This window comes from Pagrus major, chromosome 7 (assembly GCF_040436345.1).
Source record: "Pagrus major chromosome 7, Pma_NU_1.0".
In the NCBI taxonomy this organism is placed as follows: Eukaryota; Metazoa; Chordata; class Actinopteri; order Spariformes; family Sparidae; genus Pagrus; species Pagrus major.
The window spans coordinates 23,074,584-23,143,664 of NC_133221.1; the positions used below are offsets into that span (position 1 = coordinate 23,074,584).

The following is a 69,081-nucleotide window of genomic DNA, read 5'->3' on the forward strand; positions in this document are numbered from 1 at the left end:
GTGAGGAGCTGGCTATGCTGCTCCAGAGGTGCTGCCCTCCAGCTGATCCTGACCTCTGACCTGCCTGTGAGTGGTGTTGGATGTGCAAAAAGGAAATGCCCCTGCGCAGATTAATGACGTATCACATTACTTTTGTCATGGCTACTGAAAACAATCTGACCTGCGTGTATGAACGAGGAGATGGAAACGTCATTATTGCACTTTGAACCCCAGCATACTGTAGCTTAAACTTTACTGTACTTGAGCTGCGCTTCAGTGATGAATGGTAAAACAGTAACTAAATAAATCCATTACCCCAGATACACATCCCTGATCACAAGTTTTAGGGAAAGTGACCACTTCCTACAATAAGAAGTGGTTTCTGACCCCATTATCTAATTCAAATCAGTGTAACCTGGGCTGATTGATAGGTACACAGGTGAGGTGGACATATTTCAAAGGATATGCCCAGAGGATTAAGTCAGTAAACTTTTTATACATAGAAATTAATGTCAGTCGATATGCTCAAATGTATTTCCCCAGACCAGAGAGTGTAGTAGTATTGTTAAGCCTGACGGACTGCTGGAAAGTGAGCAGGCGTCTTGGGACGAGGTGGCAGTTGCCTTGGAGCACAGACGGGAGGGGGGGTATGGTTGACCGTATCATGTTTCTAGGAGCCTTGCGGTTCTTGTGATTTCGTGACAGGCAGGCGCTCTGTGATCCAGGTGGTCACCTCCTTCAACACCGACTCGGCCACCTCTGGGAGGTCGTGGTGGAGGGCGTGGTAGCCTCCCTCGTAGACCTGAAGTAGACCAAAAGTACACAAGTCACCTCTTTGATAACTCGTGATGAAGCAGCCTCTGTAACTCACAAACACCGTGTGATACTGAACAATAGAAAAGGAGAACATCCCCGCAGATGAGAAGTGAGCATGAAACTTTAATCTCTCTTCACTTCTCTCACCGCTCATTTCAGTTGTTTAATTTTCTCTTGTTCATCAATAATGTGATTAAACATGTGATAAGACAGTGTGTGCACTTCCTTCTTCACATATACACATCCTTCTACAGAGGAGGAAGTATTTACTGTAAAACAGCCTCGTCAGTGAATGCTCCTGGAGTCAGCTGTGTGTGAGAAAGTTTTAGCTGAAAGATTTCTTTAATCAATGCACTTTTTTATGATTTAAAGGTCCCATACAGTATAAAATGATATTTCCTGTCTCTTTGATTGTAAAGCAGGGTTACGTGCCATGTAAATACTGTGCAAGTATCAAAACACAGCTCGTATACAGAAGCTGAGCCTTCAAACAAGCCATCAGGATTTCTGTAAGGTCGGGATGTCACAGCTATATAGTTGGATGCAAAAACACTGGCGGAGCTGGTGAGGAAACCTGATTTAGTGGTGCCTGCTCAAGCCTGTGAAAGTTGACCAATCAGAGCAGACTGGGCCTTTTGGGCAAAGTGCTCAGACAGAGGGTGAATAGAGGTGCTGCAGCAATGGACAGTATGAGAAAAGTAGCATGTATTTTGAGCTTGCAAGCATGTAAACCTATTCTAATAGACACCCAAAACAAAAGTATAAACCTGATAATGACCATAATAATTAAATAAATATATAAAATATAAATATATATAAATTGTTACTCATCCAAACAGCCAACACAGCTTCTTTTAGGCACCTTTTGCCAATAAGCTGAGTTTACTGAACTAGGTTTTCAAGGCAACAGTACACATTTTAACACTGCTTTGAAATTCAGTTGTATCAGTCAGCCACAAATCATCTATTCTTTTGGCCTCCAACTGTAGCGGCCTCCCATACAGCCAGGACAAATGCCTTTGTTAAAATGTCAGAAGGCAGTGATGCGATACATCCTTCTTAAAAAAGGAACAGCGTGAACAAAATGAAGCTGTGGCTTCCTCGTACATTTTTGCTGTCTCACTGACAAACAAATCATTTCAAATAAATACCTTTAAAATCACAGAATTATATTAAATACATTACATAACACTTCCTGAGGGCAAACCGTCCCCACCTTGAGTTTCTTGTCTGAGCTCGGAGCGTTCTCGTGCATCATCCTGGAGCCTCTGATGTCGCAGAGCTTGTCAGCGTCGCCGTGCAGCAGCAGGAAGGGCCAGCTGATGGACGGGATCTCCCTCTCGATGCGCGCCGCCGCCCCCATCAGCTGCATGCCGAACGACACCCGCATGCCGCCGTGGAAGTTCAGGTCATCGGTGTCATACGCCTCCACCTGGCGGGAGAGAGAATGAAGGAAATACTTATAGGCCAAGGTTTATTACATATGCTCCTTTGATGCGGGGGTGAGAGGCTTTTATCCTGCTGCTCTTCTGTTTCTTCAAGTTCACAGACTTTATTCTGACCAACGGTCCCAGAGGCTAACGTACCATTTGATGATGAGAAATCTTTTGCAAACATCTTTGTCCTACTTTAAACTCTGCATGTTTTTTCCATTTCTTTCTTCATATAACAATCATCCAATTTCATTTTGGCATTTATAAAGTGGTAGTGTAAGGGCGGGATGTTTGTATTATGCTGTGTCAATACTTGCAGACAGGCACAGGTATGATGTATGTTCACACACAACCCCAACTGTACAAAAACCACAGACGACATTCACAGACACATATACGTGCCGGCGGAGGCGTGCAGAAGCACCTGTGTGTGTTTTTGTCTCTTCCGTGGTTCCTCTTGAGATTATACAAGTAACACACACGACCAAATACAAACTAAACAAGAGACCATTGTCCTGTAGGTGACACAGTACAGGCACCTGCTTTTATAATTAGATATAGCACAATACAACCCACCCAAGGTACACACAGAAATTTGGCGAGATAAGGCTTGGAAAGGGTTCAAAGTATGCACTGTGGGGCTGACTTCCATCCTGGGACTGTCCAAAAAAACCTACTTTAAACTCTGCATGTTTTTTCCATTTCTTTCTTCATATAACAATCAGCCAATTTCATTTTGGCATTTATAAAGTGGTAGTGTAAGGGCGGGATGTTTGTATTAAGCGTCTATATTTAGCAAGAACAATAAACTCCATACTTTAATCCAAATATGGAAGAAAGTCAAGAGAAGGAGAGCCTCCATGGAGGAAAGGAGAGCGATGAAAACGTGTGAGCGTGTGTGAGAAGAATAAATAAATGGATGAGGGGCTTTTATGGAAAGCAAAATAAGAGTCAGAGGAAAGATGAAAGTGGATGTGTCACTTTACATTAGTTGAAATCAGCGTTGAATACCACAGGACACACCCCATTCCACTGACATCAAACATGAAGACTTTCCAGTTCCATATGTGTCCTCACATAAGTCACACACTCCCTTCTCTGTTCAGCGTATATGTAAACACAGCTGATGGCTGACTCTAACAGAAGCGACTCCTCTCAGGCCACATGTGCTGCTGCTTTGAATAATGAATGACTGTAAGCCGAGCTGTGACACAACACGACCTGTTCGGCGGCTCAGAGGAGTCGTGACACTCCGAAACACGAGGCGAGACATTTCCTTCAAAACTGAGATAACAACAAATCACACAAAGTCATTTGGGATAAATAATTACATAACACAAATCATCTTTAAACTTTCTTTTTGCTGGACTGATAGTTGTAGACTTCATCTAACTGTGGAAAGGTAGAGCTGCAGTAAATACTTAGAGCGAAGATTTAGAAGTTTCTTTTAGAATGTTAATGATTCATTGTTTTTGTATCAGAACATATTTGCTCCTTAATATTTTAGCTTGTGTAGCACAGTGGTTCTCTGCCTGGAGGTCAGGCCCATCCAAGGCTCACAAGATCAATCAGAGGCGTTGTGAAATGATTAGTGGAAGAGGAAAGAAGAAAAAACAAAGTTCTGCTCCACAAATTTGTATTTATTTCTTGGGTATTTCTCTTATCTTTATTTTTTGGTGAAATATTGGATAATTTTAACTCTTTGGGCTTCAAACAGTGAAACCATTTGAGAAGTTTGGAGAGTAAATGATTCCCTCTCGCTATCACGGTGAATGAAACAATATAAATAAGGCAACTGACAATTTCATTACTCCTAGGCAATGAAACAAGGTGGATCTTTCCACTGTCGCTCATATCCAAAAGCCAAAGAAAAAAAGTGAACATTTGGGATAATAATAATAATAAAATCACAAATAGAGCATGATATCGCCCAGCCATGTACGATACATCTGTTTACTGTTGCGGTGGTGATACCAAGAGCTAAACTATACAGTATATCCAAACCTGCACCATACTGTCATGGTTTTGGGTTTAGGTTACTTATTTCCTGTTTTATTTTGTAGTTCTATCCTCTTGTGCCTTGTTGTCCCTTTCTACTTCCCCCTCACCTGTGTTCCCAGTGTTGTGTTTCCCTCCTGTGTTCCTGTGCACCTCCCCCCACACCTGTCTCACATCAGCCTTGTTAGCTCCGCCCTCTTTCCAGTGTCTCTCCACCTGCACCTCACCCCCTCATTAGTTTAGTTTGCCTCTGTATTTGGGTCCTATTTTGAACTGTGACACACACAGTAGCTATCTACATGCTACCTTTCTTTGCTGTCAACTATCTGATTATAAAAACATCTTAAAAGTTATTTTTTCTATCAATGATTCAGGTACTTATCTGTTGAATCTGTTGTGTCTGTTCTTCTACCTGAGACATGTGATAACACCACTTCCTCTAACGGACTGTGGGAAGCAGAAGCAGCAGGATGTGGGATCCTATTGTAACTACAGACTGTTTCTGCAAAAGGCGGCTTTGCTGTGTCAATACTTGCAGACACGCACGGGTATGATGTATGTTCACACACAACCCCAACTGTACCACAGACGACATTCACAGACACATATACGTGCCGGCAGAGGCGTGCAGAAGCACCTGTGTGTGTTTTTGTCTCTTCCGTGGTTCCTCTTGAGATTATACAAGTAACACACACGACCAAATACAAATACTAAACAACAGACCTTTGTCCTGTAGGTGACACAGTACAGGCACCTGCTTTTATAATTAGATATAACACAATACAACCCACCCAAGGTACACACAGAAATTTGGCGAGATAAGGCTTGGACAGGGTTCAAAGTATGCACTGTGGGGCTGACTTCCATCCTGGGACTGTCCAAAAAAACCCAGTGCATGACTTCAATCACGCACATTTCCCCCTTGAGACCTCGCAAATTCTATTTTCAGCGACACACATACCTGATAATTAAATCACAAATTACAATGCAGCTCTCCCAGCCGACAAACGCGCCCACAAACATTTGTCTCCTACCTGCTTCTTGTCCCGTGAGACCCACTTGGACTCGATGGAGCCCAGAGTGAGGCTGGGCAGCATGTGGTTCAGGACCTTCGCCAGGAAAACCTGCAAACAGTGAAAAACAAATCACGCCGGGGCATTGCATTGTTTATTTTCACACATCAACACCTCCCTAAAGAATCTATCGCTCTCCTTTTTCTCGCCATCTGCCGAGTGTTACAAAGAGAGACAGTCATAGAACTATGAGTGTGTGTGCTGCATAATTCACCCAGTGTGTCCTGACTGTATGTTTATGTCAGTGCAGGATCCAAAAACACATTTTAACTTGTTAAAACAGACTAATAATGCAGACTTTGACACCAGCTTCGTTGGCGTTTGGTCCAGAAAAACCGGACACACTTGTATCTGTGATTCAGTAAGAGACAGCTAATGCTGCTCAAGTGGTACTTACACTGATTCTCAACACACACACACGCAGAATAAAAGGTGTCAGTGTTACAGTCATTACCCGCAGAAGGGCTCAGTGGAGTAAGACGACTGACTTCTGGGTTAACTGAGTACCGAACTGAATAGTGTGACTTGATTAGGAAGGAAAGCAGAGAGCAAAAGTCAAAAGCAGTTGAGAGAACGAGTAGACGTAATGTGGTACCTTGAACGGTGTGGCCGAGTCTGGATTCATCTGGACCATCGGAGCAATCAGGACCACCCCTGCGAAATCACTGGGCCTCTCACAAGCCGTCAGGATGGAGATGGCACCACCCTAAATAAAACAAACAGTCGGGAATTGAATTGATGAGGTACTTTTCTTTATAAGAAGGTGAGATGCTGTGATTTTCTTCCCACTAAGAATCTCTCACTTAAAACAAATCAGAAGACACGAGTAGCATAGGATCATGGGAGTTGTTGTCCACATTTTGAAACAACCAACATTTCTGATGAGAATCTATCCGGAGTTTTATGCGTTTTATGTTTAGACACAATCGCTGACTTCCTTCCTCAGGCTCAGACTTTTTCCTGGAAGTTATGGTGCCAGACGACCAAATGAATCACACCTTTACACTGAACAAAATGATGGATACAATTATAACTTTAATGGTATCATAGATAAAAAATGTGGTTCCAGTTAAGAGGCAGCTACTGAGTCTACAAAACACTGGTGGTCTGCTGGTCCCAGCTTCTTACATGTGAGGATTTGCTGCTTTTCTTTATCATTTATGACAGTAAATGAAGACTCTGGAATGTTGGTTTGATAGAGACTAAACGACTAATAGATAGACTTAACAGACCTGTAACTTGTTTATGTTTTGATTAACAGAATTCAAGATTCACGTGGAGCGTTAATCCACAAATCAATCACGGTGATTTCATTGCAGTGTGATCTGTGTCACAAGCTGTTTGCTGACCATAGTGTCAGCTGGTCCTTTAAGTACCAAATGACAGTCATGTGATCTGATATCAGCATTTTTGTTTGGTTGTTGTGCAAAACAGTGTTGCAAATGGTCCAGTTTCAAGTTATAAGTTGCAGGCAGCCTTTCAGTTATGCAATGAACATAGTTGATAAAACAAAATTGCACGATTTGTCTTGATCCTATCCTTAAATTATCACATGGCAGGAATTAATCTGAGACTTAGTGAGGGCAGCTTGTAATGACGGCAATGGTAATATTAATCTGACTCTCAAGATCTTAAACAGTAAAAGCAGCCAATGGTGAGAAATGCCATATTGCAGTGACCTGACTGACGATGGAGAGAGAGGTAACAAAACAAGAGGTTAAAGCAATTGGATTGGATTGGCTTAAAAATGGTGAGGGGATGATGACATCTAACAGAAGACAGGGAGTGTCTTCTCTCCTCTAACAGGAGTGGGAGGGTCCCGGAAAAGTAGGTGAGAGGTTCTGATGCGAGGAGGAGTGGGAAAACTCCTCAGAGGTCAAGACGAACAGAAAACAATCCTTCTTTTGTTAAGACAGGCGTGAATTTCCACCCTGTTCTTTTGTTGCTGTTGCTCCGCAAAGACTGAGAGAGAAATTGCAAACATGAACCCACGGCCCTTCGGGGCACGGCTTGCACCGCATAGCTGCAACGAACAGCGGCAAGGCCACACCTTGGCACCCACACTGACATTTGGGATTGTGATTTAAATCCTATGATGTAAGGCCATGATAATTAGCAGCTCTGTGGCGGCCAAGATTCAAATCGATTTGCCGTGGTTCACTCTGTCGTGGTTTCTCTTCTCGTACGCAACAAGTGCAAGTGTCAGACCGATGCACACACGAGCACTGTGATTCTGCATGGGTGAATATGTCCCTCTCTCTCTCTCTCTCCCTTTCTCCCTCTCTCTCTTTGGGGACTAATTGGCTTCAACTTTGTTTATGTGAGCGTTCTTTGTCACTCGACTGAATATTCATCAGGCTGGGGCCAATGACAGGCCCACTTCATGAAAAGAGGCACTAAAACACAAAACATTTCCCACCAGAAAATCTCACTTTCTAAAGCACACACTCACTCACTGCTGCCTGCATGCATATGCCCACACAGAGGCTCCATCTCTTGTTTCCCTTCATTTTCACGTCTCTCCATTACACACACATTCCAGCACCAACTCAAAGACAAGTTAAAACTGACATCTCCATGTGTAAACACCATGACACACACACACGCTCACTCAAAAATGACATGGTGAAATTCACTTGAATGATTCAAACTGCCCAGAATGACTGATCAGTTCAACACATTTACTCAAATACAACAAGATGACTGTATGTAATTTGGTCCAAAAGCCCATTGTGGGTCATGCCCTTCCACACACACACATTTTGTGGAGTGGGTTCCAATGATAGAGAGAGATAAGTGTGAACAGTGAAGAGCAGAGAGAGAGAGAGAGAGAGAGGGAGGATGGGGACAGAGAAGCTCTTTAAGAAGAGGCCTCAGTACACTTTCTCCCTCAGAACTTTGGTTGAGAGGATGAATACTGGTATTGTATGCTGTCCGTTCACTGACAGTAGGCGGAGTTGAACTGTTAAAAATTGCCTTGGGAGCCAGCATACTGACATTATATAGACTTTACAGCCAACATACTGACATCATATGGGCAAAACAACAAACATACAGGCATTATATTAGCTACACAGCTAACATACAGGCATTATATGGGCAATATGGCTAACATACTGGCATTATATGGGCAATATGGCTAACATACTGGCATTATATGGGCTACACAGCTAATACATTGACATTATTTATGAAGTAGGTTGTAGTACTGTTCAACAGGCTGGTAACAAACCTACTCCCCCCAGTTAGAATTTGAATGAGGTCTTAGGTAAATGTATGGAGATTGCAGACAAATGAACCTGCACGGCTGCAGCAGGAAATCCCTAAATAATAAGTGATGCTGGATTTGTTTATGAGAAAGCTGAATTCACTGGACTGGAGTTTTAATTACATAAGAAGCCTTTTCATTGGACGGCACTTATCTTCATGTGATTTGGATTCAACCCTCACCAATTAAACATTTAACCAACAAGATCAAACAACTCAGTAAAAAAGTGAACAATTATAAACAGAGTGAAGAGGCTATACAGAAGAAACGAGAAGACACTGAGTGAGATGGAGTCTACAGGGAGAGATGGAGGGTTGAAAAGCTGAACAAATACACCGAAGGCCATAAACAGGGACAAACTATTACATAAAACTCTGGCACTGAGGAAGTAGGACAGCTGAGCCTTGGCAAAAAATACTGATGGAGACAGAGAGAAAAGAGGAAGAGCGAGATGAGAGCTGAAGGCATTTGTCAGCATTCCCATGAGCTGATACAACACAGATAAGCTGCTCCAGTTCTTGAATTAGTGCATAATGAAACAAGATGCAGAGAAAACTGTGAAATAGTCACTGTGTTGTACAACTAATTCTTCACATTATCTTGCATGCTTTGAAAATTATACTGTTTAATATAATTATTATTATTTGCCTATAGTTATTAAGAGTTTACAGCCACGCTAGCGGCTCTTTGAGGCTGTAGCCTTCTTAAGCACAGAGGTGCTCTGAGCTAGATGCTAACGTCAGAATGCTAATGTGTTATGCTAATATGCCATTATTCAGAGTGTTACTTTAATGAATCTACTATAAAATGCCTTCAACCAGGAAATGTACTGTCGACTGTTTGTACACTACTTTCTGCGAACAAAAGCCATTTTATAAAAATTACAGTTGGGCGACACCACACCTGCTAGCGAATAGGGAAAATGACAGTGATTCAGTTTCTTTACTGCTCACAATAGACTTAAACTCAACCCCCTTGCTTGAAAACACGGCCACTAGCAGTGGAGCAGGTGATGTCTGAGGAGTGAGACATCTTTCTTTATTAAATCTACACTGTGGCTAGAGTCCGTTAACTGCTCCACAGTCTCCTCAGGATGTTATCATTGGATACTGTAGAATCCACAGGTGGTTTCCCTTGTTTTGTAGTTTTTGCGTCATTCTCGCCCTGTTAAATACAGATTCATACAAACAGAGGAGCAGAGGAACAGGCTAACAGAAACAGGATGAGGAGTCACAACACTGGGAAGCTGGGAAATGAGGCCTGTAAAAACACAGTGAAACAACATTTCATTTGGGCTGGGTTTCCTGAAGGAGAGAGAGGAAAGGAGAGGAAAGGAAAGGAGATGGAAAGGAAGAATGGCTATGAAAGAGAAAGGACAGGGAGGACAAGAATGAACGAGGAGGAAATGAGGAGAACGAAAGTAAATGAGAAAATTAAATCAAAGCAAAACAAATGAAAGGAAGAAAACAGGAAGGTGCCGTGGAGGAAAGAGATGACAGGAAATGAAAGCAGCTGTTAGGACAGGTGGACTGGCTTACATGACAGCAGTGAGTGACGATGAAATGACACAGATGGAGGGATGAACAGAAGGTAGAGAAGAAACGAGAGAGAAAGGAGAGAAGAGGGGATGAGAAACAGTGACTTCGGTCAGCTCTGCTTTGATATTTACAGACTCGGATGTCTAAACAGGCGCTCAACCTCCATCTGGGATCCCACAGTTTAATTTGCACTGAACTATTTTCGCCTGTGCTCCTACGGCCTCGGATTGTTTTGAACACAGCCTCTGTCTTTATATAAATACAGTACTGCTGCCCGCGAGAGCACGAGCCATAAAAGGTTTGTAAAAACAGACTCATGAATTAAATGGAGTGTTGTCTAAAGCATCCAAAAGCCCAACTGAGGTCTTTCAATATGACCTCAGTCACAAGGAGAAGCTGGAGGAAAGTCTGATATAAAACACACAACGTAAAGGCTCAGTGGAAAATAATATTTGGGTAATAACGTGTTGAACATACAGTAGCTTCAGATTGTCTTCAGACTGCAAGTGATGCTATGATAGCAAACATATGCAGTGATATGAATAAAACAACCTTTTTTCTGTTGAATCCAGCAGCCCCAGCTCCAGCCCCTCAGCGCTGTGCTGCGAGATAACAAGGCTCCACGCTTCTCATGGAAGAACAGTTCTGTAACGAATTTGCATTCATCCTCTGTGTTGCGCTGCTTGAAAGGAGCCCTCCAGCTGTGGGCTTAAAGACTAAAAACTGTGTATTTGTGTTTGGCATACACAGGTGATGCTGACTGCACTCTGTTCAAAGTATCTCTTGTTTTGTGCCGGTGAAGTTAGTTTGCAGATAAAGCTGCATACATGCAAATATTTGTGCGTTCTATTGCAGCTTGCTCCTCCAACAGAACAAGAGCACACACATTGAATCGACCTACAAAACACAGAGAAATCATTTATTATATAACTCATCACTGCTGTTTGTTAGAGCACAGGGAGGTCCAGAGAAGTTGAATGCAGCCTTGTGAAAAACTGAATAAACTGATCAATTATAAATAGTTTCTTGGCCTGTGTCGATGCTTTTTGTGTCCAGGCGTTATGTAATTTTTTTCTCAATGAGAATGTTAGCTCAACCGTGTGTGTGTAGATTTCACAGAGCCACATTTGGGGCTCTTCAAAGACTTCCTGATGCTGTCTGTGTTGAATGAAACTACATTTGAACTCAAACAGTGGGGAAATGTACAATTGATTTAATGATTTCTTATCTGCAACAGTCCCACATGTGTTATGTTAAACACTGTTCACTATATAAAACAGTATATAAACTTAAAGGTAACTGCCCAGCTATTGTTTGCCAAGAGATAAAATAATTACCTGCGCCAAATAGGTTATGTTTTCACCCATGTCTGTTGGATTGTTGGTTGGCTTGTCAGCAGGATTAGACAAAAACTACTGTACAAAACTTTTTGAGCGGATCCAGATAAAGGACAGATCCAGGAATTTTTTGTCACTTACTTTAACATTGCAAGATAGACATTTCATTACTTTCTCAGGGAATAATGTAATAATGTATTTAGATGGATGGTTTCTATCAGCACAGTTTCATGCTGATCCTAAATCTGGTGAGCTTGAATTATGGTTATGGGTGGTCTAACTTTTAGAGTGATGCAGGCCTATCAAGTTTAATATTGGATGAGACTTGATAAAGGTGACTGTTGGGTCTCGGTGGAGTGCCATTCTATCTTTAATAAGCTAGACACCACTGTCATATCTCTATATTAATGGCTACAGCACTGTGCTAAAGTAAAAAAAGAAAGAAAAAAAAAATCTACCTACCAGCACCTCTGAAGCTCAGTAATTACACTGCTGATAGGTGAATTTTGTTGCCATCTGATAGAGGAAGGCTAGCTGTTTCCAGCCCCTGTGCTAAGCTAAGCTTAGCTAAGCTAAGTTGTTGTGTAACCTGTAACTTTATATTTATCAGAAAAAATGAATGGGATCGATCTCCTTGTGTTTATCTAAGGCAAATAAGTTTAGCTCCCAAAATGTCAAAATATTCCTTTAAGTCTGATTAATTAATCTTTTCATTGAAAAATAATCAACAGATTCATGAATAATGAATAATGAAATTGCAGCTGTAAATTATTCCATATTTAAACAGTGAAAGCCAGATATGTTTCAGTGAAACAGAGGGTGAATAATAACATGCAGAGGGTCAGTAGAATATGACTTTGCATGAAACATTACATAGATCCCCTGACTGGCAGTAGAAAGTGAGCACACTCTCTCCTCTCCGTCCACAAACACAGCCACATTGCCCTTGAGCAGGTCACTGAACCTGTACTGTAAGTGCTCTGTTGGAGGTTTTCAGTGAGCATCTGCTGCTGGCTGTGCAGAATCTGTGTCACTGTGTTAAAGGTAACCAGGACTTTTCTGAGAACCTAGCAAACATTTGCTGGACTGTATGCAGCTGAAAGGTTGCATTTTTCCACCTTACAGAAATAATGGATCTGGTGCTGGGACCAAAATGAGCCAAATAAATGTCTTTAAAATCAGGATATAGTAATAATATATAGTATAGTATATACTATAGTATAATAAGTATTTTACTGCATTGTAAGTGCCAGTAATAATACACCTGATTCTGTCATTTAACTCTGATTTCCTTCAGTTCTGAGCACAACACCATGCACTCTGTGGTTATTCATGCTCGGCTATTTTGGGACATAAAACCACTTCATGCTGAAAGCAGAGTGTGTGTCATTTCTTTCATTTGAATGTCACAGTGTTGCAGAAAACCTCTTGACTCTGATCTCAGTACTTTCCATTCCTGTGCTTGAACCAGACTTGCCCTTCAATTTCATGCAGCTGTCACTCTCTGTGTGCCTCGTGCACGCTGTATGTAACCCTGCACCAAACAAAACAAACCTCCATGACAGCGAGAGTCGCACGATCCTCTCAGCTATGATTTGTAACACAATAATAAAGTTAAAAAAACAAAATAAATAAATAACAAAGGTTGATGCATTATCTTTGCACTTAACAGCAACATACTGCATGGACAGTGTCCTTACCATGGAGTGACCCACGATGAAGACGGGCAGGTCCGGGTGGCGAGTCTTCATCAGGTCAACGTGCTGCAGAGAGTCTCTGATGTAAACCTGGAAATCTTTGATGTTCATCCTGTCTCCTTCACTCTGACCATGGCCAACTGTGGAGGAGAGATGAAAGAAGACAAATTGCACTGAATTACTTTTTTAGCCATTTTTAGATGTTTTTAGATCTCCTAAAAATCGGCTGAAACACTTTCTCAAAACAGCTCTCCAAACGAGGTCCAACACACCAGATGGATCTTTATTTCCAATATTTGGCTGTTTTACACAAAACATGTGTCAAATGTCTTCCTTTTTTTAAGCGAGATACTCTCTGCTTTGAGGACATCCTCTCCCACTGGTTGTGATTTTCAAACATTGATCCATTCTTTGAAACCCTTAGGAGAGGTGGGGGAAGAACAGGAAGGAGCTCTGAGGGAGGCCGGATGGATGGAGAGACAGCAGCGAGGACACGATGTGAATGAGAAATAGGGGAGGGGAGGCAAAAGAGGGAAGGAAAGGAGGGATGAGAGAAGAGAGTGCACAGGAGAATCAAGCAACCATAAAACCTTCCTCGAGGGGAATAAGGAAGAAAGGAGGGAAGGAAGGAGTGAGCAGGTGAATCTCTGAAGAGGTAGAGGAACCTGGGGAACATCCTAATTCTTGTGTCTTTTCCTTCCTTTGACTGAAGTGTAAATTATGTAAATATACTTCACATTAGACTGTACTTCCAACCAAGTGGGATTTTCAGCCTCACATATATGACTGGATGGAAATTACAATCAACAATTAAAATGTGTATAATATTTTTTATCATTTGTCAATCCAACCTACAGATCCACTATTCTTAAGTACATCTGAAAACATATAATATATAACACTAGGGAGCAAGTTGAGTTGGTTCTGTTATTCGTCAGTCCACACCGGTATCAAACCATAGTCAGCTGCAGCGTCCAATCACGGACAGATTTCCAATAAAGGGGGATGTATCAGTCAGGTCAAAGGTTGGTCTAATGTGCCCTCGCACATGTCTCCTGAGAGATCCCTCCTCAACCGTCAAAGCAGAAAAAGGAGCATTGAAACGGCGTTCATGATGGAAGACGGGGAACAATTTCCAGATCGAGCGAGGAGTGCGTAACGATCAAAAACTGGTACACTGGCATGCACCCCAGGATGAGAAGAGCAAGAAGGAGAAACAGAGCGAACAAGCAAACACAACTTGAGAAGAGAGAACGGACGCATGAAGAAGAGGAGAGAACTTATGTGAAGAAGAAACGGAGGGGAAGGAGATGAGATAAATACAAGAAGAGAAGAAGACTGACAGCTGGAGAGGAGGGAAAATCAATGAATATGAATGTGTGTATGCATTCATATATACGCTGTGTGTGTTCTCCTCGAGCTTTCTGCAGCACTGGCGGAGAGGTGAGGCGGGTTGCCATGGCGACGGCTGAACCAATAACACCGCTGAGCTCCTAAACATTCACAACGTGCGCAGCTCACACCTTCTCGCTCTCGCTCTGTACATCTTAAGTGTGTGTGTGCGTATTAATAAACACTGTATATATATGAGGAAGTCTCCGCTCTGTGTGTGTGTTTCTCCTCGTCGATACAGGAGCGATCAACACAGCGTGGAGATCAATGTCCAATAAGAGCAGCGGTGAGTGACGGAGCACGGCGAACCTCAGATCGATGCACATTATATCCCCTCCCACCCACGCCGGATCAATGACCTCACACTCGACTGAATCCACATCTTCTGTTATTGTACTCTGTCAAACACACACACACGGTCAGTATTCACACACGAGCCCAGCTGACACACAAAGAGCACAGATCCGTTGCCGTACGATTGGAAGCGCTGCACAGGGCACAAAGAAGTCCTCATGACTTTGTTTTTCTCTGAGTTAATTGATTATAAAAAGAAGGTTCCAAGTGAAGTAATTGATGTTTTCTGCTGCAGGAATCAGAATGCAGGATCAATTGTTTGCCAATTACTTACAAGTAATTAGAAAAAATTAGAAAAAGGTGCACAATTGATTTCACTGGCTACACAACCGGAGCAACATAATGATATGGTTGGTGCCATAACTCCAGTCTTTCCTTGTGTTTCTACTGTTTTTCTCCTTCCCCTGGTGTTTTCTGTCCTCCACCTTGTTGGTGAATGCAGGGGGCCTGTCTCTCACCTTCTGGCCTGCCTTAGTATTGAACTAAGTCCTTGTCTTCATGTTTTTTTAATATATATTGGAGCACTGCCTGTCTGTCATGTAAGACGGACAAAAAAACAGACAAGTAGAATAGTCAAAGATTTCATATTAGTTAGTTATAATTAGTAGTTATAATTGACTAATGTATATAAACTTTCAGAACCACTATCAGAACAGCGATTACTTGACCTCTGAAACGAGCCATAATTGAGCCATAGGTGTGTTCCAACACTACTAAACCATATAGCTCTACCCCCCTGCTTGGGATCCTACCATTTTACACCACAACAATACAATACAACAGGTGTTTGCTTTTGGCCTGTGCCCCACCATTTAGTTTCAGGTTTTGCTCTCCAAGGGAAAAAACTAACCCATGCGTTAGAATAACAGTCATGATGCTATGAGTTCCTGGTGTATACAGCGGTACAAATGATGGCTGTGTAATGGTGTATGAAATGCTATTTTTCACCTTTTCTTGACTTTTTAATATCTTTAAACACTTTGTGATAATGGCTTCTTGGGGAAGACTGATGAATTCAGAAACTGTGTGAGCACTGATCTAATTAAATGTCAAATTTGATTATTTTCCTCAAATGTAATGAGATGACAAACAACAGCACACAACATTATGCTGTTCCTGTGTGCTGCTCTGTTATCCGTGCCCCTCACAAACAGTCCTTTATGAATAATTCCCCTCTGTCTGATAATAACATTTCAGAACTGGTGCGCTGTAAGTTTGGTATTTTGCTGTTTAGCCACTGAACCAAATTTGGAGGCTGTTCTCTGGTAAACGATGCAGTGTGTGACAGTCAGAAGGAACCTCCAGTCCGTGTAGGCTGTGAATGAAAAGACTTCAGTGTCCTATTATTAGAAAGACATACAGAAGAAAGTGTGAGTGAGGAAAAAAAGAAAGATCTCAGCTGCTGAACTCTGTCAGGAGTGTGAGCGGTAGATGAAGAACGAGTGTCTGCGGGGACTTGTTCCAGTTCAGCGTGACATTTTACTGCGAGTCACCGAACAAACTGCTCCTGTGTGAGCAGCCTCAGCCCTCCTCATCACTCAGCCTCTTTTTATTATCTCTGTCAGCTCTTTATTGAGATCTCCACCTCGGTAAATATTTCTTTGCTTACAGCTGGCACTTGATTTCTCTCTCCTCGCATCCTCTGTGGCTCTCTCTCCTGTTTGTCAGTAAGGTTTACTGAACACACATGATGCTCTTTTACAGTGAGGCTCTGATTCACAGTCACATGAGTTCACACATTCCTGCTGTATCAGGACCTGCTCAGTGCAACAACACAGTTGGCTTAGCACCTTAGTGGAGGAATGAGACTGACACTTTTTACTATCAAGCTTTTTTTCTGCCTCATTATCCCCTTTTGTTTCTAGCTAATCCTTCTTTGAGCCCATCTCACATTTTCTGTTCAAAGTGGACGTGTTCTGGGAAATGGTGAAACATGAGCAGGTTTTGTGAATCAGATCAAAGACAGGAAAAACACACCTTAAACAACCTGAGATACTGAAGAATAAAAATCATGACTAGCAGTCTACAGCTGTGCTAGTGGCTCTATGGGGATATTCTGAGCTAAAAGCTAATCTCACCATGCTAACATGCTCACAATGAGGCAAAATGGTGGTGTTTAGCAGGTGAGGTTCAATATTATAATAACCACGTTCACCGTCTTAGGTTAACGTGTTAGCATGCTAGCATAATTAACACTAAACACAAAGTACAGCTGAGGCTGAGGGGAATGTTACATTAGCAGTGATATGGTCATAGACTAGATTTAAGTGTGGGGATCACCAAAGTCAGTAAGATTCATTCTCGAATGTCTTTACCAGATTTAATGGCAATACATCCAATATTTGTGAAGATATGTCAGCGTGAACTAAAGTGGTGGATTAACTGACCGACAGACCTCCACAGAGCCAGGCTGCTAGTGTGGCTTAAAACAAGATTTCAACCTTATAATGATAAAAAGTCACCACATTTGTGTTATACTTTCTGTATTTCTAATAAATAGATGAATAAAATGTTATTTTTGCGCAAAGTCTCAAACTGTAATCTACCACAGAATGATGATGTGTTTAAAAATTTAAAGGTGATACATGTGACACACATTCTGATCGTTTACTGTATTAATATCAGTGGATTCACAGACAGAAAATAACAAACAGTAGTATAAAGTGTACAATAAACAAGCAAAACTGCCCATCAACAGCTGTAAAACATCCCGTCTGTCTGATTAAAATCCTGTTGTTATGTTTTCTGTTCATTTTCCAACTATATCTACCACTATTATAGCAGCTTCAGCCCCTCAAAGAAGCTGGATTTCAAGATTAATCCTCTCTCTAGACTTTTCTGTGATCTGTTTTTTCAAACCAATCACCATGTTGAAACATTACATTTCTTTATGTGGCAACTTTAAGTTTCAATTTTATGTTGTGACAACTATGTGTTTATGCTCTGGTTAGGTTCCAGTACAAAGAACACCTGGTTAGGGTGTTGATCATCATGCTTTAGCTTAAAATACCTGTTTGGTCGCACACAAACACAGTTGTGGCCTAAACCACAGTTAAATGTGTGACTGGTCTGTCTTGTTTCATGGAAACCAGATCAGCATGAAGTCTCACTCACACCAAACCAACATTTGTGAAGTTTTCCTTGACAATGCATTAAAAGCACACCACCTTCACATCTGCACACACAGACACACAATAGAGCAAATTACCACCGAGGCTAATTAATTTACCCTAACAAGCTCTGTTCAATCAACAATTAACTGTTATCAGACAGGGAGGATGTGTGATGGGCTTTCTTTGAAGACATGCACAAAGTACTCTGTGTGTTTGAACTGCTGATGATCACGAGGGCAAGAAAGAGTGTGGATGTAATGGTATGCATGCATAATGTAAAGTAATGTGCGTGTTTGGTGACTCACCGTGGTCGTGTGCAAATACCAGCAGGGACAGTTCCTTCAGTCTCTGTGCAATCTCATCATACGGCCCACAATGCTCCCCGGCCCCGTGGGCGATGAACACCAGAGCCCTGAGAAGAGAGGAGGAAATACATCAGTCAAGTGTTCACGAACGCAGACCTCCACCTGAACGCCTTAATCTCTCACACACAGAGACAAACAAAACAGCAAATGTTTGCATTCTCCCTTGATTCCCCGAACTGTTCCAGTTCAGGTAAATCTTGGAAGATTTCTCAATGTGAGCTGCAAGAGGAACTGATGAGGTGGAGACGAGGAAGGGGAAAATACAAACAATCAAATGCAATGAAAATCTGATAAATCCTGACTGACCCTGCTGTAGGATTTTCTGCGGGAATTTGACTTTGTGTGTGTGTGTGTGTGTGTGTGTGTGTGTGTGTGTGTGTGTGTGTGTGTGTGTGTGTGTGTCAGAGATTAAGTGGCAGGATGACAGGAAAAAAATGTGAATGTTGAGATATCATCTATCATCCATCTGTCCCTCTCTCTGCCTCGACACATCCCTGCCTGCCCGACTCAAAACTCACTCTGAGGGAATCCAGTGAAACACAATGTGACCCGTTGGTACACAGCAAACAGCTTTCACAGTCCTGCTCTCTTTTTCTAAAACATTCATTTCCTTTACCTAAAACAATGGAAACTATGATTTGGTTTTCTGAGATTGGAGACTTCATGCAAATATCTCTTCAGAACTGCACATTCAGCGGCTCAGTTTCCATCCAAGTGCTTTTCTAGCAAGTGATTTATGAAGTATTCACTCAGGAAATAAACACTGAAGTTTGCCTGCTGGTTGAGGCAGAAACATTTTGTCGATGAGGAAATTATACAGCGAACAGCACTGGAGTTTCATTTCTCACATAAATGACATTTAGTGTGTGTTTGCTGATGCAGAGAAGCTGCGTTTTATGTTCAGCAGCCCAATTTCCTTTAGTCCTAACTCTGCCCATGGAGACGTATCTTGTGTCAAAAAGGAGAAAGAGGAGTTCAAGCAGCATTATGAAACAGACACGGATAATTACTGCATTTATCTTCATTTTTATAATGACGCTGTATCAAATGACACTGTGAAAGGGGGTCGTTCGTTGTGTGGCGATGACGTTACAGAGAATTATCAGTCGAATCTGCAGCCCCCCCTCGGCTTTACAGGGCTTCACAGTGGGTTTCAGTTTATTGTTTATCCATCCGGCCGGAACTTTAATGTTTTGGAAGAACAAGAGCTTATTGAGCTTTGCAGACTGCTGTATTGTGATGATTAGAAAGACCTCCTAAGTAAAAAGGGAATTTAGATTTATCTTACTGCTTGTATTAAATGATGAAAATGCAGTGCAGTAATACAGAAAACTTAGGATGCCATACATTGAGATTCAAACCTCCACTTTCCATGTGCCTTATACCAATTGTGGAGGTGTTTCAGTATTGCCAATATGCCAATGTTCTGTGGTTACGCAATACCAGAAATTCGATTTTCAATTAATCATGACATCCGAACAGCCCTCGACAGAATCCTTACACAGCAAGAAATTAAAGATTTGTCAAACATGCCCTGAAGGTAAAGCTTAAACCAACGCTAGATGTCAAAAGCATACTCTTTTCACAAAATAGACTCATTATGTAAAAGCTAACAGGATAATCCCTTATTAATTTTCACCTCCAACTCCATTTCAGTCACGGTAGAAAGACGATGACAGACAGAAGGGAGGCTGAGAAGGTCTCAAGTCTTCAAAATGTGGGATTAACATCAAAGATGTACCTTTCGCTAATTAATGCAGCATCTCTGACACAAAGTTTGTTTAAGGTTTTACTTCTTCGATCTGTGCATATTAAGCAGCGGAGCAGCAGTGAAACGCTCCAGTGTTCTTTCCTCTGAGCAGCGGCGGCAGTGCTGAGAAGCCTGTGAGAGCTTCAATCAGCAGCAGCAGCAGACAATTAGCCCAAATGTATTCAGCGACGGAGGGAAGGGGGAATGGAGTGACACAGGGAGAAAGTGAGTGAGAGAGAGCGGAGCGGAGCGGGGTGTGGAAGAGTAGAATAAGGGTAGCTGTTCATCAGGCTTCATTAGCAAATCTGTTGCTCTGATTTCACTCGCTGCTCTTTCCCTCCTTTTATAGGAAGCCTTCGCCTCGGGCTAAGACTTCCTCTGCACTTGTTGGCTCAGAACGAGAGTGTGTATACATGTATGCTGGTGTGTGTGTATATGTGTGTGTGTGAATGAGTGTCTTTGTATGGGCACAATGTTCTGTGACACACATGCCGAGGGGCAGCAGGGGATTAATGGGGCTAATCTGGGTTCATTGTAAAGACGACTGTACAGTGAACAGCACACCGCACACTCCGCTGAGAGCCCCGGCTGTAATGTGACATTTCTAAGGTTCTCTCTATCCGTCATCCTCTAAATACCTCCTTGGTCTGCTTCATAATCTCTCTTTCTTCTTGTCTCTCACTTTTTTCTCCATCTTTGCTTTCTCGTGTCAATTTCAGTTTAAAGAGCTGCAAGAAGGAGGAAAGAAAAATCCAATAAAGGCAAAATGTCTGGTGACAGCTAACGCTAGGAGGTTTCATTTAATCACCCAGATATCTTAACAGATGTCTGCATTCATTCAGCTACAGGCATTTGCAGACAATCGACAATATTCAAGCGTCATCAGTATGTCCCACTTTTTCCTCTTTGCTAAAAGTGGTCTGGTGAAGCTCAAGAGGCATTCGCTTTGAACAAGTGTTTCACGCTTTGACATGTTTCCACTATACTCAGACATCAACCTGAACCGGTTATTGTCCTGGGTGGACAACTGCACTGCATCTTAAGTCTTTGTTACAGAGAAGACCAATGACAGTCCCGTAGAAAGACATTAAAAATGGCAGCTCTTTTGAATGTTCCAACAAAATTGTTTTTTTAATCCTAAATTTTAGGCTAAAAAGTTGTTGCCTAAATATGGGTTTCTGCAGAATTATGCTTTATTTTGTATCTTGAACACTACTTGAAAACTTGAAACAATTTGTCGTGACATACGTAATCATCTACATCCCCCCCACACACATACTCTTATCATTGGTCTGACTTCTAGCTGCGAGATTCACTTGATTCTTAGCGGATTGACTAAAACATGGGAACGCATTCAGAAAGCTAAAAACTTAAAGTTCCAAGCAAAGAGTTTGCTTCTGAATGAGCTGCTCATCAAGCTGCTGAGACCAACTTCCAAGAGAAGGGACAGGGTTGACCCTCTTGCTAGGGAAGATATCCAGTTTCTAAGTTGTCTAGTTCACTAAAATAGAATTTTATTGAATTTGTATTAAAAAATAAATTATTAAAGTCAAATAAAATGAAGTAGAGGGATGGACACATTAAAAACTAACTTGTCTTCATCCGTTGATAGAATAATTTAGCCTGTGTCGTACAGGAAAACTGTTGCTGTCCATGAACCAAGCCTTACTTATTTCATGCCATAAAAATATGCTTTTGAATGCTTGTTATTGACGTAAATTACCTGCAGCATTTGACTGATCGTGAGCAGGTTCTAGTGATTTAGCCCACAGTTTGCATAATTTGCATCCTTCAGCCTCACCAGGTGCCGCCTTCAGCTGCTACTTCAAACAAATAAAAGCCAGCAATGCAGTTTAGCGTCAACTTTTCAACAAATCATAAAATATTCCACATCTTTCAAATATTATCGGTATTATTCAACTTTTAAAGACAGCAATGCAGTTCAGCATCAGCTTTTCACCATCCAACATTTACACTGCAGTTTCTTCCGAAATTGCTTCTGTAGTTGTAAGTTAGTTTCTAATAAAATTGTGCTTTCTCAGTTCCCAAGGGGATGTCTTAGACCACCTACATTTATCATATAGTGCTGCTCATTCAACCAAGAGCTCACTGTGCCATATCACTGACGCATTGATTATTTTGTGTGCAGCTGAAGTAACTTCCAGTATCTAGATAAGAGGCTTTTAATTTTTCTTTCTCATTATCTCTCCTCACCCTCTTTCTCTCATTCCTCATGGGAACTGGAGACCTACTTGTCTCCCACACCACTTTCAGTTGCTGGAACAACATGGCTTATAACCAGCCTTATTAAAACACTCTGAGGGAGCGAGGGAGAGAGTTTTGTCCCTCTGGCTCTACTCAGAGCTACTCCAAACAACCACAGGCCCCAAAAACAAAGCCAAGACCCTAATCCCCTTAATGCAATGCTGACTGGCTGCTCCAAGATTATACAGGAACTCACAAAACCTTCCAACTGTGCTCAAACGCCACGTTCTGCACCTTCAATTTTACACGACAGGCAAAAATTTTAGGCATGTTGCTAAAATGCTTGGGGCCCACTAGATGTCCAGTATTGAATCACCAGAAAAACAAGCAACCAGAACGGAGAAGTACAACAATTTAGCCACTGTTTGTTATGGTTCTAGACTCATTCAATCTGAGTTTCTTGAATGTAATCGAGTTAAGTCAAAATGTCTGCAGTGAAAAAACAGCTACTGACCTGATTTTCCTGTTTTGCTCCTGTTCAGGCGAGACAATTAATCTGTTGGTTTACTTGGTTTAATCAGGAAGAATAACTGTTGAATCACTGCTCAGTAGTTTGCATTTGTAGTAACATTTTATTTGACATTTAAAAACGTTGATTGGGACATGTCTCTGGGGCAACGGTTCAACACCATGCGAACGTGTTTAATTAACTTTTGCTGATATGGCCGTGTATAAACATACTGCAGTGTCAAATTAACACTGAAGAGACTGTCGTCCGTGTGTCCAGACTGGACAAGAGCCAAAGCACGAGACAGAACGACCGAACACCGGCATGTTAATCTGATTAATGGACTTAGACTGCTCAGAACTTAATGGTGTGTGTGTGTCCCTTTAATCTTGTGTGTATCACCATGTAAGTGTAGAAAAGAGAGCCACAAATTACTGAGCTTTCTTTGAAGAGCTGCCCAAAGGATGTGATATACAACGTGTATACGCTCATACGTACATGTATGTGGGTGGGTGACCACATCAGGGCTGTTAAGTGTAGACTCTGTGAATGTGCAGTTACAGGGGTGTGTATAGAAATATAGAGGCCAAGATTAAAGGAAAAGAGGAAGAAGAGAGGACCAAAGACAGAAGGAGATGAAAAACTGCATGTGAGACAGGAAACAAGACAACAGTGGCCTTTGAAAAGCCAAATTTAGAAACGTTTTAAGACCATAAAAGTAAAAGAAATAACAACATGACAAGCCTTCCACAGTATCCCAGGTACAGTGCCTGACTATGGGCCGACTTGAGACAAACTGCATTTAACTACAAGCAATGTTCACTGGAAAATCATTTCAGTGCAATGGGGTTGTCACAAACAAGCGGCTTCACTCACAAGTTTTTCACATCAAGATTTTTTGGGGGTGAAATTTCACCTGTGAATTCACATTGTTGAGAAAAAACAAGCCTGACAGTGCCAACCTTTGAGGTAAGAGAGAACCATGTGGTCCAAGAAAGAGGACGTTTTGTAGCTCGTTAGTAGTAACCCATGTCTCTCCTCCCCCTGCTCATGCAGTAAATGAGAAAAGAAACTTTCTGGTATCCCTGCCCACTTTATCCAATCAGGACAGAGAACTCCATAAAGAGGCGGTCCTGTCTGCTCGCGTACACGTAGAGAGCAGGATCCTCCTGTTTGATGCTATGTCTGGTGATTACAGTGTATGTTCACGTGGTGATGTAGAGAGGAGGGAGGGGATTGCTAGCTGCAAAACAGACAGGAAATTAGCTTGAAAACAACGCTTACAGCAGCTTTAAGTATAAACTGCTCCACCAAAGACAAGTGGTTTGAAGGCGGGGACAGGAGTCCATCTTTTTTTAATAAATTGGGAAAACGTATTGTCCTGCTAGCAACTGAGCTAGGGAGCCTTTTGACTGACAGTTAGCAACCAGCTAGCAAGCTTGTAAGCTAGGACATTAATTTCCCTTCTCAATATCTCATATTTAAATCAAGTGATGTACAATCCAATGAACAGTATTCGAGAGGGAGTACACAACGCAGTATAAAGAAAATAGAAAGAAGCTCAGCTACCTATTGAAACTGAGTAGTGCTAGCATGTCCAAGCTGGCGAGCATTTCTCAGTTCAATTCAAGACTTTTCAATACTGTGTAAGACACTGTGTCAGACTTTGAATTCTAAGGTGACAGTGAGATTTAATTGGAGCACTTGGAGCAAAACAAAATGGATATGACAGAGAAGAACAATGAGACAGGTGGAAAATGAGAAGGGAATGAGGTGTGACAAACCGGTATGGAAAAGAAAACAAGGAATGAGAGAGTGGTTATAGAAGGTGTGAGTGTGTGCTGTGCAGAAAAAAAAGACATAGACAGAGACAGAGGGGAAACTGCTGCATAATGGAGAGACATTTAGGCACAGTCAGCAGGAGGCCACAGCAGGAACGTTTACACCAGTGATACAAAAAGATGTACCAAAGAGAAAAACAAAAATATTGAAAATATTCCACTGAACACAGGGAGAGGACATTTCATCAGCTCACCTTTCTTCTTTGCAGACTGCAGATCTCAGTACACTGGAGCTCATTAGTGGTGCAGTTGCAAAGAATTACGTAAGAAAACTGAACAGTCACTGTGTGTTTCCTGAAATACTGACATGCAATCATCTGCTTGGAGCTAAAAAGAGTCAAAGGAAGTGAAAGTCCTGATGCATGATGCAGGCTACACCCTGACATCTCACTCATAGTTCTATTTCTGATCAGACTTATCCTTCGATCACCTGATTTCATTAAGCACCAACACTGCTTGAATAAAACACTGCCACTGACACCACTACTGCTGTTTTTTCCACTTCTTTTTAGTGTTGGAATCCTTCTTCCTTCTTTGCAGCTTTGCATGTTTGTAAATCCCGTTTGCTCTCTTCTTATGTAATTGTAATTTTCTTTGATGTTTCTTCTCACTATTTGCCGTTGGAGCGTTCCACTTTCACTATGGGCATCATCAAATTACATTTAATATGTTCCTATGTCTACAGCAGCAGAAATAAATCAAATTTACGGTAGCTAATAATTATATGGAGTGCTTTGATAATTATTTACACTCCCATTTGCACCCTCCATGTCTCCGGACTGATGCAGGAATTATACCATAATTTTACAGTATGAATGAAATCAATAAATCACTGTGAAAATGAGCAACAGTGGATTTAACATTGAAAACAGACTCTGGAGCACTTCTCCTCCGTCTCCTTTCTCATTAACTTACAGTAAATGATCATAGCGGACTCTTGGAATCACCTACTCAGTGAATTTTATGGGAATACAAGAGGCCCTAATATTTTATAAACTGCATTACTTAGCCAAAATTTCCCCCCAAGCGCACACATGAAGGGAACCACTGTAGAGCTTTTAGCTTTGTAAAAATCCTCCACTGACGAGAGTAACAGTGGCAGTGAAATTAAGTAGCCTGGCCATAGAAACACAAACCGGGAAGGAAACTCTTTCAGACACTATCAGCAAAAACCCTGATAACGCACGACCTATTTATACAGGATGAGTGTGCTTGTGTGAGTGTTTGTATCTGTTATGTAAAAATACAGGTGTGCAGTGCATGTTTGGCTGCTAGGCTGGTCTCCATGTGAGTTCAAAGCCCCTGTTGGATGTCTGTTGGAAGATCTGTCAGTCATTGTTGAGCAACTCCCCTCGACCCCTCCACCTTTCACCTACTTCCCGGTTCTAGTGAAAGGCCTTTCAGGAGCCGGTGACCTTTGACCAAGTCTTATGTTAATCCTATGCATGTTGGAGGTTTGTCAATGATCCTTTTATCGTGTAATGCACACTGAATATCCAGCATGTTAGCGAAATCGTGGACATTAAAGGAGCTATTATGCTTTTTCGTTGTTTTTCCTTTCCGTCAGTGTTTTATAGGTGCTTGCACATGTAAAAGGTCTTGAAAATTAAAAAGGTCAAAGTCCACACCAACAGAAGATCCTCTCTCCCACAGAAAACACTGCTCCTGAAACACATCGTTAGTAGTCCCGCCTTTAATTCCATAACATTGTGACATCACACTACGTCACCATATCACACATTTGCGTAAATTATGCCTTGTGGCTAGTTTGAATTGATTTAGCACAGCTGCTCTGTTGTTGTTAGCAGTGCTGGATCAGGCATGTGTGAGCTGACCAATCAGAGCTGACTGGGTATTTGGGTGGAGGGGCCTTAAAGAGACAGGAGTCTTGTCTTCCTGAATCTACATATGGCAGGTTTCTGTAAGGAAGTTTGTGTTTGTAGTAGAACTGCAACAATTAATCAATAAATCAATTACTTGACTCTTTTTTTTAAACAAAAGAGTCAAAATGTTGTCTCATTCAACCTTTTACTCGCTTGGCAAAGAGCTCACTAGTGCATGTTTGGGGCTTTTTGGTCCCCTAGCAACACATTCATTGATTCATCATACAGTTTTGCTATTAGACCAAAAATACATGTTCTCTGAAAAAGACCAGGATGGCTGGCTGACGATTGGATTTCTGAGCAAGCAAACAAACTTAATAACTAGCTCCTATTATAATCTGTCCATATTTGCCTGCTGGCTGAATATGCCTTCCTTCTCCCTTTGGCTGATTTACAAAAAAGGACACACATTGAACGGGTCTCCCCCAACCACTTAGCTTGAGATCTAAACAGTCTGCTTAATTTCCGCTTATATGCTGCTCTGTGCAATAAACTATGTCTGGCTTACAGTTGCTCCAGTTAGCTGAGTCAATAAATGTCAGCCTGGCATTTTCATACTGCTGCCTGTCACCATGGATACCGCATGCCACAACTTCAGTGGTGTTGACAATGGCAGTGAATCATCTGCAACTTTTTTGATGATTGATACTTCTTTTAAGCCAAATTCACGCAAACACTCACTTGTTCCAGAATCTCAGCTCTAAATATGTGCTGCTTTTCCTTCTCTTGTGGGATTTTAAACCAAACATCTTTGGGTTTTGGACAAAACTGGTAATGTCAAGACGTGGGCCTTTGGAAAGGTCTTTTTTTAAAAACTAATTTTGGCATTCGATAGCCCAAACGATCGATTGATTATTAGACCAAATAATTAACACATTAACTGAAAAAACTCTATAAAAATTTAAATAATTGTAAGTTGCAGCCACATGACACATCGCCACTAGCAGGATATTATCAGAAGTCACTATATGATCAAAAATGTTCATTAACATGCACAGATTCATTTCATAAACATGCATCACTACAATGAGTTTGAGTGTTTTGGTCTCCAGGCTGCTGTTTGAATAAAACTGTCTGGCACAAAATCTCTTGTCTGGAGAGTTCAAAGCTTATCGCTGCACCAGCTGCTACTGTGGCTGATATAAAACTGCTCCTATCACAGGAGTGACGACGATAAATGCTCCTACTGTTTAAAAAAATAGTCTATAAACCATAAATGTACTCATCCTTTCTATAAAACACAGCATTTTAGAGAAGACGCTATGATGAAACCCTTATTGTAAAAGCATCCACACAATATGCTGAGCTTCTAATTCCTATTTCCTATTCATGTTCATGGCTATAACCAGTTTTAAAGCTAAATACTTCCAGTATAATTCTATTAGCTTGTGGCTGCGCTGCATCTACAGAGCCAAGCTGTGTCACATTGTGTTAAATTACTAATCTGACTGCTGCAGCGAGTGGGCTGCTGCGAGTCTGGAGACTGCATGCATCCACCCAGACCACTGAGAGGTCTTTCATTGTGAAACCTCAGAGTGCAGGGGCAGCGTGTGCTAAAAGAGGAGGTGTGTGTCAGAGTATCTCTTTCACGGTAAGGTGTAGGCTGTACGACAGACAACAGGCTGTCTCCATTAGTGACACCTACTCAGCGGTTTCACTCTTTGATAACATTCTGTGTGACTTTGCATTGAGAGATTTAGACGGCAGCGTGTTCACTCCAAACTTACAGTTAAACTCTGAGCAGCAGCAGATTACAGCACATAAGGCCTGTACATCAGCTCTGGGTGGCTTGACTGATGAGGGTGTGATTTTACTTAATAGCTTCTGTTTAGTCAGCTTGTAAAACCTGCAATAAACCTACCTCCACCAGCTTTTAGGAGCTGCTAGCTCAGTTTAAACATTTTCATGAGTCTGGGTGAGGATTTAATTGTCCCACATGCAGCTTCAAATTTCGGTGCACAGCACACAAAACGGACCATATCTACAACACCAATCCATAAATCAGGTATTAAACACCAATATTGGTGGATGTATATACACAACACAATACACAGCATCTAATGGGGACGTTGCACGCCTCTCTTTGCTATGAATGCATCCATTTTCAGCATGGTCACTGGCTGGCCTCCACCGAGAAAGCTCTTATATAAGCCATCCAAAGCCTTGGCTCTATAAAGCAGTTACAACGCAGAGAGATCTGCAGCTATTTTAAGCCTGCAGTGATTCAGCTTTCTACTTCCAAAAAACATGATTTGCAGGAGAAAAATAAAGCTGTTTTGGTTATGTCAGTGATTTCATTTCGTTTATTGATGCTTTGGGCAAGAAGAGTGGGACACATTTTTAGATTTGGTTATTCATCTCCAAGACTCTTGTTGACGAGCTTTAAATATATTAGCATGTTGTTGCATAAGTGCATTTTTGCTCATAGTGGGTTAGGGTGGGCATGGCTCTGGGAAAGGGCTTCTGTTTGACCCCAGTGAGCCCTCAGGCCTCAGTGGCACTGTGGGTAATTGTAAGGTCAAATATTTATCCCATTGCCTGTGCAGAATCATATACATTTACAAGATAACTAGAGCTGCCAGAGCGCATCAGGCAGAGAAGTTAAATCCAACCACAAAAACAACATGCCAAAGTTCGCTATACACAGATATCTACACACAGGTATACAAACACCCACATGTACAAATATAGAATAAATCAGATGACTGCGGAATAAACACACACACATACACACACGCTCAACTTTCAGCCATGGTTTATGGACCAATTATACAGCTGAGGCACAGGCACAGTGTCAGTTAATGAGTCATTGCTGTGTGTGTATGTGTGTAAGACATCAGTAAAATCTTGACTCCAGATGTTTTGTGGGCCTCCTGTTCCTGTCGCATCTTATTCCTTCAGTGCTCTCACACTACATGCTATGTGGTTTGTAAGTGAGCGTAAGTGTGACATCTGTGTTGTGTTTCATGCATCGTCACAGCCACATGTGGGCAGGGAACTTAAAACGGCCGAGAGAGCATAGAAAGGTGGCCTCCGCCAGCAGAATGTGGAAAATACCCCAGTTCAACTATTAATCATGTAGTTGTGTTGTTTGATGTCTTTGTGGCTAAGCGACAACGTTTTTCGATTTACACTGTTTCACACACCAGAATGACCGATGAGTCACGATCTCAGGCCTTTTGTAAATGAGCTATGATGCCGTTCATTAGGGTTGGAAATATAATTTAAATGAACTACAGAGAACAACCTCAAACCACAAGGGATGTCAGATAGATGACATTTAATAGCTGGTGTTTCCTTGTATGGAAAGATGAAAGGTGTGTTTTTCAAAATAAAGTGATGGGGAAATACTGATGTTCCTGTTCATCTGTTTCCTTTTATGTTTGCATTGATGCATGACCTGCCATGTACTGCCATGTACACAAAAACAAAAGCAAAAAGCAAGACTGTTTTTCTAGCTTCCCTTTCCTTCATTGTATAAATTGAAAATAGATATTAAGGGCACAAGAACAGGTGCTCAAGGCTTGTTTAGGGTCTATCTGTGCAGAGTGTAAAGAGCTGTAAAAGTGGGAAAGAGTCTTGTCTAATGGGATTTAGAAATTGAATAAAATTCATGGTGGTTCAAGTTGGAAGCTAAACTGCATTGCTTAAAAAAATGGGTGGGCGCTAAACTGCATTGCTTGAATAACAGCCGGGAGCTAAACTGCATTGCTTCACTACGGGCTGCATTGCCGGCTTAACCAGCACAGGTGTGCTGTTCCTATTTGTTTGCTCATGTTAACAGGTAGAGCAGCCACACAGCCCACTTGAGCAGCCGGTCTCATGTGCAGCTGCAACAAAAAACTACCAAAAAATGATCTGTGGACAGCCAGATCAACATAATACCAGCGTTTCACTAAAGTTTTAATGTCTATATAATAGAAAAGGTATACACAACAAGTGAGGGACAGTATTTTTCGGTAGCTCTCTCTCTGTCTGTATCTGTCTCTCTCTCTAAATGAGGATGAAGGCAAATTAATCATCATTAACATTCTGCAGTTTGTTGTCCTTCCCAGCCCCAAACAGCTGATCTCAATAGTGTAGCTTACTGTTTGATTTATTAACAACAAGTTCAAGTATCTGTTCCTGGGTCTTGTTTTTTTCTTTTTTTAACAGGGTCATGACCCAGTATGAGTCACGGGTGCGTCTGGTGGTCGCCACTGTGGGGAGATTAACATAATTAAAATGTTCTTTAACGAGCTTGGGTCAGCATTGTCCAGATTCACTACAGAATACCACAGATTGATTTTCAGTTTTTCTGACTAATCTCATGTTGTTCTCTCATTTCTACCCAGTGATGTTTTTGTGTTGGACATAGTGATCATCTAAATATGAGGTCAGAGAGGCACCTTAATACGGCCCACAATAAACTCCGATGAGGATGGTGTATTGTTATAAGCATGGACCTGTTTGCATTTATTACTGTTGAGTTACTGAGTTACAGCTTTAATATATTTAACAATGAACAACGTGGGCTACTTTCCAGCCAGCAGTGCTCATCATAATGTAACCTTATGGAGAATAACATAACCAGTAGATGTTTAGAAACAACACATTCCTGGTGCATCTGGAAGAGAGTGACTGGAGAGTTGTTTGACCAGCCACAGAGCTACAGAAAGTATTAAGTGTGGAGGTTTGTGGTGAAGAGATAGATGTGCACTGACCAGACAGGGTTATGTCCAGGACTGCACACATGTCTAAAGATTAACATGCAGGACCTTAGAAGAAAGTCCTCATGTGACTCCAGGACTGAGAGCAACCATGTGAGTAGGATCACAAACTAAAATGGTTTTAAACAACACTCTTCCTGCTGCGCACTGTCTCACACACGCAGCCTACAGGGGGACAAACACAGAGACACACTTCCCTTTAGTTTTCGCGCTCGGTTCTCCACTGACCTTGGCGGGTCGGCGGGCTCCCAGTAGCGGCAGAACAGGTGCAGTCCGTCGGCGTTGACGATGTGCTGGAGGTCGGTGTAGGGGACTCCCTGCGGGCTCCGCCGCGGAGCAGCTCCCGGCTCGGGCATGGAGGGGTCTGCAACAGAGACACGGAGCAGCGATAACAACACATCGCTGCCGTAGAGGTAGCAGCTGAAGCCGGCGGCGAGCAGGCAGGTGGCGGCGGTGGCGGCGTTCATTGTTTAGCGGGTTGTGTGTTTATGGTGGTGCGTGTTTTAGGAATGCATCGGAGATGGCACGGTGTGTAACTAATCCTGAGCTGCACACACACACACATGCACACACACATACACACACACACACACACTGGCTGTGTTGTCAGAGCGTCCGCAACGACCGGCGTTACGTCATCAGACCATATGCTCTACTTCCACAAGGTCTCTCTCTCTCTCTCTCTCTCTCTCTCTCTCTCTCTGTCTCTCGCTCTCCCTCTTTAATTCAAATTAATTCAAATTAACTTTATTGCCATGACCATTATTATAATCATTATTATAATTAGGTTGTTGCTGTGAGCAGTGGCGATTCTATAGTCTGATGAGGAGCAGGGCAGACATTTCCCAGGGGGCCCCCTAACGTCCATTCATCACCATTATTTTAATCAACGAAAAATGTACAAAATCACATTAGTAGAATGTTCTGATACAAATAACATTTAAAAAGCAGAATAATTCAAACCTAAATTAATAACTAAACAACTTCCTCATTGTCACATTGTGAATATCCCACATTATAAGGCCAGGTGATCATCAACACATAAAGTACTGTTTGTGAGGCAGCAGTGGTACACAGTATAGTGCCTGTATTGGAAGTTTAAGGGGGTTTATTGTTGGCATTGCCAAACGTGCCAATATGAGTGACCGTTGTGTGCTCCTTACCCACATTTCTTTAGGGGGAAAACAACAACAATGGTCTTCAACATCCACTATAGGCCTACTACAGCAACAAAACAAATCATAAATGCTAAAGAATAAAAGGATAAGGTGATCTGTCAACATATTAACAATAGAAATAAGACACTGTTTATTTACAGAACTGAATGTGGGAACAATGAATGGATCTATTTCATTTTTATTCCTTTCATTTTCACTAATACTTCTCTTCTTTCTCACACGTGTGCTGCACCTGTCTGTTGTTCAGCCTTCAAACACTGAGCTGCTTCACTAAAAAACAGGACCTGTCACTGGCAAGGAATGAAAACACAAAGATTCTCTGTTTGCACTTGTTTTTCTTTCTCCACCGCTGCCAAATGCAAAGCTGCACACACACACACACACACACACACACACACACACACACACACACACACACACACACACACACACACACACACACACACACAATCTTTGTGTACTTCTCTTTTTTCCTGCATCACTGAAGTCGTCCCCCCATCAGTCTCATTACACACGAGGCTCCCCTGGCATCAGGTCCAGCTGGGTACTCAGTATATCTGCGTAGTCTTAATGGCATGTGCAGCATTACAATGAAGTGGACGGTGTGTGTGCCGCCTGACACACGGCCAGAGATAAAAATAGCTCTTGAAGGGCCCGTGCAAGTATTTCCTGAGGTGATCGGTGTGAGGTGTCGTCTTTCTGGTCCAGTGACCTGACAGCCGGGAAACTCCGACCTCTATACTGAACAGGTTATAGCCAGTGATAAGTAAATTATGTGGCTGTTTGTTTATGGGCAACATAGAAAAGCTTTTTTCTCTCTCTCTCTGCTGGTACTTCTACCATGAATTCCTGTTTTGCCAACGTGAATGCGCGCAGCCTACACTGATTTTGAGTGATTTTTACCCACAATAGCAGACAGCATTCCTGCTCTGCGGGGCTCATCTCAGCTGCATATGACAGAATCATGACAGAGCACATGAATAACAGTGGAAAGTCTGCATCACACTTGTAAAAATAATCGTTATTACTACACTTGCAGCTGTGCGTATGAGTGAATCCTTTATTGGAAACCTTCCCCACTGACATGTGTGCGCAAAACCTCCCTTTTGTTTTCATCTCTGCTGCAATCCACCGTTCCCACCTTCGTGCACATGGGAGAGACTAACTGACTAAGTGGACAGGAGGAGGAGGATGGTTACTGGCTGTGCGCTTCAAGAGAAAGAGCAAATGTGACATTAAAGCCACGCAAGGAGCCGATTCATCTGGTTTGACTGCCAGCTGTAGAAGTGGAGGACGCGCTGTAGCATCAATGTTATGGTCGAAGATGCGGATATCACCGCAGAAGTGCAAGTTACACTGGTTAAAAGCACAAGGTGGAGGGATTCTGACGGTACACGGAGTGTCCATGAGGTCAAAACTGAGTCCCCGCAGACGCACTGTGCCGAGAAGTGACAAGATGGTACCAACCTGTGCAGGAGCGTCTCCAGTGAAGTTTCAGCTTCTTCTCGGACTCCCCGATACCTCTCTCGCTCTCTGTATCTCTGTCCCCCCTCTCTCTCTTTCGCTCCCGTACGTGTGTATGTCTCCCTCTCTCTCCCTCTCTCTCTCTCTCTCTCTCTGATGCTCTGCTCTCACCACCCTCCAAGAGAAGAATGCAGTCAGCGACGATTGGGGAGAAACTAAATAAGTATGCACGCTCACACCCTCTCTCTCTCTCTCTCTGCCTCTCTCTCTCTCTCTCTCTCTCTCTCTCTCACACACACACACACACACACACACACACACGCATGCACACACACTTTCCCCCCAGAGGCAGAGATACAGCTCTTCTCTCGCCCCTTCTCTTTAGCCTCATCTACTGTAAAAACTGAGTCCACATGGTTCACATGTTGTACATAGCAGTCCTATAGTCTGTTCATTTATTAATAGTATCATGGGTGGATGGCCTCTCCTTATTAATTGCAAAGCTTCCACCCGATGACACAATTCCTCCATTCCTTATATGCCATCACAATGACTCTTAAAGAATGTTTTTCATACTCTCTCCCCTCTCACCTTCCTGTCTGTCAAAGAATAGATTTCAAAATCCTGCTGTTGGTTTACAAAGCTCTGAATGGTTGAGATACATGTCTGACCTGCTGCTACCTTATCAACCATCCAGACCTCTGCGGTCGTCAGATACAGGTCTGCTTTCAGTCCCTAAAGTCAAACCTAAACATGGAGAAGCAGCGCTCAGTTATCACACACCACACATCTGGAACAAACGGCCAAAAAAAACTGCAGGTCCGCTCCAACTGTCACCTCTTTTAAATCAAGGCTGAGGACCTTTTTGTTTGCCACTGCCTCTTACTGCAGCAATTTTAGGGCTGTGATCAATATCTTGAACTGCACTGTAACCTTTATTGTGTTGTCTTTTTTAAACCTATTCTATTTCAGCTTATTTTCTATTTTTAACTTTTATGTTTTGAACTTGTTTTTAATGTCTTTTAATATAATTTTATGTCCCTGTAACTTTGAGTTGCCTTGTGTCTGAATTGTGCTATACAATTAGACTTGCCTTGCCTCCATTCATATGTGTTTAGATTTAGGCAAGTAAAACTGTTTGGTTAAAGCAGCATCACATGTCACTTGTGTGGGCAGCGAACAAGCTGTAAATACCACATTTAGGCCTTTTATAAAGTGTTTATGGTGTTGTGACTGGTACACATAACAAAGACTAATATGGGAACATCTGCTAATCAACCTGAATGTAAACAATGCAGGTTTCAAAATGGTGTTGTCAAAAATATCGAAATATCAATAAATATCGATGCTGAAGATTTGAAACTGTTTCAGTACTGATTTTCCCCAGTATCAATACTCTGTTCTTTCACACTCTCTCTTCTCTCCGACAGCGACACACACACACACACACACACACACACACACCCCGCTTCAGTGTCCATGCCTCCTTCCACTGCTCTGACTATGATCAGAAGTAATTTATCTTAGATGCTTTGTGCTTTTTTGTTGTGTCAGTTTATCCCCATGGTATCCAACATGGTATCAAAATATAGATAGTTTTCAAGGTATTGTATCAAAGTTAGAAATTCCAGTATCGTGAGAAGACTTGTTCAAAATGTCCCAAAAAACAGCTTTGCAAGTGTTTAAAGGATAAGTTCACCCAAAAATAAAAATTGAGTCCTTATCTACTCACCCCCAAGCTGATGGAAAGTTGGGTGAAGTTTCGTAGCCCACAAGAAATTTCTGGAGTTTCACAGCTAAAGAGCTCTTATTTCAAAATGTAAAAAAAAAAAAAGGAAAACATAAAATGGCTCCATACAGCTCATTCGACATAATCCATATCTCATGAAGCACCACGTCCCATACTGACTTGAATAAGATGTTATTTAGGCCCCATTTCAAGCTGAAATCTTCACTTAGCTAAATGCGTTAGTGTGCACACCAACGGATGTGGACGCACAAGCTCCACTGTGCATTGAGGATGTTAGTAATGTCTTTCAAATCAATCTGACATCTCAGGGCTTCCCAAAACTTGGATCTCAGTCCACATCTACTTCAGTTGTTTAGGAGAATACTTTAATGCTGTTCGGCTCTGAAGCTCCAGAAATGTTCTGTGGACTGCAAAACTTCCCTCGACATTCCACTGGTATAGGGGTGAGTAATGACTGAATTTTGAACTGGTGAACTGGTCCTTTAAGTGTACAAAACATGCATTCAGTGCGGTTTGTTAGAGCTAAAGGATACACAAAATACATTCCAGTTGAGTAACATATCAGCATTTGTTTACAGGAAAATGTAGCGAACCCAAGAATGTGTCACCACATTAATTTGAATTGAAAGGAAATTAATCCTTCTGTTAATTTTTACGGATTGAAGGTGATTCTCCGGTAATATATGTTATACAGACATTTTATTTTTTATGTACATTGTGAAAAAGGGAACATTAGTAAGTGGAACCTTTGAGGCCGGGACTGTTGCCATTCCGGTGGTCTCAGGTGTGGACTTCCGCCCACTCGTCAGACGCAACTTGGACGGCACATGTACAACTCCGTGTCTTCATTACTCTTCTATTCTGTCTGTTTCCACAGGTCAGTACGTGACAATGGTTGATAAATTGAAGTTGTTTATACTTCTATTTGTGCATACGTACACTGAGAGTGAGTTTTATGGTCATTTGCGTATGTTTATTGTTGTTAAAGAAGTCGGAAATTCGTGCTGTTACTGACGGTAAATTGGCGGTTTTTTGCCCCTGCCTTTGTCTTGCAGGCGGTCAAGTGTGTTCGAGACTGCTACTACACACGCACATAGTCTCATACCTGCAAACAAGAAACGCACAACTGATAGCATGGTTCATTTATGTTAATTTAATAATAAGAGTTTAAGGATGTTTATGGAAGATTTGTATAGAAAAATGTTTATATCCCTCCGTGAGTTCACTTGTAGTTCAGTGTGTATCACATTCAGTAAAACAGCAGAAGTAAGCTGCATGCTAGTCACAGTAAAATGACACTGTAAATTGTGCTATAGATTTATAGTATGCAATGTGCCTTTTCTTACAGTCAGATTACAGGGTAATGCTGTATTAATTTGTGATTGATTTGTTTGTATGAGATTATTGGATGGATGTGATTTATAGACCTAAAACTGATGGGGATATGACATTGCAGAGTTAATGCTGTATTTTGAATTTTGGAGAATTAAAGAGACGCAACTTGGACGGCACATGTACAACTCCGTGTCTTCATTACTCTTCTATTCTGTCTGTTTCCACAGACAATTGTATTTGTTCCACAGGTCCCACATTCGGGACCCGTAACAAATCTTGGGGGCTCGTCCGGGATCTCGCTCCGTCCAACACGGCGAGGAGGAGATCCAGTGATAACAGAACCACGAGGCCTTGGCGAGGAGACGTGACTGCAGCCACGACAACAGCCAGTGGGTGTCCAGCTGGGGAGATCGCAGCCAGGAGAGGGTTTTCGTTCTTCCAAGGGAACTGCACTGCTGTTTCTTCAAACCTGCACCAGCCATGTCTTCTGCACGGAAACAACTCGTGTGGAGCATAAAGAAAAACTTGTACAGACTCTCAGGAAAAGTCGTGTACGAGCTGGCCAGAGACATTGCAACTGATGGAAAAGGTGCAACTGACCTGGAGTCTTCTGATGAAGAAGGTTGTGTCGGTTATATCCTTGACTATATGCAGTCTGAAACTTGAATCAGTTCTGAAGATGAGGGTATGAGTCAGCTGCTAATGTTAAATGATTTAGTGTGTCAGTTGATTGAGAATCCTGATACAGTTGATATCTCAAATGGGGCTACACAACAACATGAGACACATACAAACATTCCAACAGAAGACACTACACCAACACATGCTAACGACAACACATCAGCAACCAGCACTACCCTCCCAAAAGATGCAGCTATGGGTCACACCATACAACAACACATTCATCCAAACACTGACACTGCCACTCACAGTGTAGACCAGCTCCAAGTAATGTATGAAGAGCTGGGCAAGAAGCTGAGACATTATCAAGACACTGCTACCCCACCACATAGCATGCAACCATCCAGTCGCACACACTTAAAGGGTGACACACAGACAGTGATTTCTCCCAAGGACTTACCTTATCTCCAGCGTAGAGACTTTAAGGTGCACGGGGGACAGATCGGGGATCAAAATTCTGAAGTCACATATAACAGTGTCTGTAAGCAGATCGACGAAGGCGTCAGAGAGGGTTTTACAGAGGCAGAAGTTATCCGTGGTGTTTTGAGGATCATCAAGCCGGGAGCTTTCAAGGACATGCTCACAAATAAAGATGAAATAACCATCTGTGAACTGAAGGGCTTCCTCAGATCTCATCTGGGCGAAAAGGCAAGTACAGAACTGTTCCAGGAACTAATGTGTGCAAAGCAAAATGAGCAAGAACCCCCCCAGCAGTTTGTATATCGTATGATCGGGCTTAAACAGAGAATCCTCTTCCAAGCAAAGCAGGCCAACACAGACATTCGCTATGACCCCAAAACCATCCAGGAGGTTTTCCTGCACACCATCTACCAGGGTCTGGGTCCAAAACATACAGATGTCAGACAACAGTTAAGACCACTGCTCGCAAACAACCAAGTAACTGATGAGGACATAGTCAGCCGAGTCACAAAGATAATCAGTGATGAAAATGAACATCAGCGACGGCTGGGCTATGTCTCCAAACCAAAAGCAATGCATGCACACAGTGCTCAAGTGGGTGATGGAGATCAAACTGCGGACAAGAGAGAACATCACACCATACATAAACTCAGTGCTCAGGTGGAGAGTCTGACCAAGATGGTTGCCGCTTTAATGGATCAGCAAGCAGCAGCTATACAAACAACTCATCCAAAGGCTTCCCCCGCTAAAATACTTGACCTGCCCCAGGCCCATCCCACCGCCGTGCCCAGCAAAGCCCCACCTCCCACACCAGGTCTGCTCTCCTTCCCAAGGAAGAGTAAAGTGCCCCTCTGTAACAACTGCTCGCTCCATGGCTCAGAGAACTGTGACCATTGTTTTGTGTGTGGTGCTTCAGGACACCGGGCTGTTGGCTGCTCAAAAAGAGTCTGGCAGCAGGGAAACGGGAGCCGGTCTCTGTCGAGGGACAACCAGAGGCCGTTTCACAGTCCCAGTCCCACTCAGTAACCTCCACACATAGACAGCGAAACACAAAACAGAAAAAACATCACAAGAAAATGGGTGAACCCTGCACTCAAAACACATTACATCCTCACAATAGCACCCCCACAGTACCACTGATTGGCAAGAAGAGTCTTCTCAAGTGCTTCATAAGTGGTTACGCAGCAACAGTACTATTTGACACTGGCTCACAAGTAAGCATCATTGACCGGTCCTGGAGGGAAAGATTCATCCCCAGTTACCCAGTGCGGCCACTGGATGAGCTTCTCGACGCAGGGGAAAGCTTCCGCCTGTATGCTGCAAATGGACAGTCAATCCCCTATGACGGATGGGTGGAGCTGATGGTTAACCTCCCAGGTAACGACAACCCAGATCTTGCAGTACAGGTCCCCTTTTTAGTCAGTCAGCTTCCCCTCCCTCAGCCCATAATTGGCTCTAATGTTCTTGATGAAATGATTAGTGGCCCACAGTCTTCTGCTGAAACACATGCTATGGTTATCAGTCTTTTGCAAAAAGCACTTGGAGTAGAGGAAGACCAAGCAGTAGCTATGGTTAATTTTACTCAGGTCCAGAAAACATCAAATGACAACATTGCCACAGTCCGAGTAGGGAAAGAAGATGTAACTATACCAGCTGGGAGAACTGTTCATGTACGATGTAGAGTCCCACCGACACTTGACACATCAGACTCTGTTGTTCTATATGAACCCCCAGAAGAGAGCGCATGCATAGAACAGCTGAGTGTAGGGGAGGGCCTCTTAGAGATCAGTGACAACAGGTGGCCCCTTATTCACGTGCCCATTTCCAACCACACTAAGCATGAAATCACTATCCCAAAGAGAACAGAATTAGGCTCCATCCAGCACATAACCAAAGTCATTGAAATGGGAAAACTAGAGACACAACAGAGTGGGAAGCCACCAGCTCAAGCTGTTGGAGCAGAAGTGAATGTCACCACTCCTACACCACCACCAGCTGATCTATGGCAACCACCTATCGACCTAAGCCATCTCAAGCCAGAGCAACAACGACTGGTGGAGGAAATGCTTCATGAGGAGTCTGCAGCATTTGCCCGTGACAGCACTGACATTGGGTGCATCCCCTCTCTTCAGATGTCAATTAAGCTCCAGGACGACATCCCTGTACAGAAGTGTTATGCTTCAGTCCCCAAGCCACTGTACAAGGAAGTAAAAGAGTACATCCAAGAGTTGTTAGTGAAAGGGTGGATTGTTAAGTCCAAGTCTCCATATGCTGCACCTATTGTCTGTGTCAGAAAAAAAGACGGATCACTACGCCTTTGCATTGATTATAGGCTGCTCAACAAAAAGACTGTACCCGACAGACATCCTCTCCCCCGCATACAAGACCTGATTGACTCACTTGGAGGCTACAGCTGGTTTTCCATCTTAGACCAGGGCAAAGCCTATCACCAGGGCTTCATTGCTGAGGGCTCAAGGCACCTTACAGCTTTCATTACCCCTTGGGGTTTATATGAGTGGATCAGGATGCCCTTTGGTTTAACAAATGCACCAGCAGCCTTCCAGAGAAGCATGGAGGAAATGCTTGACACATTAAGGGATGAGTGTTGCATTCCTTATCTGGACGATGTCCTCTGCTTCTCTCAGTCATTTGAAGAGCATGTCGAGGTGTTGCGGCGTGTACTCCAAGCTCTACAGCGCCATGGTGTAAAGTTGAGGCCGGAAAAGTGTGAGTTATTCAGGAAGGAGGTCAGGTATGTGGGGCGGCTGGTGTCTGAAAACGGTGTGAGAGTGGATCCTAAGGATGTCGAAGCAGTACAGGCCCTGAAAGAGAAAACTCCACAGACAGTAGGAGATGTCAGACGACTACTAGGTTTCCTGAGCTATTACAGAGCGTATGTCCAAGACTTTTCACGCATAGCAAGACCCTTATATGAGATCCTGCAGGTAAAGTCCAATCCATCACCTCCCAAGCCTGCAAGGGGAAAAACAAAAGGCCCTCAACTCCCTTCACGCACCCCTGTTGAGTGGACCAGTGAGCATCAGCAGATCCTGGAGTGCCTCATAAACATTCTGACCAACCCCCCCGTGTTAGCGTACCCAGACTTTGATCACCCCTTCATACTCCATACTGACGCTTCCCAACAGGGCCTTGGAGCTGTCCTGTATCAAAATCAGGGTGGGAAGATGAGAGTAGTCGCCTATGGGTCTCGCACACTTACACCAGCAGAGCAAAGCTATCATCCCCACAGTGGTAAACTCGAGTTTTTAGCCTTGAAATGGGCAGTGTGTGACAAATTCAGGGATTACTTGTTTTATGCACCCCATTTTGTTGTCTACACTGACAACAATCCTCTCACTTATGTGATGAGCACAGCTAAGCTTAACGCAGTGGGCCATCGCTGGGTAGGGCAGCTCGCAGACTTTCGCTTTGAGATAAGATACAAACCAGGTAGACTGAATGTTGATGCCGACACGCTCTCTCGTTGTCCCTTTGACATCAACACCTATATGAGTCAGTGTAGTGAGAACTTGTCAGAAGAGGCAGTGTGTGCAGCCTGGGGAGGGAGTAGAGTAGCTCAGCAGGGAGAAGTGGCATGGGTGGCAGCTCTTAACATTGCATCACACCCACAAACTCTGACAGAACCTTTTCCAGTTATTGACCACAGTGACCTTGTCAGTGAACAACAGAGAGATCCAGTCATTGGGAAAATCTTAGAGTTAAAAAAGAAAACCAAAGAGATGACCGAGGACAGACGCAGGGCATTAGACAAACCCACCAGGAAACTTTCTAGGGAGTGGAGCAGGCTGTATATAGAGAATGACCTCCTGTATAGGAAAACACTTGGTCGCAAACAGCTAGTCTTACCCACCACATACAGACAGACAGCCCTCACTTACCTACACAATAACATGGGACATGTGGGTGTGGAAAGAGTACTGAGCCTTGCAAGACAACGTTTTTATTGGCCTTTTATGAAAAATGATATTGAGGAGTACATCAGCAGGAAGTGTCGTTGTATACAGCAGAAAAAGCCAGCTGTGCATGACAGAGCGCCCATGGGGAGCCTCACATCAAGCTCACCCCTTGAACTTGTCTGCATTGACTTCCTCCACCTTGAAACCAGCCGTGGTGGATATGAATACATTCTGGTAGTCATCGACCACTTTACCAGGTTTGCACAGGCATACTTCACCAGAAACAAGGCAGGCAAAACTGCTGCAGACAAGATTTTCAATGACTTTGTTCCACGGTTTGGTTATCCAACTAAACTTCACCACGACCAAGGCAGAGAGTTCGAGAATGAACTGTTTCGGGCCCTCAGGCAGCTCTCCGGCGTGCAGCACTCCAGAACGTCGCCTTATCACCCACAGGGCAATCCGGTGGAGAGGTTAAATCGGACCCTGTTGCAAATGCTCCGCACACTAGGAGAAAAGGAGAGAGAGACTTGGAAAGATCACTTGCCTCATGTCATTCATGCGTACAACTGTACTAAACATGAGTCAACAGGCTATTCCCCATATTACCTGTTGTATGGGCACCATCCACGTCTCCCTGTCGACCTCCTCTTTGGACTATTAACAGAGGAAGGAACAAACACGGCAAAGGGATACGCAGACAAATGGGCAGAGAGAATGACTGAAGCATACAGAATAGCTAGCACCAACAGTCAGCAGTCAAGTGCTAAAGGTAAACGCTATTATGACAAAAGAAACAGAGGTGTGACTCTACAGCCAGGGGACAGGGTCTTGGTCCGTAATGTTGTTGAAAGGGGAGGTCCATGTAAATTAAAGCCCTATTGGGAAAAGATGATTTACATTGTGAGAGAGCAAGTTGGTGAAAATCCAGTCTATAAGGTTAGTCCTGAGACAGGGAGCCGTCCGCCCCGCACTCTCCACCGAAACATGTTGCTCCAAGTAAATGACTTACCTGTAGAGCCACCAACCGAGAATACACCTGTTCAAAAGAGAAACAAAAGATCAGCAAAACCAGTAAGATCAATGGAACAGACACAGAACCCTGACACAAGTGAATCAGATGAAGAGAAAGAAGCACCATGTTATTGGCTGCGCAGGCCGAGAGCACCACAGAAAGATGACAGTGTCATGCCTCAACTCACCTGTGAGATATCAAAACACACTGAGCACACTCATACAGGGGAAACTGGTCCTGTCGAGCCTGTATCTGAAAGTGAAAGTGTTAATGAGGAAGGACAAGAGGGACAGGGTGACGATGAGCTCGGTGCTGTTGCTGAACAGTTGCCTCATGATGGACGGGAGTCGCCTCATGTTGATGGCCAAGAGGGAGAAATCCAGGAGACACAGCCTCACACTCAGCCTACACTGAGGAGATCCACCAGAGACAAGCGCCCTGGCCAGATGTTGACTTACAGCTCCCTGGGCCAACCAACCTATGAGCCACGCCCTGTGGTCAGTACATTAGCAGCTCAGCCCTTAACTTATGCTCATCAGTATCCACAGCCTTACTTTCAGTCATTCCAACTGACACCTGTCATTACTCCCACTTACCTGCCATTCATCTATCCTATTCATTGCTATTGAACAGTAAACACACACATACACTTAACACATGATCATCTTGAGTAACATGGTGTTGTATTTGTATTTTGAGTATCAGACTAGTTCAAGTCTTTTCATATGTTGATGAAAGTTTACAGTTATGAGAAATAATGTGAAGTTTATGGTTGTGTTGTGAATTGCAAGTGTCGGGAGCCACTTTTGTTTGTGGGGGAGTGTGTAGCGAACCCAAGAATGTGTCACCACATTAATTTGAATTGAAAGGAAATTAATCCTTCTGTTAATTTTTACGGATTGAAGGTGATTCTCCGGTAATATATGTTATACAGACATTTTATTTTTTATGTACATTGTGAAAAAGGGAACATTAGTAAGTGGAACCTTTGAGGCCGGGACTGTTGCCATTCCGGTGGTCTCAGGTGTGGACTTCCGCCCACTCGTCAGACGCAACTTGGACGGCACATGTACAACTCCGTGTCTTCATTACTCTTCTATTCTGTCTGTTTCCACAGGTCAGTACGTGACAATGGTTGATAAATTGAAGTTGTTTATACTTCTATTTGTGCATACGTACACTGAGAGTGAGTTTTATGGTCATTTGCGTATGTTTATTGTTGTTAAAGAAGTCGGAAATTCGTGCTGTTACTGACGGTAAATTGGCGGTTTTTTGCCCCTGCCTTTGTCTTGCAGGCGGTCAAGTGTGTTCGAGACTGCTACTACACACGCACATAGTCTCATACCTGCAAACAAGAAACGCACAACTGATAGCATGGTTCATTTATGTTAATTTAATAATAAGAGTTTAAGGATGTTTATGGAAGATTTGTATAGAAAAATGTTTATATCCCTCCGTGAGTTCACTTGTAGTTCAGTGTGTATCACATTCAGTAAAACAGCAGAAGTAAGCTGCATGCTAGTCACAGTAAAATGACACTGTAAATTGTGCTATAGATTTATAGTATGCAATGTGCCTTTTCTTACAGTCAGATTACAGGGTAATGCTGTATTAATTTGTGATTGATTTGTTTGTATGAGATTATTGGATGGATGTGATTTATAGACCTAAAACTGATGGGGATATGACATTGCAGAGTTAATGCTGTATTTTGAATTTTGGAGAATTAAAGAGACGCAACTTGGACGGCACATGTACAACTCCGTGTCTTCATTACTCTTCTATTCTGTCTGTTTCCACAGACAATTGTATTTGTTCCACAGGTCCCACATTCGGGACCCGTAACAAAAACTCTTTAAGGTGATGTGTTGGACTTGATAGCATACAGTTGCCTCTTCACATGTCAAGCAGACACAGAGCAACATTAGCACTCACCACATTTTTCTGGCCAGTCACTAATCACTCTTCCATTTGGTGCTGGGTGGGTGTACAGTCAGTTTATCAGAGCTTTTACACTTATTAAGGCTGTAAATGAGGTCGATGACAGTGGTGAACCCGAGTGGTAAAGTAATGAGCTTGAAGATGCTAAAATGCATGTTAGAGCTGAGCTGCTGAGTTGGTGCCAGATCTCTATTTTGTCACCAGGAACAACCACTTACACATGACAAACAGTAACTTGACCCAAATCATAAAATATTGATTAGTGCAGCTTTAATGTTGGGGACAGATCGATCCTGGAGTCATCTTGCTACTGATTGTTAAGAACCCTCCCCAAACAGAAAAGCTAACATGATGTCTGAAGTGGAAGGAACTAACACTTCAGTCTGATTACCAGACTAGAGAAGATAGCAGTCATGGTTAAAGTGAAACTTAACAGCCGCTGAACATCTTGTTTTTGCTGACCTCTAGTGGAGTAACGTCTCCGTGCTGCTGTGATGTAGAAGTGTACTCCTGCATGTGGTCAGTGCACGATGACATCACTTCTGGGTGTGGTGACAGGTGTGACGCTCTCGAGACTTTTTTCCTCCAGTGGAATATGATTCACTGCTTTTCTGTGTATCTATTTTTTTCTCGACTGATCGAGGTCCTTGTCAGGAAAACATATCATCGATTGTTCTGCTGTCATTTATTAGTTGAGTCCCTGACAGAAACTTTGTCTGAGTGAATCCACAAAGAAATGGAACCTCGCTTTTGTGCCAAGGAACATAAAAGGCTTCTAAAGAAAAGCCTTTACTGGAAATGTGTGTGATTTTGTTAGTTACAATATGATTCAGAGTGTTCCTGTTCTAGTCCTGACTCATTATACCTGGTTGTAGTTAAAAGAGGGTTATTGTGGTTCAATCTTCACAGTTGAAACTAATCTCTTCCCACTTCTCTAACTGCTTACAGACACGCTCAAAAATTGAGACATTTCTCTGAAAATGAAAAACATGGAGATGATTAACTAAAATCCAATGTTCTGATGTCCACGTGTGACTTTAAACTGGAAAACAAAAGTTTCTGATCAAAACATGGTGGTTTGTATCTGTAAATGTGCAGTCTCACGAGTGACTCACGGTTAAGATGGGTGAAGAAAGTGTTTCCACTGTGGCTGTCCTTACTGTGAGGTTATCTGTGCTCAAGCTGCTATAATCAGCATCTGCAACATCTTTCAGAAGAACTGAAAATGTCTCCTTATATAGTATAACAAATTCACGGAACACATCTGTAGATACAGAAGACGTAAACAGGAGTCTGAGTGGTAATGAAGCAGCCTCTCCCAGTGAGATAGAGGAGAACACCCTGCAGCCATATTTGGGGCATCTGTTTCATCAGTCCAGAGGTATTTGGAGATTTCCTGTCATTGCGTAACCAAATACAGACAGTTTTGATTTAAATCTTCCAAGGAAGGCATTTCGTCTTCCTTGCAGACTTTAATCAAAACTGTCTGTGTTTGAAGAGGGAATGAACAAAGAGAGGCATTTGACTAAATAAAATAATGTTTATTTTGAATGTAAATGAATGAACATTGGCAGATTTTTAAGATTTTAATAAATAAACAATTAAAGGTGCAATATGTAGGAATTGGACACTTTTTGAATTTATACTCAAAACAAATATAGAGTAGCATTTCATCAGAATAACCGCTAACTGCTGCTAACTGTAGCTGCCGATAGCTAGTTAGCTCAGTTAGCTGTGCAGCTTGGCGGTCTCGACTGGGAACTCTGATCAGTGGTGTTTACAACACTAGCACAGGAGCTTTGGGCAGGGATGGGCCAGGGCTAGCTGGTTAGCATGCTAACTTCAGTAGATATCTCTGCAACGCAAAACATAGATGTCATTTCTTTTCATTCTGTCGATAACTTTAGTTAATTTTTGAAGGTTTTCTGCTGGAGGTCTTACATATTGCACCTTTATACAAGTATTGATTTTGTTTGTTCGCAATTAAAAGGCAATAACTTCATTTTAAAACACAGGCTGCAAAGATGGTCAAATACATCACAGAAGAATATGAATCTGTATTGAACCAATCACTGTGTGTGTTCACAATAACTTCCAGGTAGAAACCTGCTGCATCACGCACTAGCTTACATACAATTTGATTCTGTTTTTTCAAGTTGCGTACATCTCATTCATCTAAAATGCATGATTGATGCTGTTGTATCATATCACATCATATAAATAACAACAATTTCACTGACGTTAGGTCGGAGAAATAATTTATTTGTTAGGCGTCAGACTGAAGAAAATGATGGCTTTAGTTCACCCAAAACTAGCAGTTACAAAGATGCTAGCAAAGCAAAGCAGCAGTGCTTTAATATCCTGTACATCTTTAAACCTTACAGTTATGGCTAAAAATGGCATGAGGAAAATGGTTTTCCTATTTCACATATCTCCACAATGCACATTAACGTTAGTTTTCCCTCCCGAAGTGACTGTTGTTAGCGCGACATCACAGTGATTCGTTTTTTTCATATGCTTTATCTAGACGTGTGTATGTTTTTGTTGTTTCTGCATGACCATGAGTGTGTGAGCGTTATTACTTTGATTTGTATACTCCTCCACCATGGCATATTACTGTGTGACTCCATATGTGCAGTCTGTTGTCATTTATTTACATTCTATTCTTTTTGTCTTCATATGTTTGTTACAATGTGTCATCATGTGCAGGTTTGTGTGTCTGTATTCGTGACAGATGGATAAAACCCTAGATAAAACCCTCGTACAGTGTGCGGCATTTCTTCAGAATCTCCTCCATCGTTCCTCTCAGGACTCAGAAATGTGTCCCCATGATCTCCTGTGAAACAGAAGGACAGCAGAGACATCAAACCAGAGAAGAAGAAGAAGAACCAGAGAGAAGAGGAGAGAGATATCAAGTGGGACAGAGAAAAATGCCAGCCTGATTTTTTAAAAATATGTGCCAGATTTTTCCTTTTTTTCTCCAGTGGCATGAAAGTCTCAGTTGAGGTTAACGAGGAGGAAGAGAACAGAACAGGACTGTGAAGATTTTGGCTGAAACTTTAGGTCAGCCTGCCACGATCTCAGAAATGTTATCAAACTCTTTTAAATCTGATGTCTTCACTGTGCAGCATGTGGATTCACTCCATTATGTTAAACTTTACATACTGAATGTCTGATGGGCCTCTGGGGGTTAACGTAAGGCTTTCTGATATGCTTAAATGCATCTGTAACACCAACAAAGATTACTTTTGTGAATGGAATTATAAAAGAGTGACCTGGAAATACACTATAGGCCAGATGGAAACCAAGCTATCACTTTGAAAACCTCTCTCTGTTACGCAAAACCATCTCCATGTGAAATATATTCATGCAGTACAGGCTACATACTGTATATGAATGCATATGTATGCATGTATTCATGAATTTGCACATGCCTGCCTGCATGTGCGTTCTTCTTTGCACCGTTCCTTTGACCAACCTCACGCTCCTCTTAACAGCCACTCGCTTCCACCGTTGTATCCCCTTGTGTGTTAGCCAGTGACTGTATTTGTGTATGTTGTGTGTGTGTGAGTGCCCGTTCTCTCCCCATAAAAAAGCCTTTGCTCCTGTATTTCATGGACCAGTGCCACGTCTTTGTTCTTTGTTAGATTTCTCCTATGGGAGCAGAGGCATAAAGTCACGCACCCAACTAAATACTAAAACAGAGCAGGCAGAAACAAAAGCACACTTGCTGAACAATATGCAGGCATGCATGCAAGGCAGCAAGGGCGTATGTTCGGCCGAAAGTAATTTGCCTTCCGACAGAGATTGATGGTGTGCTCTGGGATGAGCAGTATGAAAAAAAATACATCAAAAATACATTTAAATACACCAAGATATCATGAAAAAACACCGATCTCACCATCCCCCGAACATCTGACCTTGTGCAATCAATTTGCAGTCCAGCTCAGTAGGGACCAATGAACCAATCTATAAACCACATTTTAATTATTGGTCATTAAAATTACTTTAATACATCATTCCCAAACTCCAGGCTGCTCAGTGAAATCAGTAATTTTCCTAACCCCAGTGTCTTAAGAAATGTGATGCTTAATTTTTTTTATCCATACAAACAAATGACTATTTATAATGTGAAAGTGGTCGCTCATAGTGACAAACCCTCAGAGGATGATCACCTGACTCTGCAGCTCCCCTCAGCTCTGTTTTTTTTTTTTAAAAACAGCTGGCACACACAGTTAGCGACTAGCTGGTGAACGTAGTGCTGCTGCAGAGACCAAAAAACAGAGATTTAATTCATTATAAACTTAAATGAATGCTGTGATGTTGCTGTTTCCACCCAATGTGTAAACTGGCAAGAACACCTTCTCCTTTTCAATTTTATGAGATGTCAGTAAGTCGGTTTATATTGTTTTGGGCAAAAAATGATGATTATGAATCTGCCTCTGGATAGCATTTTCTCCTCAGTTACAGATCACAATGTGAATGGGAACTAGTTCTTAGCGCATACCAAACATAATAATGGCTTTAAAGGTGCAAAATGTAAGAACTGGCCAGCTGTTGAAGTCATACTCAGAACAAATAGGGGAAGCATCCCCCTAGTAACCGCTAACTGTAGCTGCTGTGAGCTAGTTAGCTTGGTAAGCTGTGCATGTAGTGGTCCAAACTGGGGGCTTGGAACAATAAAGGACTGTTGGTGTTTACACCTTTAGCACAGGAGCCTTGGACTGACATGGGCGAGCTGGTTAGCATGCTAACTTCAGTAGATGTCTCCGCAACACAATACATAGACATCATAATGTAAAAGCTGTTATTTCTTCTTGTGCTCATAATTTTAGTTCATTTTTACAATGATTTCAACCAAAATTCTTACATATTACACCTTTATTCCTGCAGTATATTCATTTTCAATCTCCTTCTGTGAATTTACCTCCTCCTGAGAAAGTTTTTGGTGGGCATCTCCAACAGTTAGACGTGACAGGCATCTGTTTCTATTTATTTATAAAGCCCTTAATGGCAAAAAGCCATTAAGGGCTTTATAAATAAATAGAAATGGCAACAAGCCATTAAGGTCCCATTCAAGGGACCGGCTAATGCTCCAAGTCCTGTGTGCCAACACTAAATTTGGGAAAACTGCTTTTAGGTTTTGTGCTGCACATTAAAACTTCACAATTGTATCTATATGTTTTTTACACTGTGTCCGGCTGTTGTTTGTCTTCTTGTTAATTGTCTTTGTGTGTATTTATCCAGTTTTAAGGGTATTAGTATAAGTATTGAGGTCATCACTTAAATAAATGTGCAACTTGTCAGACACTTTATGATGACGTGTTTGTTTGAGTGCACGTGTGAGTGCTCGTACAGTATATTACCTTATCTGGGCTCTGTGGGCTGGAGGACTGACAGTACAAAACAGCGTCATGGATGGTGGAGAAGAGACAGGACTTTGTCACTTTGTCATTAAAGAAACCTCCAGACTGCAGGTTGTCCACCACACCAGCTGGACAGAGAGAGACAAAGAGAAGGAATAATGGATATGCAGGCAGGGCTGTGTATGAAAAAGGAGAAATAAAATAGACCGAAAGTAATAAAAAATGTTTTTAAAAAAGCGTGAGAAGAGGATGGGAGGAGTAGTCCTTGTATTAATTGAACCTCGTTATAATTCCTAGCTATATAAATATTCTTTGCGGTTCATTTGTGAGGCCAAACACTCTCCATAAACTCTTTAACTCATTACAGGCTACCAACCCAGATCAGGCTAATTAGAGCTGCAGATGACGCCTAGCTTTGCGGTTGTACCATTTTTCTTTCCCTGGAGACCCACATTTCAGCCCATCCAGCAAGCCAGACCTACATTTGTGTGCTGGTATGTAAAAAATAAACACAGGGAGTAAATGCTTTATTGAAGTAAAAACACAACCAGCCCATCATATTTATGTTTTTTCTGTCCTTATGAATCATTATAATCTTCGCACGACTCGCTAATGCATATCAGACCAAACACAGAAAAGCTGGAAGACATACCAGCTATTGACCGAACGACTTCCTTCCCAGAAACATTACAACAACATCAGAAAACAGCTAAAACAACATCCAATGTTGTTGAATGAATTCAAATTGTGTGTGGCTGAGCGGGTCTGGAACGTGAATGTAAAAATACATCGATGTGTGTGTGTTACAGTATGTGGGACTAAATATACCAGTGGGATTTTGGAATAGGCCTATTTCTGTCAGGGGTTCACTAACTCACTTACTTTCGAGAATCAACGCACAGATAGAATGAAATTCATTGTCTTTATAACACTGATACACACAGAAAGCAGGTCTTGGTCATACAACAAGATGTAAACAAACCATAGTTGCGCTGGTGTTGAGATTTTTAACTTTTCCCCTGAATTTTATTGTTAAAAAGTTGTTTCAAAATCTCCTCTTCCAAAATCCACACTGTTCTCTGGCTAAAATCGTGTTTTATTATGTTCTAGTGATTGAGAGGGACTCACTTTGGCAGCCAGCGAGAACCACCTCCACACCAATTTCTCCATAGTCTCCCCGGATCTGAAGCAGACACAGACGCACAGAGCAAAGGTTAGACTAGGGATCATTTCATTAGCCTGACAATTCAATTTACAGTAATTGAATGCCTGAGGAGCTAAATCAAAGGGGGAGGGAAGGATTAAAAGAGGATAAGCACCAGTTGTTGTCAGAAGAGAGGCAAGAGAAAGGCAGAGTTGGATAAACAGGAAGAAATTTACTCAGGAAAGATAAAAAGGATCAGAATCATTCATCTTGTGTTGGCTTTATCCTCCCAGGGCTTGTTCATTATCTAATTTTTGGAGAAATATCATCATTAGCTATCAATTGTCTGATCATTTTGTTCTTTAAAAGATGTGTTTGGATCCAGTTTAGATGACAAGAATGTAGAAATTCTTCATTGTGATCTGTTGATTTTGTCAAAATATTGACACACTATATATATATACAGTATATATATACATATAAATATATATATAATATATATGCGCACAATATATAACACACACATGTAGTTTTGTAATTCATATACAAATGCATGTGTGCAAATGTAAACGGTGATTGAGTATTCCAGTTTCTCTCTTTTAACGTGTGTGTTACATGTGTAAATGTGATATTCATACTCGGCGTAGCGTCTTGACTCCCACAGTATCCAGGAAGTTGACGGGGCTGAGGTCGAGGACGATGGCTCTGGGCAGAGAGGGGTCGGGCTCAGCATCCATCTCAATGACGGCGATGTCCTTCTGCACCTCCATCTCTGGCTCCCCCTCCTGTACAGGAGGAGACACGACACGATGCGAAGAGACTCATGAGAGGTTAATCAAAATCCAATAATTTGCCTGAGACGATCAATCACAATCAAAAGTTATTGCAGAACGGAAAAATCAAAGGTTTGCAGGACAGCTTTAATGCTTCTATGTTTATATTTCTATTAAACGGACTAAAAAGTGCTTGTGTAAGAAGATAGTGATTTAAACAAGCTCAGCAAAAAAAATCTAACACAGATGAAACAAAAACATCCTTCTGCATCATTTATAGTAAATATCACGTCTCTGCTCAAGCTCACCATGTGCACTGCATTCTTCTTGGCAGCTTTCTTTGCAATCTTCTTCTCGTGCCTCTTCCTTTTGGCCTCCAGTTTCTTCTTCGCTGACAGGATCTTGGTAATGTCAATGCCAGACTAAAAGAAACAGAAAAAGACAATCAAACATGGTAACAGTGAAGTTCACATCATTTCATAGAGCCAGTCAAGTCTAGCTTCCTCCGGAGGTATTCATTATGACTGCAGTACACCACTGTTTGGCCTTTTTATTCTTCTGCTCATCTATTCCAGATGTAAATGGCACCAGCTCTCTAGAGTAGTAGAGAGTCGAGTACTTCTTATAGTATCTTGATTGTTTTCAGTATTTTGCTCCCAAAGATATTTCAACCAACATTCTGGTTATGTTGACATAAAGTTATTGTTTTGTTTAAGTAGTCCATCAGAGGATGGTCAGTTGTATTCTTCCATTATGTAAACGTTTGAAAGAAATGAGCATGCAATTTTAACTAGAGACCATCTTATGAAGGGATCACACCCGTGGCGACGCCCGTCGACATGTTGACGTTCCAACTAATACTCAGTGGTCAATACAATATTATTACATGAGTACTCAGTACTCATGGGTTGGACCACACCCATCTTCTAACTCTGCCTTGATTTTGAATCTGTCCACCGAAACACCAGGCAATATACTCTGTGTTAGTTCCTGCTACCAGAGGTGTCGTCCAGGAACACATTTTGCCATGACAACATACATGCACACACAGACTCGCAAGGTTTAAACATTCCCAGCTGATGCTGTTGCAAAAGGTTAAAGAGTAGTAATGAAAACAACCTGTAAGAAGGAAGTGTTCTCAAATTTGCATTAAAGATTCTAAGAAAAAGAAGAAAACATGACAAATGTTACACAAACCACTACTGTGTTACTACAGGGGCTGACAGACAGCAACAAAACAGGTTGCAGATCAGGTCACTAGCTGTGATAGAACACAAAAGCACAAAGGTTTATCTCAGCCAGCGTAGCCAGTTCAGTCAGTCGCAACTCGCAAGGCAGGTGTGGCAGGTAGCCATGAGAAGGAATGATGACACGCTTACTGAACGATACAATCATAGGACATGGCAGGAAAACCAGTCTTATGTGTTTAGGAATGTTCTTGTATAGAGTAAACGTGAAATGAACAATGGGAGTTTGTTTCCCTACATCCAACATATAAAGGGCACAACTTAAGTGACTCAGACTCTAAGAGCGAGTCTAAAGAAATGCCTCCAGAAAATGAAAGAACACACTTCAGAGATCAGAGCAGGTTAACAGCTGATATTTTTATCGACACATTGTCTGTTGTTGTTGTACAACTGAAATCGAGGGACAAAATCAGTGGTTAACCTACTCTCTTCATTCTTTGAAGGTATTTCTTTGGCAGAAGTCATTCAACATAGATTTGTTGGGTTTTAGTGTTTTTCTCCATGCATCTCCCATAGACTTCAATACAGGTGACACCACTGGCACCAAAGCAAGATTTGGTAACATAATGACCCCTCCTTCTTTTTTAGGTTTCTTGAAAGCAACCAGGAAATGAAAATGTTAAGAAAAAACTGTCAGGGTCATCTGTCCCTTACAGTCAATCAGATTTTCATTGTCAGGTTTTGAGATTTGTTTTTCCATGAATAAAAAACCTGCCTGGCAAATGCAAAGTATATCGGACTTTGATAACAGCCCTTAAAGCCTTACTATTCTCTGAATCTAATTTTGAGCATTAGCACGTGTAGGGCATGTAGGGCACGTTAACTCATCATGACGATGTCACACTATGATATGAAAAAGAGAATTTAAGCAAAAACAATGTCTGATTTGCCTCAAAAAACTTTCCTTGCTACACTAGTGGATCAGATTACAGCCGTAGCATCCCCTTACACAAGCAGTAAGTGATCAACACTCCTCACTGCGTCAAGGAGAGAATCCCCCAATCTGTCCCCTTGTCTGAAATAAAAAAATGACCAGAATTCATCTGGTGGCTATTTCTCACCTTGTAAACAAACGTAAAGCATCTGCCAGTCAACACCGGCTCTATGAAAGCTTCTTTGCGTGTCAAAGATTAAAAAGAAAAGAGCGACCCAGTGGCTTTGACACCCTGACATTTTAATGAATGAGACGTCCCATTATCTCCCTCTCTTATTCAATCTCTGCTCCTCACCCTCCCTCCACTCTTCCTCCTCTTTTGTCATCTTCTTTCTACCTTCCCTCAATCTGTCTTCCCATTTGCCCCAAAGAGACGTGACAGAAGAAGAGGAGGAAGTAAGGGGGGTGAGAGAAGGGAGGAGGGGAGGCAGTTTGAACAAAAGTTTGCCAGAAGAAAAGAAAGGAGAAAAAGGTGGGATGACATTTTCAACAATGTCTGTCACGGTCGTGATGTGTGATTTGGAGAAATGTGGGGCCAGTTATTAGTATGTCAGAAATAATGTTTGTGAGAGAGGAGTTAATTGCACGGAAACTGTGACAAGGAGGATTGTTGTTACTTTTTCTGTGAGTGTGTGTGTGTGTGTGTGTGTAGCTGTGGTTTGTTTATCTTTATGTTCATGAAAATCTTGGCTTATGTGTCCATCATGGTGTGTTTATATGTATGATACTGCTCTTTTGGGGGGGGGGCGTCGTCCACAGGAATACATTAAAAGTGTGTGTTTGAGTCCTGCCACGAATTTAACTTTTAGACTCTGAGCAAGAGGACATTAGATATATTTAGTCAGTCCTCACTTCATGAAAGCTAATTGAGGGTTAGGCCTTGGTTTTAGGTTTCAGCTAAATTAAAGAAAGGTTAAATAAGTGTGTGTGTGTGTGTGTGTATGTGTGTGTGTGTGTGTGTGTGTGTGTGTGTCCTCACCTTCTTTCCAAGGGCATCTTGGTACATCTCAGCATTGGCAAAGTAGAGAGTTGCAGAGGAACGGAATATCAAAACCCCTGGCACCGGCCTCACCTAAAATCAAGCGATCAGTTAATCAATTAAACACACAAATAGATCACTGCATTTCCAATAAATGAGTTACTAACTGGGCTAACAGGTTTTCATGATATTCAGCACTAAATGAAGGTGAACAGGAGGCAAATACTGACTCTGCATATGTGTGACTGCAACCTTAGGCATGAGGAGTGAGGTTGGTGAGGGTTAGCCAATCAGAGGGAGAGAAGAGCATACTACAGTACTGGTCATTGAGGTTGTGTCCGAATTCACTCACTCATTCACTCCTCCCTACTCATCACCTAGGGAGTTCACTTTTGGACACCACTTGGATAATTTCTTTCCCACCAGCGCAATGCATGATGGTATATAATGCTTGGTTAGTGACCATCAGTTGTACATTACTTTTCATGATGCATTGTGGGACACTTTGAGTCAACTATACAGGGTTTAATACATTTCACTATATATTCAGACAGCCCTACACAATGGCAATCTCAGTATATAGTGAGTCGCTAGTGATGTCGGACACAGCCTGTGTGATACATACAGACACGTAGCTTCCACGACACCAAGAACGAGACCACCATGCTAGAGACTCTGTGAGGCTGTACTTAAATCAGTGGTGCTTTAAGGCTTATTGCAATTTCATGGCAATTCATCTAGTAGTTGTTGACAGATGAACAGACCATCACTGCCATCACTAGAGCCCCAACACTCAAATGGCTTAAAAGTGTACATCCTATTTAACAGGATCAAGCATCCTACTGTTTTTGTTTGGCTGACTTAAAAACAAATTGTATGTGATTAGCAGCTCAGATAGTTAAAGAAGGACAATAGGAGTAGCGAAGTTTAAAGTTTAGATAAAAGAAGTTCAATAATAGCATTGTATATTGTTTTAATATGGAATGCAGGTGAGAGGTTGAGTGTTGGTTGGGAGGCTGTGCAGTGCCGTCTGATTGAACACTGAGCATCACATAACTCCCATTAACACCTCGTTGGGAGGCTGTGCAGTGCCGTCTGATTGAACACTGAGCATCACATAACTCCCATTAACACCTCTATATTTGACTCTTGGCAGGGACGAAAGGGGAGCAGGTGTACTTTATAACCTGCTCACCTCAAAGAGCCTTCAGGCGGTCTTAGATATTAGACATTTAGCATTTATCATAGTGCTTTCAGGTTACACAAATATAATATGCCATACCTGATTGTAGTCCTCCAGTGGCCTGTAGATGTCAGTGTCTGGGATCTGCCCCAGTAGAGAGTATTTTGGTCTGGAATACACACAAAACAAAGAATTGAATGAACAATTAGTAATACTTTGTATTTAGGTGTGGTCTGAAAGAGCAGGCTTGACTTAATTGTTGTTTTGGGCGTTGTGATTGATGGCTTATATTAACACACACTCCCACTAAACACGTGTGTGTTTATTGGTGTATAATTATGGGTGTGTGGGCCCCAGGGCAATGCATTCCTACAGCTGTGTCCTGAAGATGACAGTGAGCATGGAGAAACCGATGGAAGCAGCCAGTCCCAGGTCAGGGTTTAACAGCACAGTGAGGATGAAGGTGACCACCCAGACCAGCTGGAGATAAAGAGAAAGAGAGTATGATGAGTAATATAGAAATGGGTAGTAAAAAAGGACAAGTCTTGCGACCATTAGCTGGAGCTGGAGCTCATTACACATGAGAAGCACTATGTGGAAATCAGCTTAAATAGGCTACAACTTTGCTATTCTTGCTAGATGCTTCAGTAATGGAGAAAAATATGAGTTGGACTTGATTGTAGCACCACAGGACATGGCCATGTTGTTCCTCAATGTAGCTCATCAGTTTATCAGGCTCAGGTACAGTATATTTCATCAGCTATATGGACTTACATTATAATGAACTCACACTTGGCAGAATAAGAAGCACATAGAAAGAGTATTCTCTGACTATTTATTTGGTTTCAAGATGTTTATCCCCGTTGCTAGCCTTGTTATTGCTATTTTCCTGTGTAATATAATTTCAACAATTTGTCAACAAGTGAGACCAGACAAAGCAAACACACAGGGAATGGCTTATTTCTGATTAGTTGATTATAATATTCGATTTTTATTTATTTTAAAAGAGTCAGTGTCTTGGCACTGGTTTGGACAGTTCTGTGGTTCTTTTCAAGTGAGATGATGTGCGATCAAGTGAGATCAATTGCTTGTTAGCAATTTTTCATGCAGGCTTATATTTAGGATACAGTTACATGCTAACATTTACCTATCATGCTAACATTTGTAATTTACAGGAGAAAACCACAATATGTTAGCAATAATCTCGAAGAATAGAGTAGCCTAGCTAAGGGAGGCTGACTGGGAATGATAGTAAGTTTTAGGGGCATCCTGTGCTGGAGATTTTCTCTTAAAGAACATTATTGTTGCCTGAACAGATGTTAGCTTGTGAAGCACAGTGATTTAAAAATGATCTAAAAAGAAAAACATCCACATAAACGCAACCTGTTTGCAAAATATTAATAAATCTATTTTTCCAAAACATGAATCATTTCCATGTCTACTTTTTAGCACACTCACCATGTCTACTTTGTTGCTCTTCCACAGTGCAGGGATGTCCATGAATTGCTTCATCATGCCATGGAGGTTGACAAAGATGATGGCGGCCAGCACTGCCTACACAGTGAGTCAAATATAATACAGTTTATATAGAGAGACTATATAGAGACTCCAGTTATGAGGCCTAAAAAGAGAAGGGGAAGGTTTGTTTGAGAAACACCTCTTATGGGGCTTTTGGAAGTTTTATGCACTCTGGGTTAAATCGTCATAACTCTGCTTTACAGACTCTATGCTCCCATAGGCTGAATGCCTTTAGATATATAAATGTGGTTAATTTATAACCCCTGATTTGTTAATTATTTGTTTTTAAAAAGCCAGATATGAGTAGTTTTATTTTTCACTTTGGCTAAGAGCGAAGAAACGCTTATAATTGTGCAAATACTTTCACTCTCAGACTTGGACACATGTGCATGCTTATGCTTGTGCACAGATGTGAACACATGCCCCCCCCCCCCCCCCCAACGCACAAACACACACAAACACACACACACATACACACACACACACACACACACACACACACACACACACACACACACACACACAGAGTACCTTCGGCAAATCTTCAAAGAGATATCCAATCCAGAGAGTGATGAAAAGGATAACTATTGCTGATAGAGCCCCAGCAACCTGCAGTGAAGAGAGAGGGAAGATAGAGGCATGATGAATAGAAATCAGGGGAGAGAGATCAGAGGAAGGGAGTTAAAGAAAAACTAGAGAAAAGATGAATGATGTAGTGGTTATTAGATGTGAATTGGTTCATGATTATGAGAGGAGTCAAGGCATCATCAGTTAAAGCCTCTCCACTCCTCTTCTCTGTAATGGGCTCTGAGCTGATTAATGGTGTTGTCAGACCAAATCGGTTTAGCCTTTCAGTGAATCTGTGTTTGTGTAGGTGGACGATTTGAGGGAAAATCGATTCCCTGAGTGTTTTTTAATGATGCCACTTTTCACAGTACCATTAATTATGACCAGCTTTACAATCCGTTTAACCTTTAAGTCTGCCCAGGTTTGTGACTACAGGCTGAGGGAAGTGTCGGGATGAAAATTCTGATCTGAAAAAACTGTCTCATGAAAAATCTTTATCATGTTCAAAAAATGCCAAGAGTGAAAACCAATAAGCATTTTTTGAAATTATTTCAAAATGATTTTCAGTTGTGTGGGCTAAACACAGATGAAGCAACAAATATCATGCAAACCAAATAAAGAGAATTATCCCAGCTAAAATTCATGTTTTGTTTAAGGAAGTGGTGGTTTTTTCATATTTTGCCTTTATGTTTATTTACTTCTTTGTTAGTTCTGTGTCCATTTATTGCACCATTTTGTGTGAGGGTCTCCCCAAAGATAGAGCAAGAGAGATGTTGATACTAGTGATCCCGCCTAAAGGTGTAATTTGTAGAATATGGACAGAATTGGAAGGTGGGTCCAAAAACATAGGGGGCAGCATATCACCAGAGTAACCGACAACTGCTGCTCTTTGCTAGCTCTCCTTGACTGTAGCTAGCGTCCATTAGCTGATTAGCTAATTATTTGTTAGCCTTGGAGCCAATGGCATCTAGACCTGGACCTTGGACACTGTACAGAGGCGATTTACAGCAGCTCTGACCAATAACATCTTACTCTGTGAATCGAGGACTTATTTTGACTCACTGAGAGGTAATGTGGAAAGACAAACCAAGACTGTTTGGCGAGTTTACTTAGTTTATGTTGAGCTTGAACGAAGTGTGTTTTACAATCAATTAACGAGTAAATTAAGTTTGTCTTAGTTTGATCAAATAGAGAAAAGCTGTACAGTTGTATTCTTCTGTTTAGTAAGGAAAATAGAAGGAAGAGTATTTAATATTGACATTTTGTGAGTTTCTTTTGTTCATTTATTAGTTGGGGACTATTTGACTATTGCCTCTTGCCATTTAAAAGTGTCATTACGAGAAAGGAGAGGGCCAGGGCTAGCTGGTTATCATGCTAACTTCAGTAGACATCTCCTCAACACAATACATACTTTGACATAATGTCAACACTGTTGTTTTATTCCCACTTTCTAAATGTTTTAAACTACAATTCTGGCCATATCTTACAAATTGTCCTTTAAAGGGTAAGCTCACTTACCTCAAGTATTACAGCGAGGTACTGCATGGATACTAAAGTAAAAGTGAAATATCTGACTCTTGTGATCTGCATTGCTCGATGATTTCTGAAATCAAACTAAATTCTCTGTGCACTTTTGTCTTTAACTGCTTCCACAGAGACTGAAGTGTTTTGGTTTGTTCAAGGGCACTTCAGTAGAATAAGTTCCACTCATACCAACCTGAGTCTTCCCTCCTGTGCTCTCCTGAACCATGGTGCGAGACATGGAGCAGCTGACGGTAAAACACTGGAAAATTCCTCCAACAGAGTTACTCAGACCCAGGGCGATTAGTTCCTAAACCAGGGAAAATACACCATTTCTATACCAGTTATTAAAAGATCAGTTCATCCATGGTCCCAACTATCACCCCCCTACCTGGTTGCTGTCCACACTGTATCCATATTTCAGGGCAAAGATTCGTCCCAGTGAGATGGCGATGCCATAGCCAACCACAGCCAGCGCGAAGGCGTCCCCGATCACCTGACCAAACAGAGAGGCTTCTGGGAAAACAGGAGGCTGGAGACTGGACATGGATAGAGTAGAATACATCACCCATTAAGAATACTTAACTTTTTAAATGTGTCAGCACACATTTTTTGCTCCGTGTCTCTCTCACCCCGAGGGAATCAGTCCCACCACGTCCACTTTATATTTATTTTTCAAGTCAACTTGCCAGGAGACAACCGTCGCAATAACAACCTGGAGGAACAGATAACAGGAGATGTATTAGAGAATGTAGGAACTAAAATATTTTATAAGTGCATTTATGTATTTCTGTATACTTACACCCAGCAGCTCCACGGGTATAGGAATAGGTATTTTTTTACTCAAGTATGAATTGAGCTCCTTAGCGAGGATGAGACCGACTATAGCGACAATGCTCACCACAAGAGTACCGATGTTTGTCTTTGGAAGGAGGGAACAAATCTCCAGCACAGTCTGGAACAAAGGAATAAACATTTTAATGAGAAATTGAGAATTTCAAAAGAATATGTGGAAGAGAACAACCGTATGCGACTGTTGCCGTGTTCTTTCTTACATATATCAATGAGAAGGGTCCACTGTATCTCTCAGGGTTGATGCCAAAGGTGTATTTGAGCTGGGACACAATGACGTGGATGGCAGCTCCTGTGGTGTAACCTCGGACCAGCGGATCAGACAGGTAGGTCACAACAAAACCAAACTTGACTAGACCGAGCACAATCTGCATACACGAAGAATGAGAAACACAAGGAGGTTCACAAGGAGGGAGAACAAACAGGAACACAGTGGCCATGCACTCATAGCGATGTTTATATACAAATACTTTTACATTAGCCTGGACTGAAGGGGAGCCATACGTTTCTTGTATGTCAGAAATAACAGAAATACCACAGTGTAGAAATACTCTGTTACAAGGTAATTTAACAAAAGTATTAGCATCAAAATATACCTGAAGTACAAAAAGTAAAAGTACTCAATATGCAGAATATGGCATATTTCACAATAATGTTTCCTTTATAAATTAAATTATTGATGCTTTCATATGTTCATCACTTTAATCTTAATCTATAATATTATTAGAGCCCAACTGATATATTGGTTGGCCATTATTATTATTATTATTATTATTATTATAGGAGTTGAGTAGAAGTATCAAGTAGCAGAAGTCAGTAAAAGTAAAAATGCTGCTCCAGATTTTTCCTTTTAACACAAAAATATATTTGATATTTGACTACCAGACCAGAGTACACCGTTAATTTTAATTTACCTGAAATATTCCAGATAAGAAGGTGACGGCTGCAGCCACTCGGACCCTCTCCGCATCCCGGGAGATGATATCAACTATAGTTTCATTGGTCTGATTGTCCCATGTCATGAAGTTTGAGTCTGGGGCCAATCGCTCTATCACTCCTCCTACCATCACACTCAGCACTGCAAATGTTCCTGGAGAAAGGAGACATAAACACACATTGTTGCCAGTAACCAAATTTTTCATCAGCTTCCTACTACAACTGATAGGGTCTTATGTGAACACATTAGGTTGTTTTACAGTGTTTGTATGTGCCTTTCTCACTGGTTTGACATCAATTGGAAGGTGATGTTGTAGTTATTTTGGTGGTTCCAGAAATAAAGGTCCCATTTGACAATTTTATGTGTATCACTTCTGTGTAAGAGCATATCTAGTTCTTTGATATATAACATAACATACGTGTATATGGGAGTGTTTTTCTATGTTGAGTAACATTAAGGTCCACTTCACATCTCTAGATTCAGAATCTGATTAAAGTTTGTCAGATTTCTTTTTGGACGCCACTATCAAATCAGATCAGATCACATTCACAGTCTTTTACGGGGCAGACTAGCTTAGTTGTTTTTGAGTGTTTAAACTCTTGATAAATAATGATTGAGTTTCTTTTCTTAAGTTACACTGATTTTAAATAAGTTCCTTTTTGCTCATGAATATTAGAGAGATTCTGAACTTTTGACACAAGGTTTTCAGGATCTTTAAAAACAAAAACAATACCATCACAGCTCAACTTTATGGTGGATTAATTGCCACTTGTAAAAATGATCCAGTCTGCTGATAGAAAAAAGTGTTAAAGTACAAACCAATTGAGATGTGTTTGGATGTGCCAAAGATGAAGTAGATGAGGACTGGGTAGAAGGACGAGTAAAGGCCAAAGACTGGAGGAACAGCTGCTAGCAAGGCATAGGCCATACCTGCAGAGATAGCAGAGTAAATACAGTACAATACAGTAATAATTTGAAAGCAGCTATATCAAGAAAAAAATAGCACAGTAGAGTCATGTGAAGTTATAGAAACATCTCTTTCTTTATCTATATCTCTGAACCTCCATCCTCACCCTGCGGCAACTGCATGATCCCCACACTGATTCCAGAGATCAGGTCACCCAGAGCGTTGTCTCTGAGGGAGTATCGAGGCAGCCATGACACTGCAGGAACACTCCCCAGCAGGCATTTCTTCGCTCTGGGACCAGAACACCTGAGGTTGTGTGTCAGAGTGACGGACAGAGAGGAAGAAAAATTTACCAAATTTACATCTTGTAAATTGATTAGGGATATGCTTTTATATCAGTCTTGTACTGTTCATTTTTTATGTTGACTTAAATGGTAACTAAACCAATTTTACACATTAAGTTGACTTTTTTAACTGTTTATTTATTTCTGCACATCAAACAAAAAGGCTTAACGTAACTAAATTATACATTTTCTCATGTGACACTATTCTTACAAAGACATGACAAGCTGCTTTTGATCTCAGTCTTATTTGTAATTTTATTTTACTTCTCTTCAATTTTTCAAGATTTTATGACATAATAATATCATTTTTGTTTTACACATGAAAGATAATTGTCTTTTGTGATTATTTTAAATCTAAAATATAGATATGGTGGAAAGTAAACTTCTTCTCTCATGTATCATCACATACTTGCATATCTATCTACTTGGACAGAAACCTTTTCACATGTATACCCCAGTACAACTTGTGCAACAAATAGATAAAACAAGACTTGTGCAAGTCCTTGTTGTAATGTGATGTACTGAGTAAAATGTTATTTTGATAGAAGGGGTTCTAGCTGATCTAAAATGTAAGTGAACAAATTAAATGTAGTACTTTATATGTAATGTTACAAAATCTGATGTATGAAGAGGGTAAATGGATCTTAATTTGAATATTGACCACAAAGGACTGGGTGTAACTTCTGTAGGTTTGCTGCTATGATACAAAAAGAAAATATACAAGGCAGAAAATGTGAAAGAGATTATTTGAGATACACAGTAGAATAGTTGTGGGGATCTTTACCTCATTGACTTCTTGACCTTCTCAGACAGAGAGGTTTTTGAGTCAGACTTTTCTGCCATCTCATCCACTGCGCCTTCATCCAGGATCTCCCTCTGCACGCTGTAGCCCATTCTTTTCCTCTCTGCCATGGCTGAAACTAGCTGAAATGAAAAAATCAATGAAAAAAAATAGCTTTCCAAATCCTTTCCGAATGCTGGCATTATATTTTTAAGTTTTTTTCCCCACTTTTTTAGAAAATACTTGGAAAATATATGTTACAAATACATTGTACAATAATAATAAGAGTTTATTTTAAATATTGTTTTGGCACAATAAGAGCTATAAAATATACAAGCTGTTGATCTCATCATGTGAGCAACAGTTTGAAACTTTGGATAATAATTACCTTGTGTGTTCCAGCTATATCAAGTAAATGTTTTATTATGTTGAAGAGATGTCAAACTTCAAATGTTGTCTGTTGTGTTTGTGGCTTTTACAAGAAGCCCAGAATGCTCTGAAGCCCTGAAATTAACCATAAAGGTTAAGTGTAGTTTTCCAAAGGAGTTGTATAATCTGTCTGCTGATTTCTTTTACCAGTTTTCCAGCTCAGAGGGAATTGATCCAACTTGTAAAAGAAAATAATCCACGTAATTTTATTAAAAGGTCCTTCAATCATAAGATGGCACATCCATGTTTAAGAAGAAATCCTCCATGTGAGCAGGCTTCAAATTGAATCAGCTGTGCGCTCTGAGTTTTCCAACAGATCCAAGTGTCAAAAGTAAAATCCACAACAGAGAGGATTTTCGGATCAAAAAGACAAGAACAAGCACCCTGCAGCAGATGTTGCCCCGTTTCTTTACTCTCTCCTCCCTGAATAAGGATAAGACAGTCTTTGTCTGTGTTGTGGCTCCACTGCTGCGTCTTGAGACCTTGAAGAGAAATCTAGATATGAAACTAGACATGGTTGTGGGGGGGAGAGGGCAAAGTTCTAAACTGTATGTGCACTCATAGAAGCGGTAACATAAGATGTAGAAATTAGACTTGATACCATATGTACTTGTATTATCATTTATAGTGATTGATTGACAGTTATTGATTGTTGTTGTCATGGCTTTTTAATTCATACTATACCTTTGAAGAAATGTGTTCAAAATGAAACCAACACACTCTAAATGTGTGTTTGACTTAAAGGTACAGTACATCACATGAATGGGATTTCCCATACATACAATAATATATTCACTTACCTCGAGACAGTTTGAGAAGTGTCTTATCAGTGTGCTTTATGTCTTATCTTGTATCCTTGTGTGATTAGATTACTCAACCATTTCAGCCCAGTCAGGGTTGTTATTGTTAATTTATGATTACCAGACACCACAGGAGAGTCAGGAGGAGGCATGCTTTATCACTAGAAGGACAGACACTGGTTAACTAAGAAGGACAAACAATATACTCTCTTAAAGCCACAGTGTTTTAAAGATTCATCGAGCACTGAACTTTTAATTGCTTATTCACATTAATTTCTTTCCTACCAACAAATGAGTGCTGAAACTGTCAAGATGCAAGTGATTGTAAATGATTTTTTGAAGTACCGTCTTTGAGCTAAAGTGACTACGCTAAAGATTTGTTGACAAAATTCCTTGCGTTTTCATCTGGAAAGATTATGGCGCTATATCAGTGTTACTGGACCAATAACCCAGACGTCGATGGATCAAAACCATCCTCTGTTATAGGACATTTTCGCACAGTGGGGCACTCTCCTCCAGATTAAATCTAGTCTGGCTAACTATGGATGAATTTGGTTCCAATGAGCAGGAATAAAGGTAATCCTGCATGAAAGAGATCATGCAGATAACCCAGACGGTGATGGATCGACACCATCCTCTGCTATCTAAGTTTTATGTGCAGTGGGGTCTGGCAAACATTATCAGACCTGTATGTTTTTCAAAATGTCCCATCTGGTATGAACGAGAGCAGAGTGGCGCAGCGGAAGCTTGCTGGGCCAATAACCCAGATGGATCGAAACCATCCTCTGCTATCTGAGTGGTGTAGAGGGGTCCTCTACACCACTGCTATATCACTCATGGCACAAAGTCACGTGATTAAACCAACATCAGTCATCGCTCTGAATGGTCAACAGCAAAATCCAACCAGACTGTATCTAGTCCGACAGGCTATGGATACATTTGCATAACGCGCTAGCCTCCTAAGCCAGGGATTGTGGGTTGGAGTCCCATCTTGCATGCATGAGAGCAGAGTGGCGTAGCGGAAGCGTGCTGGGCCCATAACCCAGAGGTCGATGGATCGAAACCATCCTCTGCTATCGGAGTTTTACATGCAGTGGGGTCCTCTACATCACTCATGGCACAAAGTCCCGAGATAAAACCAACATCAGTCGTCACTCTGAACGGTCAACAGCAAAATCCAACCAGACTGTATCTAGTCAGGCAGGCTATGGATACATTTGCATAACGCGCCAGCCTCCTAAGCCAGGGATTGTGGGTTCGAGTCCCATCTGGGGTGAATGATAGCAGAGTGGCGCAGCGGAAGCGTGCTGGGCCCATAACCCAGAGGTCGATGGATCGAAACCATCCTCTGCTATCTGAGTTTTACATGCACCAAAGTCACATGATAAAACCAACATCAGTCGCCACTCTGAACGGTCAACAGCAAAATCCAACCGGACTGAATATAGTCCGGCTGGCTATGGATAGATTTGGTTCCAATGAGCAGAAAAAGGTAATCCTGCATCACTGGGATCATTCAGCTAACCCAAAGGTTGATGGATTGAAACTTTCCTCTGCTACCTGAGTTTTACGCGCAGTGGGGTGCTCCCCACCACTGCTATCTCACCGAAAGCACAAAGTCACATGGATGGTGATGGTCAGCAGAGTGGTGTACCAGAAGTGTGCTGCTAACGCCTTGCAACAAGTTCTTCCAGCTAAGCCTCTGGCAAATATAGTCAGACCTGTATTTTTTTCAAAATAGATCGTACTTGGTACAGGAGAAGCCCCAGTGGCCTAATGGATAAGGCACTGGCCTCCTAAGCCAGGGATTGTGGGTTCAAGTCCCATCTGGGGTGAATGAAAGCAGAGTGGCGCAGCGGAAGCGTGCTGGGCCCATAACCCAGAGGTCGATGGATCGAAACCATCCTCTGCTATCTGAGTTTTACATGCACCAAAGTCACATGATAAAACCAACATCAGTCGCCACTCTGAACGGTCAACAGCAAAATCCAACCGGACTGAATATAGTCCGGCTGGCTATGGATAGATTTGGTTCCAATGAGCAGAAAAAGGTAATCCTGCATCACTGGGATCATTCGGCTAACCCAAAGGTTGATGGATTGAAACTTTCCTCTGCTACCAGAGTTTTACGCGCAGTGGGGTGCTCCCCACCACTGCTATCTCACCGAAAGCACAAAGTCACATGGATGGTGATGGTCAGCAGAGTGGTGTACCAGAAGTGTGCTGCTAACGCCTTGCAACAAGTTCTTCCAGCTAAGCCTCTGGCAAATATAGTCAGACCTGTATTTTTTTCAAAATGGATCGTACTTGGTACAGAAGAAGCCCCAGTGGCCTAATGGATAAGGCACTGGCCTCCTAAGCCAGGGATTGTGGGTTCGAGTCCCATCTGGGGTGAATGATAGCAGAGTGGCGCAGCGGAAGCGTGCTGGGCCCATAACCCAGAGGTCTATGGATCGAAACCATCCTCTGCTATCTGAGTTTTACATGCAGTGGGGTCCTCTACACCACTGCTATATCACTCATGGCACAATGTCACATGATAAAACCAACATCAGTCGTCACTCTGAATCCTCAACAGCAAAATCCAACCAGACTGTATCTAGTCCAGCAGGCTATGGATACATTTGCACAACGCACTAGCCCCCTAAGCCAGGGATTGTGGGTTCGAGTCCCATCTTGCTTGCATGAGAGCAGAGTGGCGCAGCGGAAGCGTGCTGGGCCCATAACCCAGAGGTCGATGGATCGAAACCATCCTCTGCTATCTGAGTTTTACATGCAGTGGGGTCCTCTACAACACTGGTTTCTCAACGATGGCACAAAGTCACATGATAAAACCAACATCAGTCGTCACTCTGAACGGTCAACAGCAAAATCCAACCAGACTGTATCTAGTCCGACAGGCTATGGATACATTTGCATAACACGCTAGCCTCCGAAGTCAGGGATTGTGGGTTCGAGTCCCATCAGGGGTAGTTGATAGCAGAGTGGCGCAGCGGAAGCGTGCTGGGCCCATAACCCAGAGGTCGATGGATCGAAACCATCCTCTGCTATCAGAGTTTTACATGCAGTGGGGTCCTCTACATCACTCATGGCACAAAGTCCCGAGATAAAACCAACATCAGTCGTCACTCTGAATGGTCAACAGCAAAATCCAACCAGACTGTATCTAGTCCGGCAGGCTATGGATACATTTGCATAACGCGCCAGCCTCCTAAGCCAGGGATTGTGGGTTCGAGTCCCATCTGGGGTGAATGATAGCAGAGTGGCGCAGCGGAAGCGTGCTGGGCCCATAACCCAGAGGTCGATGGATCGAAACCATCCTCTGCTATCTGAGTTTTACATGCAGTGGGGTCCTCTACACCACTGCTATATCACTCATGGCACAAAGTCACATGATGAAACCAACATCAGTCGTCACTCTGAACGGTCAACAGCAAAATCCAACCGGACTGAATATAGTCCTGGCTATGGATAGATTTGGTTCCAATGAGCAGAAAAAGGTAATGCTGGGATCATTCAGCTAACCCAAAGGTTGATGGATTGAAACTATCCTCTGCTACCAGAGTTTTACGCGCAGTGGGGTGCTCCCCACCACTGCTATCTCACCGAAAGCACAAAGTCACATGGATGGTGATGGTCAGCAGAGTGGTGTACCAGAAGTGTGCTGCTAACGCCTTGCCACAAGTTCTTCTAGCTAAGCCTCTGGCAAACATAGTCAGACCTGCATTGTTTTCAAAATGGATCGTTTTTGGCACAGGAGAAGCCCCAGTGGCCTAATGGATAAGGCACTGGCCTCCTAAGCCAGGGATTGTGGGTTCGAGTCCCATCTGGGGTGAATG

The 69,081-nt window shown here is 41.9% G+C and overlaps 2 protein-coding genes and 3 non-coding genes across 7 annotated transcripts; 3 read left to right on the forward strand and 2 right to left on the reverse strand.

Moving 5' to 3' along the window:
- Positions 1–455: 455 nt before the first annotated feature.
- Positions 456–33,981, reverse strand: mgll (monoglyceride lipase). 2 transcript variants are annotated; one of them, XM_073470975.1, is made up of 8 exons: positions 33,905–33,981; positions 31,488–31,623; positions 18,304–18,410; positions 13,143–13,279; positions 5,895–6,005; positions 5,261–5,350; positions 2,012–2,227; positions 456–781 (listed from the first exon to the last, which is right to left on the reverse strand). In XM_073470975.1, the coding sequence occupies exons 2-8, from the start codon at positions 31,613–31,615 to the stop codon at positions 650–652; spliced, it is 921 nt and encodes a 306-aa protein (XP_073327076.1). In that variant the 5' UTR covers positions 31,616–31,623; positions 33,905–33,981; the 3' UTR covers positions 456–649. The 2 variants fall into 2 exon arrangements, with proteins under 2 accessions (XP_073327076.1, XP_073327075.1); XM_073470974.1 differs by lacking the exon at positions 33,905–33,981 and having other exon boundaries at positions 31,488–31,760.
- A 12,499-nt stretch (positions 33,982–46,480) lies between these two features.
- Positions 46,481–65,147, reverse strand: slc26a6.2 (solute carrier family 26 member 6, tandem duplicate 2). Of its 2 annotated transcripts, XM_073469529.1 has the most exons (20): positions 64,402–65,147; positions 64,017–64,156; positions 63,055–63,194; positions 62,801–62,911; positions 61,959–62,134; positions 61,248–61,412; positions 60,995–61,147; positions 60,825–60,907; positions 60,584–60,731; positions 60,389–60,502; positions 58,636–58,713; positions 58,045–58,140; positions 56,960–57,066; positions 56,686–56,755; positions 55,404–55,496; positions 52,552–52,665; positions 52,109–52,255; positions 51,455–51,509; positions 50,327–50,454; positions 46,481–47,796 (listed from the first exon to the last, which is right to left on the reverse strand). In XM_073469529.1, exons 2-20 carry the CDS (start codon positions 64,142–64,144, stop codon positions 47,773–47,775), a joined length of 2,130 nt encoding a protein of 709 aa, XP_073325630.1. In that variant the 5' UTR covers positions 64,145–64,156; positions 64,402–65,147; the 3' UTR covers positions 46,481–47,772. The 2 variants fall into 2 exon arrangements, with proteins under 2 accessions (XP_073325630.1, XP_073325629.1); XM_073469528.1 differs by lacking the exon at positions 64,402–65,147 and having other exon boundaries at positions 64,017–64,259.
- Positions 65,148–67,004: 1,857 nt separating this feature from the next.
- trnar-ccu (transfer RNA arginine (anticodon CCU)) lies at positions 67,005–67,077 on the forward strand. Its single transcript has one exon. It is a non-coding gene; the product is annotated as a tRNA-Arg (tRNA).
- A 486-nt stretch (positions 67,078–67,563) lies between these two features.
- On the forward strand, positions 67,564–67,636 carry trnar-ccu (transfer RNA arginine (anticodon CCU)). The gene has a single exon. It is a non-coding gene; the product is annotated as a tRNA-Arg (tRNA).
- Positions 67,637–69,004: 1,368 nt separating this feature from the next.
- On the forward strand, positions 69,005–69,077 carry trnar-ccu (transfer RNA arginine (anticodon CCU)). Its single transcript has one exon. It is a non-coding gene; the product is annotated as a tRNA-Arg (tRNA).
- The last annotated feature ends 4 nt before the right edge of the window (positions 69,078–69,081 follow it).

Excerpts from the sequence above, each read along its gene's own strand:
- slc26a6.2 (XM_073469528.1), bottom strand. The coding sequence starts at position 64,216 with ATGCCAGCATTCGGAAAGGATTTGGAAAGCTATTTTTTTTCATTGATT. Across the intron at positions 63,195-64,016 it reads AAGGTCAAGAAGTCAATGAG|GTGTTCTGGTCCCAGAGCGA; the intron begins GTAAAGATCCCC and ends ACACAACCTCAG. Across the intron at positions 62,135-62,800 it reads ATCCAAACACATCTCAATTG|GAACATTTGCAGTGCTGAGT; the intron begins GTTTGTACTTTA and ends TCCTTTCTCCAG.
- mgll (XM_073470974.1), bottom strand. The coding sequence starts at position 31,726 with ATGAACGCCGCCACCGCCGCCACCTGCCTGCTCGCCGCCGGCTTCAGC. Across the intron at positions 2,228-5,260 it reads TCTCACGGGACAAGAAGCAG|GTGGAGGCGTATGACACCGA; the intron begins GTAGGAGACAAA and ends CTCTCCCGCCAG. Across the intron at positions 782-2,011 it reads GCTCAGACAAGAAACTCAAG|GTCTACGAGGGAGGCTACCA; the intron begins GTGGGGACGGTT and ends GGTCTACTTCAG.